The sequence below is a fragment of the Capricornis sumatraensis genome, chromosome 2 (genome assembly GCF_032405125.1).
Source record: "Capricornis sumatraensis isolate serow.1 chromosome 2, serow.2, whole genome shotgun sequence".
Taxonomy (NCBI): Eukaryota; Metazoa; Chordata; class Mammalia; order Artiodactyla; family Bovidae; genus Capricornis; species Capricornis sumatraensis.
In genome coordinates, this window is record NC_091070.1 from 6,849,777 (window position 1) to 6,921,865 (window position 72,089).

The following is a 72,089-nucleotide window of genomic DNA, read 5'->3' on the forward strand; positions in this document are numbered from 1 at the left end:
AGTTGTATATGGAAAACAAAAACAGTAACTGATGACTTGTATAAAGAAATAATGCCTGACAAAAAACAACAGAACGAAAATGTGTATGTGAATCCATTAAAACTCCACAAGTATAACGGTAAAAATGTAAAACACACTGGGAGGGTGGTTCAAACGGGAGAGGCGTAGCTATCCCTATGGCCAATTCATGCTGATGGTTGGCGACAACCAACACAATATTGTAGAGCAATCATCCTCCAATTAAAAATAAATAAGTTTAACTATAAAAAAGTAAAATACATATTAAGCCAAATACACGTAAGATGATTATTCCATCAGATTTGCACTACAGCTACTGTAAACAGAAGTTCTTCCTTCTGAAGGGAGGTGGAGCCTCCTGGGAACCTGAAATTAAACACAATACACCACAGAGCTTCTCTGATAGCTCAGGGGCTTCCCTGATAGCTTAGTTGGTAAAGAACCCGCCTGCAATCCAGGAGATCTGGGTTCGATCCCTGGGTTGGAAAACTCCCCTGAAGAAGGGAAAGGCTACCCACTTCAATATTCTGGCCTGGACAATTCCATGGACTGTGTAGTTGATGGGGTTGCAAAGAGTTGGACACGACTGAGAGACTTTCACTTCCACTACACCATAGACAGCATGTGTTACACTTGAGATTTTTTTTATTATTTTTTGCTTGTTTTAATATTTCTGAGAAGAACAGACTGATTTAAGAAAACTAATTACAATTTATTTGTGGAGTTTTAAAATACATAAAAATAAATTGAATAATGGTAATATAAGAAGGATGGGACATATACAACTGTGATGCTGAAGTGCTACAGTATTTTAGGGAATGAGAATGTGATGGGTGAAATGTGTTTTAAATCTATGAGGAACCACACATACACACAGCTAAGAGAAGAGTGAAATGCAATGAAAAGTTGATAAAATAATTTCAAAATAATACAAGAAAAGAAACATTGAGGAAAGATACATGATACCAATATCAAGATGGTAGAAATCCAAGCATATTTATATCTATAATGTATCTGAATGACCTAAAACATTATGTAGTGAAAATTGTTAGAATGAATAAAATGCAGGATCAGACTATACCCTATATATAAGCAACCCAATATATGATGTTTACATTTTAAATAAAAATAACAATATAAATTAGAAGTAAAATGATGAAATAGACATAAAATGGAAAATATAATTATTACATTGATACAGCAGTTATATGTGTATAGAATAAAGTTGACTCAGATAAATAATTTTTCTAGAGATAAAGTTACACATTATAATGACAAAATAATCAATTTATGAACAAATGATATGAAATATATATTATCTAATAAGAACAATTTGAAAGATAAACCAAAAATTATGGAACACAAGAGAAAAATAAATATTCCATTTTAGTTAGACATTTTGAGAATTATGAGAATACATGGAGAGAAAATGTGAATTTTGCTCTCCAACTGGAGGGAGGTGGGAGGGGGGTTCATGTTTGGGATCGCATGTACACCAGTGGTGGATTCATGTCAATGTATGGCAAAACCAATACAGTATTGTAAAGTAAAATAAAGTAAAAATAAAAATTAAAAAAATAAAATAAAAAAATAAAAATAAATAAAAAATAAAATAAAATTTTTACAGTGTACCATACCAAACAACTGAAGGATATACATATAAGACTATATTCTGAACTGTATTCTGGACCATAGAGCAAGTCTCAATAAATTTCAAATAATTGAAATTACTTAGTGTTACATTCAAGATCAATAGTAGAACTTCTTGAAACAAATGGAACGAATATACAGAAAGTAAGCAACAGTCCATTAACTCTCAGAACAAACAAAAATACAAATAAAATTATTAAATGTTTCTATAAAACATTTATAAAAACTCCAAATGTAAAAATTTGTAGTATGCAAATAAAGCATTGTTTAAGGAGAAATGAATTATTTTATTTATTTATTTATTGGAAAAGAAAGTTTTGAAATCAGTCATCTAAGCTCTACCTTAACCTAGGAAAATAAAAGCAAATTAAATGCAAAGAAAGTAGAAGAAAGGAGACAAAAAGCAGAACAGAATCCTGAAATAAAGAAATTGGGCAAAAAATAAAGGAAATCAATGAAACCAAAAGCTGGCTCTTTTTAAGGACCAACAAAATAGTGAAAAAAAAAATTGAGAGCTGTGCCAATTATGAATATTAAGCTGGGCGTTAAACAATAGGGAAATACTACAGATTGCATAAACATATTATAAAGACGATACACTTATATTGTGGACAATACATGGCAATATATTCGACCATGTGGATGAAGTGGACATATTTCTTGAAAGACACACACTGTGACCAATGACATAAGACGTGAGTACTCCAGAAAAACTTAGATAATTAAAATTTATATTTAAACACTTTCTGACAAAGTCTAAGCCCAGAGAGTTTTACCTGATTAATTCTATCACATATTTAAGGAATCTCTTTGAGAAAATCTTGTTGAAAATTCATGTAAGGATGTGAGATTTGGCCTATAAAGAAAGCTGAGTGCCGAAGAATTGATGCTTTTGAAATGTGGTGTTGGAGAAGACTCTTAACAGTCCCTTGGACTGCAAGGAGATCCAACCAGTCCATTCTAAAGGAGATCAGTCCTGAGTGTTCATTGGAAGGACTGATGCTGAAGCTAAAACTCCAATACTTGGCCACTTGATGTGAAGAGCTGACTCATTGGAAAAGACCCTGATGCTGGGAAAGATTGAGGGCAGGAGGAGAAGGGGATGACAGGTGAAGAGATGTTTGGATGGCATCAAGAGTCAAACATGACTGAGCAACTGAACTTAACTGAACTGAACTTTGAGAAAATAGAACATCAGGGATCATTTTCAATTTGTTTAGGAGTTGAGGATTATAAACAAAGACATTGCAAAAGTGAAACAATACAGCTTTCTTCAATAGCCCTCAGGAGTACAGATACAAAAACCTTTATAGGATATCAGCAAACAGAATCCTGCGAAAGGTAAAAGTAATTTGTCTTTATCCAGCTGCCTCTCTGCCTCTGATCTGCGTCACAGCTTGGGCCTGGGAAAGATGGACGTAACTTATCGGACCCCCTCAAATTAGAAAGAAAAGTAAGAGGAAACCAACAAAGAAAGAAGGCATGAAGAAAAGGAGGAAAGGAAGGAGAAAAGGGATGAAAAGGAGGCTACAGTAATACAGGACATGATGAAGGATAGGAGGAAAGATAAGGAAATGGATAAACTGAAAATTGTATCACGCTTTCAGAAATGTAACCACAAGAACCTGTTTCAGTTCCATTTTTATTCAAGGAACTGTGTTTTAATCCGAGCTTCTATTAAAGAGATTGAAATGTAACTCATACAGGTTTAAGAAAAACACTGCCCCATCCCCCTCCACACACACAAACAGATTTATTTAAATCTGGAAAGTTTGAGACATTCCAAAATTGTCATCAGGATTAAGCCTCTCTATCACTTTAAACAGCTTTTATTTATATTGGCTGAATTCTCAAACAAGCTAGCCAGGATACTATGAAAAAGCCCCTAGACACTCCAGAGTCACAAAGTTCTCAGCACCTGTAATCACAGAAGGAAAGATAAACTCATTTCCGATATCCATAGTTAATGCTGTAAAAGGGTTCTGATTTGCTGTGTTTTAGGTCATGCACCCATTTCTGGAACTTTAACAATTGTTATCCAGGGACACACCTTTCATTGACATCCTGGAACAGCTGTCCTCTTCAAAATGGTCAGGGGCATGTTTTGATGATGCCATCTGGAGAAGGGGAAGCTTCTAGAAGGGAAAAACAAGTTTCAAAGATAAAAGTAAATATCAGAGTTTATGTCATGCTTGTATTTCTTTGTTAAAAATCTGTGGAAAGAACATTGGAAGTTAGAAGACCTAAGAAATAATCCTGGCTAAACCATAGGCCAAATGTACCTGTTCTCTGCTTCAATTTTTCTCATCTCTCAAAAGAGATAAATGCTAAACAATAACAATGCTTACTAATCTACAGGCATTTTAATATACGTACCCAGTGAATAGGATTAACTATCTGGATATAGTTATGAGGATCAAGTGAGATATAACCATATAAACTGTGTATCATAGCCGTAGGCATTAGGAAGCATTCAGTACATTTTATATATCAATATCATTACTGTTCCAACCGATGATATTAAGTTTCAGCAGTTCAGTTCAGTTCAGTCGCTCAGTCGTGTCCGACTCTTTGCGACCCCATGAACTGCAGCACGCCAGGCCTCCCTGTCCATCACCAACTCCCGGAGTTCACTCAGACTCACATCCATCAAGTCCGTGATGCCATCCAGCCATCTCATCCTCTGTCATCCCCTACTCCTCCTGCCCCCAATCTCTCCCAGCATCAGAGTCTTTTTCCAATGAGTCATCTCTTCTCATGAGGTGGCCAAAGTATTGGAGTTTCAGCTTTAGCATCATTCCTTCCAAAGAAATCCCAGGGCTGATCTCCTTCAGAAGGGACAGGTTGGATCTCCTTACAGTCCAAGGGACTCTCAAGAGTCTTCTCCAACACCACAGTTCAAAAGCATCAATTTTTCGGCGCTCAGCCTTCTTCACAGTCCAACTCTAACATCCATACATGACCACAGGAAAAACCATATCCTTGACTAGACGGACCTTAGTAGGCAAAGTAATGTCTCTGCTTTTGAATATGCTGTCTACATTGGTCATAACCTTTCTTCCAAGGAGCAAGCGTCTTTTAATTTCATGGCTGCAGTCACCATCTGCAGTGATTTTGGAGCCCTCAAAAATAAAATCTAACACTGTTTCCACTGTTTCCCCATCTATTTCCCATGAAGTGATGGGACCAGATGCCACGATCTTCATTTTCTGAATGTTGAGCTTGAAGCCAACTTTTTCGCTCTCCTCTTTCACTTTCATCAAGAGGTTTTTTAGCTCCTCTTCACTTTTTGCCATAAGGGTGGTGTTATCTGCATATCTGAGGTTATTGATATTTCTCCCAACAATCTTGATTCCAGCTTGTGCTTCTTCCAGCCCAGCGTTTCTCATGATGTACTCTGCATAGAAGTTAAATAAGCAGGGTGACAATATACAGTCTTGACATACTCTTTTTCTTGTTTGTTGTTCCATGTCCAGTTCTAACTGTTGCTTCCTGACCTGCATACAGATTTCTCCCATCTCTTTCAGAATTTTCCACAGTTTATTGTGATCTACACAGTCAAAGGCTTTGGCATAGTCAATAAAGCAGAAATAGATGCTTTTATGGAACTCTCTTACTTTTCCCATGATCCAGTGGATGTTGGCAATTTGATCTCTGGTTCCTCTGCTTGTTCTAAAACCAGCTTGAACATCAGGGAGTTCACGGTTCACATATTGCTGAAGCCTGGCTTGGAGAATTTTGAGCGTTACTTTACTAGCATGTGAGATGACTGCAATTGTGCGGTAGTTTGAGCATTCTTTGGCATTGCCTTTCTTTGGAATTGGAATGAAAACTGACCTTTTCCAGTCCTGGGCCACTGCTGAGTTTTCCAAATTTGCTGGCATACTGAGTGCAGCACTTTTATAGCATCACGTTTCAGGATTTGAAAGAGCTCCACTGGCATTCCATCACCTCCACTAGCTTTGTTCGTAGTGATGCTTTCTAAGGCCCACTTGACTTCACTTTCCAAGATATCTGGCTATAGATTAGTGATCACATCATCATGATTATCTGGGTCATGAAGCTCTTTTTGGTACAGTTCTTCCGTGTGTTCTTGCCACCTTTTCTTAATATCTTCTGCTTCTGTTAGGTCCATACCATTTCTGTCCTTTATCAAGCCCATCTTTGCGTGAAATGTTCCCTTGGTATCTCTAATTTTCTTGAAGAGATCTCTAGTCTTTCCCATTCTGTTGTTTTCCTCTATTTCTTTGCATTGATCACTGAAGAAGGCTTTCTTTTCTCTTCTTGCTATTCTTTGGAACTCTGCATTCAGATGCTTATATCTTTTCCTTTTCTCCTTTGCTTTTCACTTCTCTTATTTTCACAGTTGTTTGTAAGGCCTCCCCAGAGAGCCATCTTGCTTTTTTGTATTTCTTTTCCATGGGGAAGGTTTGATCCCTGTCTCCTGTACAATGTCAGGAACCTCATTCCATAGTTCATCAGGCACTCTATCTATCAGATCTAGTCCCTTAAATCTAGTTCTCACTTCTACTGTATAATCATAAGGGATTTGATTTAGGTCATACCTGAATAGTCTAGCAGTTTTCCCTGCTTCTTCAGTTTAAGTCTGAATTTGGTAATAAGGAGTTCATGATCTGAGCCACAGTCATCTCCTGGTCTTGTTTTTGTTGACTGTATAGAGCTTCTCCACCTTTGGCTGCATAGAATATAACCAACCTGATTTTGGTGTTGACCATCTGGTGATGTCCATGTGTAGAGTTTTCTCTTGTGTTGTTGGAAGAGGGTGTTTGCTATGACCAGTGCATTTTCTTGGCAGAACGCTATTAGTCTTTGCCCTGCCTCATTCCGCATTCCAAGGCCAAATTTGCCTGTTACTCCAGGAGTTTCTTGACTTCCTACTTTTGCATTCCAGTTCTCTATAATGAAAAGGACATCTTTTTTGGGTATTAGTTCTAAAAGGTCTTGCAGGTCTTCATAAAACCATTCAACTTCAGCTTCTTCAGCATTACTGGTTGGGGCATAGACTTGGATAACTGTTATATTGAATGGTTTGCCTTGGAGACAAACAGAGATCATTCTATCGTTTCTGACATTGCATCCAAGTACTGCATTTGAGACTCTTGTTGACCATGATGGCTACTCCATTTCTTCTGAGGGATTCCTGCCCATGGTAGTAGATATAATGGTCATCTGAGTTAAATTCACCCATTCCAGTATATTTTAGTTCACTGATTCCTAGAATGTTGATGTTCACCCTTGCCATCTTGTGTTTAACCACTTTCAATTTGCCTTGATTCATGGACCTGACATTCCAGGTTCCTATGCAATATTGCTCTTTACAGCATCGGATCTTGCTTCTATCACCAGTCACATCCACAACTGGGTATTGTTTTTGCTTTGGCTCCATCCCTTCATTCTTTCTGGAATTATTTCTCCACTGATCTCCAGTAGCATATTAGGTACCTAATGACCTGGGGAGTTCCTCTTTTGGTATCCTATCATTTTGCCTTTTCATACTGTTCATGGGGTTCTCAAGACAAGAATACTGAAGTGGCTTGCCATTCCCTTCTCCAGTGGACCACGCTCTGTCAGACCTCTCCATCATGTCCCCCCCGTCTTGGGTTGCCCCAGAGGCATGGCTTGGTTTCATTTGAGTTAGACAAGGCTGTGGTCCTAGCGTGATTACATTGACTATTTTTCTGTGAGTATGGTTTCAGTGTGTCTGCCCTCTGACGCCCTCTTGCAACACCTACCATCTTACTTGGGTTTCTCTTACCTTGGGTGTTGGGTATCTCTTCACGGCTGCTCCAGCAAAGCACAGCCACTGCTCCTTACCTTGGACGAGGGGTATCTCCTTACCGCCGCCGTTCCTGACCATCAATGTGGGATAGCTAGAAGCTAATACACCGTCAATAAATGCTGTGTGCTGATGTTGTCTGCTGTGTGCTTAGTTGCTCAGTCATGTCTGTGACCCTATGGACTGTAGCCTGCCAGGATCCTTTGTCCATGGGGGGATTCTCCAGGCAAGAATACCGCAGGGAGTTGCCATGTCTTCCTCCAGGGAATCTTCCCAACCCAGAGATAAAACTCAGGTCTCCTGCATTGCAGGCAGATTCTTTACTGTCTGAGCCACCTGGGAAGGCTGATAAATGTTAGTTAAATGTGTTAAATAGTATATTGACAAATATTTTTCAATGACAAATTGCATACTATTTACTGCATACTATTAAGATGAACTAAACTAATGGTTTTGTAAAGTTTGTAATAGACTAGTCTAATACGTGAAGTTGTGTTTCTAAATTTTCTTTTCATTCTTTCAAGAACTTTTGTTAAATCAACAAATCTTACTTTAAAGTCATCTTTTTAAAAAAAGTATCTTCTATTTGAGTGTGCCAATAGTGTTAAAACAGTGCAACTAGAATTTAGATTATCTCTTTATATACAAAAATATCAATTCAAGAAGAAAGGTAACTTATAAATGATATTAATGAAAATAAAGTAAATAATGGCAAATGAAATTATGTTGGTTTCAAGTTAATATTTAACAAGAGGAAATTAGTTTTATTCCTCAAATACAAGTATAATTCTATTAAATCTATTGATCAAAAAATTATCCCAATATGACTGGAACAGAGAGAGCAAAAAACAGGATTGCATTATATTGAGGTTGAAAGTAGGCATAAATTAAGTGGGGCCACATAAACTAGTGTGACATTTTTAGGATCGATCTCAAGGGCAACCAAAAGACATTGTAGCATTTGACATGATCAGATTTGCATTTTCAGAAGATTTATTTTCAACAATGTGAAGAATGATTGGAAGAAGGGAACACTGAAGGCAGTCATTTCCAAAGCACTTGCTGCTGTCTATGAGTAAAATGATCTTAGCTTGGAATGATCTCAGGTGGACTAGGCCAGTAGAGACTTGATGCAGGGTTTCCGATCCTGTCGAGAGATTGAAATGGGACTGCGGCAATGAGAGAGCTGTATCCTAGCCCCTGGGCCAGTGGCTAGTGACCAGTGGTCTTGCCCTTCAGCTTTGCCAAAAATAATTCCCACAAAGATGAAGAGTAGTGAAACAAGTGTCTATTGGAACGGAAAAAGAGGACAGTTTGTGTGGTTAGACACATGAGTGGATTCAGAGAGAGAGTTTCACTCTCCTGAAATTTTGAATTGCTTTTATGGGGCTTTACTTCTGGGTTTCCTTTTGCCAGTCATCTTGCTTTGCCTAATTCTGTGTCCATCTTTCATATATTTCTGGGTCCCCCTATGTGTGGGTGCACATCTCTTAGCCAAGATGGATTCTGGTGAAGAGGCTTACGGGTAGATTGCCATCAGTTAGTGCAGGGTAGTTCTGTTGCAGGAAAGGGGACCACTTCCAGGGTCTGAAACTGGGCTCTTGCCTAACACTCATAATGAATTGTCTGAGGAGACACATGTGCTAACAAAGCAAGAGATTTTACTGGGAAAGGGCACCTGGGTGGAGGGCAGTAGGGTAGGGGAACCTGGGAGAACTGTTCTGCCACAGAGCCGTTTTATGGTCTTGGGTTTTATGTGATAAGATTAGGTTCTGGATTCTTTAGCCAATCATTCTGACTCAGAGTCCTTCCTTGTTCAGCCAAGATGGATGCCAGCAAGAAGGATTCTGGGAGGTGGTCAGACATGTGGTGTCTCCTTTTGACCTTTCTTGAATTCTTCCTGTTGGTCCTGGCTTATTAGTTCCATGTTCCTTACCAGGATTTCGGCCATAAAAACAAATCATGCAAATGGTTACTGTGATGCCTGGCCAGGGTGGGCAGTTTCAGTTACTTAGTGTGCTTCCTCTAATAGTTCCCCCTCCATTTTTTACCTCCAAAGAACCTTTCTGTGCATATGTAGTCAGGAAGGTCTCCTTGACTTAGAGAATGAGACATATGTGGTCTTTTATCACATATGTAGGCAGGTACATACAACATCCTCTCTTGATTGTCCTGCTATTTTGATCTTGGAGAATTGGTCCACAGGAAACAAACTCCAACAGCTCACCCTGGGAGTTGGGGGAGGGTGGTCCATCTATCTCCTGCCTTAGGAAGATCTGAACAAACTTGCTAAATGCTGTTAAAAATTTTACAGACATTAACATTTCAGATCTAGTTGGCTTTATTTAGTGAATCATGAATAGAGAAGCATCTGGTCTAAAGAAGCAGCGAGGAGGTTTGAAGAGTTGTACAAAGGGAGAGGGTTGTTGGCTATAAGGAACAGGAATTAAGAAGTTATCCTGGGTAAATGCTGATTGATTATAGCAGGATTACTTCATTTATTTGAGGCATGGCAATGTTTTAGAGCTAGATTATGATCAATTTAAGCTTATTCTGATTGGTTTTAGATTTTGATTTCTTAACCTTGAGGCACTTATAGGCTTGAGTTTAGGCTTGCTTAGGTTTGCTTTAGGATGGTGACTGCAGCCATGAGATTAAAAGATACTTACTTCTTGGAAGGAAAGTCATGACCAACCTAGATAGCATATTCAAAATCAGAGACATTAGTTTGCCAACAAAGGTCCGTCTAGTTAAGGCTATGGTTTTTCCAGGGGTCACCTATGGATGTGAGAGTTGGACTGTGAAGAAAGCTGAGCACCGAAGAATTGATGCTTTTGAACTGTGGTGTTGGAGAAGACTCTTGAGAGTCCTTTGGACTGCAAGGAGATCCAACCAGTCCATTCTAAAGGAAATCAGTCCTGAGTGTTCTTTGGAAGGACTGATGCTAAAGTTGAAACTCCAGTACTTTGGCCATCTGATGCGAAGAGTTGACTCATTGGAAAAGACTCTGATGCTGGGAGGGACTGAGGGCAGGAGGAGAAGGGGACAACAGAGGATGAGATGGCTGGATGGCATCACCGACTCGATGGACATGAATCTGAGTGAACTCCAGGAGTTGGTGATGGACAGAGAGGCCTGGCGTGCTGCAATTCATGGGGGTTGCAGAGAGTTGGACACGACTGATCGACTGAACTGAACTGAACTGAACTGGAGATATAGGAATTACTTGAGACTATTGGCTTCCTTGTTTCATTAATTTAACACTTAGAAAACTTGTGAACTGGATAACGTTGGGTGTGACAATACAGGAAAAAGAGTATACAGATTCCCTCTCAGGCTTCTAACTTGCTTAACTGGGTATATTGATACTGTAACTTCAGAGATACAGAGAACAATGACAGATAAAGATGGCCGCATATTAATAAAAGTTTGAGTTTTACATGTGCTTTGTTTGAAGTTGATTAAAATAAAAAGGTTACTTAAGCAATTGAATATGTAGTTCTAGCATTTTGGAGGCAGATGTGAAAGAAAGATATGGAATAACACTATGACATTGGATAAGATCTCCTGGAGAGAAATATAGATTAATAAGGGACATAAACTAAGGATAGAGTTTCAAGGATCTATACCACTTAATAATATATAAATATTATTTTTCCTTTTGGGAAAAAATGACTATTCATCAATGGAAAAAACTCTAGAGTAAAAAACAACATTCCAGTATAATAATCGCTTTTTTCTTTTTTTACTCACTTTCATAGAGAATAAGGTAATCAGTTAATTGTCCTGGGTCTTAGTTTTATTATTCTTAAAATGAAAAATTAAACTATATTAGTGCTTCCACTCAGTTCAGTTCAGTTCAGTTCATTTCAGTTGCTCAGTCATGTCCGACTCTTTGCGACCCCATGAATCACAGCACGCCAGGCCTCCCTGTCCATCCCCATCTCCCGGAGTTCACTCAGACTCACATCCATCGAGTCAGTGAAGCCATCCAGCCATCTCATCCTCGGTCGTCCCCTTCTCCTCCTGCCCCCAGTTACATATATATTTTTTCAAACCATATTATGGGACCATTTCTGATAAATTGAATTATAATCTCTGTGAGACAGGCCCCAAATCTGTAGTTTCAAGAAGCACCCTGAGTGGGACCATGTGTGCTGCATAAGTTCTATAGATTCTCTTGCGTTCAAAGTTCCGTAAGTATATAAGATTATGCAAAAAGTCATGGGTAATATAAAATAAAAGAAACAATAAAGATGGTAACTTCATTTCAAAGAACAGTTTTGAATTTAAGCATCTTTTGTTCTTTTTTTATTCAAATTGAACGCTTCACCTTTAGATTTGCATCAAAAGTTGAAACCATATGTCTTAAAGCTGAATGGCTTTAGTATCTTAAATGGTTTGCCCCCTGTGGGAACTAAATTTATAATTGGTGGCTGGCTTGCTTAAATCCTTGATTATAGGAATTTCCTCTACAGCATACTTACTAGTTGAGGTTCATGGATTTTCTTTTGCTTTTTTTAGAATGTTTTCTTAACAGGATATATTTATTACCAATTTATCTGAAATAAAATTAAGTTTTAGCTCCTTACCCTGTTAAGCCAAGCAATCCTTAAAAGCAAACAATGAGTGGAGATTCGAAAAGAATAAAACGAGCCATCATTATGGGCTTGGGAAGTTAATTAGAACATAAATTAGCAATGGTTCCTGTAATGGTGGCCAAATGTTGAATTGTTCCCAGAAGTCAAAGAAACCATTTCTGCTGTGAGTTTCCCAGGTTTCTTAGAGTTAAACTGTCAGCTGTAGCAAAACAGTATTCATATGCTGCAGAGGGTTAGTCTGTCAGGGAGACCAGCTTCAGTAACTTAGAGATTGAAGCATGAAACAGGACAGTTTCATTTGGGGCAGCTGTAAACCAATGGTGACTATGTATGGTGTATTGAAGTGAGAGTATTTGAGCATTTCTACACACTTTAGATAAAATTTTGTTGTCATCTGGTCCCTAGTCAGGTAGGACTCCTTATGACTCCATGAACTGTCACCTGCCAGCAACTTCTGACCATGATATTTCCCAGTTAAGAATACTGGAGTGCCATTTCTTCCTCCAGGGAATCTCCCAACCCAGGGATTGATCCCATGTCTTCTACATTAGCAGGTAGATTCTTTACCACTGAGCCACCAGGAAAGTCCTTAGGTAAAATAAGTATAAGTCTTTAATGATGGCTTAAAAATTAAACAATTTTCTTAAGACTCTTGGACTCACACACATTGAGATTGATTGTATAAATGTCATTCAGTGGTTGAAACCCCTTATTCAGAGCACTGATCTTAATATAAATATTTATTTACCTATTATAATGCATGTCACTCTCCCATAAAAATTTCATTAATAATAAGCAAAATGGTATACATACTAGAATTTCAGAGGTTTCTTTAACTGATTCATTGAAGCAACAGTTGTCCTTTTTGTGAAGAATTTTTGCATTTTCTTACAAGTATTTTTTAAAATAATTTATTCAACAAATATTTTTGCCTGAAAAATCCCATGGACAGAGGACCCTGGTGGGCTATAGTCCAAAAGATTATAAAGAGTTGGACACAACTGAACAGCTGAGCATGCACACCCACATTCAAGAAATATATACTAAGGGCCAACTCTATGTCAAGCATAATATTAGGCCGTGAGAACAGCAAGAAAAAGGCAGAAATTTTTATAACATATAAAGTTTATAAAATTAATGCCAAGATACTCCTATCACATTACATTGAAAATAAATGCTGAGATTTTATGGTTCAGCTATGATAGAGTCATCATTATTGAACTAGCCCATGTGCCATGAATAAAGAGAAAATTAGACAAGATTTTCAGGCACTACACAACAAGCCAATAAGACTGTGATCTCTGGAAAAAGATAAAACAAAGTGAGTTCTACATTCCCCTTGGCTTTCTGCCTGGAAGCACTTCTCAGTCTACACTAAAGGCAAAGAAATTTGAAGGTGAGTGCATCAGTCATACAAAAATGAGAGGTCAAGGAAGCAGAAGTGGCTAGAATTTGCAAACTCAAATACTATAGCAGATGGAGCTACTCAGAGAAAGAGCTTCAGAAATCTGCATAGGGATCCCCCTACATTCACATGAAGATATGTGTGGAGGTGGAAAGAAAAAAAAATAAACATTCCCAGAACCCACACAGAGTTGGGAAAATGTTTCCTATCCATTTAGCTAAAGTAGAGAGGCCTTGTTGATCAATTAGAGCTATTCGTAGATACCCTAAAAAGGTCACCTTTAAAAAAAGACTATTTAGCTCTAGAATAAAGGCTATTTAATGCTACTGTAGCTAGGCTTAATAATGAATCTTAAAAGGACCACATTGATCTACAAGAAACATAAAGGCCTTATAAAAACAGACTTCAATTCATTATGAAGCAGACATCAAAATCCAAACACTGAGCAATGTAACAATCACGGTACCTTTCATTCAAATATATGTATATATGACAAAAAAGAGCAAATGGTACCCATAAACAGAAGAAAATCTGTTTTACTGGGGCAGAACCAAATATGATTAAGATAATAGAATCAGCAGGAAAATATCTTTAAAAATTGATTATAAATATGTGCAAAGATTTAAAGGAGAATGTCAATGTAATAGAAGGAAAATAAAAGATATTTAAAAAATGGAATTTATAGGAAACTAAAATCTGGAAAGAAAAGTCTGTTGAATAAGACTAATACATGTTGGATATAACAGAAGAATTAATGACTGCTCTTGAAGACAGAATAGAAAAATATAGATCAAAAAGTATCCAAAGTGAAGAATAGAAAAAGAAATATTGAAGCATAATGAACGCTTCAGTGGATCTCTGCTACAAATTCAAGAGGTTTAACATGGATTTCTCTTTGGAATGGTTTTGATTACTGGCTCCTGTACAATATTATGAACCTCCATCCATAATTCTGCAGGGACTCTACCAGATCTAATCCCTTGAATCTGTTTGTCACCTCCAGGGTGTAAACACAAAGGATTTTATTGAGGTCAGACCTGAATGGCCTAGTGGGTTTTTTTCCTACTTTCTTCAACTGAAGCCTGGATTTTGCAATAAGAAGTTCAAGATCTGAGCCACAGTCAGCTCTAGGTCTTATTTATCCTAATGACCTATGATCTAGAGCTTCTCTATCTTTGGCTGCAAACAATATAATTAATCTGATTTCAGTCCTGACCACTTGGTGATGTCCATGTATGGAGATATCAATACTCTATTGGTAATAGGATTCTTGGGTAGAGTCATTTTGTCTCAGTAGTACTTTGATGTTATTCTGCTATTTTATAACATCCAGTGTTGCAGATGGATAATGTGATGCTTGTATTATTTACTTTCCCTCTGTGATAATTTTTTCTTTAGCCTAAAAATTTGTTTAAAAAATTCACTTTATCCAGGCTTTAATTAAGCTTAGTTGGTAAAGGATCCGCCCACAATGCAGGAGACCCCAGTTCGATCCCTGGGTTGGGAAGGTCCCCTGGAGAAGGAAAAGGCTACCCACTCCAGTATTCTGGCCTGGAGAATTCCATGAACTGTATAGTCCATGGGGTCCCGAAGAATCAGACACGACTGAGTGACTTTCACTTTCAGAAATTTTACCAAGACTTTTATCTTCTCATCTGGAAATGGATGGGAACCGATTCTTATGAATGAGTATATAATTCTCTGGAAGCAAAATAAGTTGCATCTTTGTTAGGATTTGTAGCTTATTTTTACTTAAATTTGAAATAATTCATGACTTTAACATGAACCAGATTCATTTTCCTATAAAATTGCTGAATGAAATCCAGGGTAGAATATGATCCCAGGGTGATAATGACTTTATGCCATTTGGAAAGTGCATAGAGTGATGCATTTAGAAAATCAGAAACTGGAACACACACAGAAACACACACTCTCTCCCAGATTATCTTTGTAGCTACGCTGACCCTCCCACATCTTCAGAAATGACCCCAGTTCTCCACTCTCCTATATATCTGCCCTTTGCAATGTCATTTTGCAACTTCTGCCATTAAAGGCGAAGTCCCTTTTCTTTCTTATTGAAGCTGGTGCGTTGCTGTTTTGCCCAATGGAATGCAGAGTAGAGGATATTGTGACAATTCTGAGTGTAATTCCAAAGAGAATGTGAGAATACATGCTTTTCTTCTCTCTCTCCCTCCCCACTTCTTTCTCTCCCCTCTCTATCGGTAGCTGGGCAGTATGAGCATCAACACAGATTGGCTTGCTGGAGATAGAGAGATAGTGCTGAAAGAAACCATGTTATCCTAGCCCTTGACCTGTGATAGAGCCAGTTAGTATCAGTCAACTGAGACTAGAGTGCAATTCTGGAGAAGGCAATGGCACCCCACTTCAGTACTCTTGCCTGGAAAATCCCGTGGACGGAGGAGCCTGGTGGGCTGCAGTCCATGAGGTTGCTAAGAGTTGAACACGGCTGAGCGACTTCACTTTCACTTTTCACTTTCATGCATTGGGGAAGGAAATGGCAACCCACTCCAGTGTTCTTGCCTGGAGAATCCCAGGGATGGGGCAGCCTGGTGGGCTGCCGTCTCTGGGGTCACACAGAGTCAGACACAACTGAAGTGACTTAGCAGCAGCAGCAGCAGCAGCAGCAGAGTGAAATTCAGTGTTACTTTATACACCATTGTGTGCATGATCAGTCACCAATTTGGGTCTTACCCTTTGTGACTCCTTGGACTGTAGCCCACCAGACCCTTCTGTTCATGGGATTTCCTAGACAAGAATACTGGAGTGGGTTTTCATTTCCTCCTCCAGGGAATTTTCCTGACCCAGGAATCGAACCCACATTTCCTGCATTGGCAAGTGGGTTCTTTACCACTGAACCACCAGAAACCCCCTTAGACTCCTTTAGATCTGTTCATATTAACTCCATTTCATTTATCCAGCTTCTAGGGCTTATCCAGATAGTTCTATGAAGCAAACAAAGATTTCTCAATTCTTTCACATATTATGTTTACATGATTTGCATTAGATTTAAAATATATGCAGACACACCAAAATTGTAACTGCACGGAAACACATGGAAAGCTTCCCCCAATCATAATGACAACAAAAGGTCTCTAAGGTGCAAGTAACCTGAGATACCACCTTGACTCACGTCAAAGTTGAGCCAGTTTAAATGTATTCTCCTTTCGGACTATTTGTATAATATTTTCTTCAATTATATGAACAGATATTTGCAAAGTTAATAAATTCTAACTTTGCCTAACACATTCATCTTGTTAAGCCACCCACACACCTCTCTTACATGCCCTCCCTCAACTCCTAATCATTTCTCCCAAGACATCTGTTTTATTTTAGTAACATATCTTTTGGTTGTGAATGAGAAAATTGAAATTACAGTCTATTTTTAAAAGTAATTTAAATACAGTGATTCATGAACCTGGAAAAGATATGGGAAAATTTTGTCCCAAGTATGTATAACTGGATCTGGTAAGCTGAAGGCTATTATTGCTGTTGTTGTTGCTGTGACTCAGTAGTAAAGAACCCACTTGCCAATACAGGAAATTCAGGTTTGATCCCTGGGTTGGGAAGATCCTCTGGAGAAAGAAATGCAACCCATTTCAGTATTCTTGCCTAGAAAATCCCATGGACAGAGGAGGCTGGCAGGCTACAGTCTCAGTTCAGTTCATTCACTCAGTCATGTCTGACTCTTTGCGACCCCATAAATCGCAGCACACCAGGCCTCCCTGTCCATCACCAACTTCTGGAGTTTACCCAAACTTATGTCCATAGAGTAGGTGATGCCATCCAGCCATCTCTCCTCTGTCATGCCCTTCTCCTCCTGCCCCTAATCCCTCCTGGCATCAAGGGCTTTTCCAGTGAGTCAGCTCTTCACATGAGGTGGCCAGAGTATTGGAGTTTCAGCTTCAGCATCAGTCCTTCCAATGAACACCCAGGACTGATCTCCTTTAAGATGGACTGGTTGGATCGCCTTGCAGTCCAAGGGACTCTCAAGAGTCTTCTCCAACACCATAGTTCAAAAGCATCAATTCTTCAGTGTTCAGCATTCTTCACAGTCCAACTCTCACATCCATACATGACTACAGGATCGCAAAAGACTCGGACACAACTTAGCAACTAAACAGGAAATGTATGACTGGATCTTGTGAGCTGAAGGATATTGTTATTGCTTTCAGTCACTCAGTCACGTCCAACTCTTTGTGTCCTCATGGACTGCAGCACGGCCAGCTTCCCTGTCTCCCAGAGTTTGCTCAAATTCATGTCCACTGAGTCAGTGGTGCTATCTAACCATCTCATCCTCTGCCGCCCCCTTCTCCTTTTGCCTTCAGTCTTTCTTAGGAAGGATATTGTTTGTATGTAATTCTATCTCCCCATCTCATTTCCTGTTCTGTAGATGAACTGGCCTAATTCCACTGGCCATCTCCAAGTAGTTGACATGACTACTGGAAGCTCTCAACCAGAGAAAAGAAAGGAGCCTCACTCTCACCTTCAGTAAGGAAAATTCCAAAGCAGGACTCAGATTAGCCTGCTGGCGTTACATGACCACTCATGTTTTCCATTCTTATGGTGTACAGGATGTTGTTTTACAATTGACTTGGGTTATCTGTCCAAAACTATGCCAGTAGCACATTGTGATAAGCTAATAAAGAATAGTGCAAATGCAGAAGGGAGACTATTTTATCAAAAATGTGGGCTGTCATTTCTAAAATAAGGAATCAATGATGGTAAGAAGACCTAAATGACAGGGTCCCACTAGATTATTTGTCTTTGATATGACATGACAGCACAATTTATTAATTTATATCAGAGAAGATTTTCCACGTGCCAGACACTTATTACGATAAGCCAGGAACATTGCTTTCATAAGCTGTGTAAAAATAGTTTTATAAAACTGAAAATAATTCAGTTAAAATGTATTCTGAAAGTGGAGGGAAAATATCAAAATCATGATTTTGAAAATTTAGTCCTGTTCTATAAACATTTCCTAGCATCAGTTCAGTTCAGTTCAGTTGCTCAGTCATGCCTGACTCTTTGTGACCACATGATGCAGCATGCCAGGCTTCCCTGTCCATCACCAAATTCTGGAGCTTGCTCAAACTCATGCCCATTGAGTCAGTGATGCCATCCAACCATCTCACCTTCTGTTGTTGCCTTCTCCTCCTGCCTTCACTCTTTCCCAGCATCAGGATCTTTTCCAGTAAGTCAGTTCTTCGCATCAGGTGGCCAAAGTATTGGAATTTCAGCTTAGGCATCAGTCCTTCCAGTGACTATTCAGGACTGATCTCCTTTAAGGTCTGATAAATATCATCAGGCAGAAGTCAAATAATTTTGGAGGTTGCTTTTTGTCTCCTCCTCTTGGGGAATCTGTTCTCTGTCGTCCGTGGAAGCAATCATTTCGTTCATTGTCTACTTTTCTGGTTGTTTACAATGGGAGAGATAGTGAAGCACCAGTTATTCAGATTCCAGCTATCTTAGTCAGTTTTATTCCTTTTTCTGTGTCCTCATTTCGCCGAAGCCCTTGTTATCTGTGCTCTGTTGGAGTTACCATTCTGCGTGGTTCAGTTCAGTTCAGTTGCTCAGCTGTGTCTGACTCATTACAACCCCATGGACTGCAGCATGCCAGGCCTCCCTGTCCATCACCCACTCCTAGAGCTTGTTCAAACTCATGTCCATCAAGTCACTTATGCCATCCAACCATCTTATCCTCCATCGTCACCTTCTCCTCTTGCCTTCAATCTTTCCCAGCATCAGGGTCTTTTCAATGAGTCTGCTCTTTGCATCAGGTGGCCAAAGTATTGGAGTTTCAGCTTCAGCATCAGTCCTTCCAATGAATATTCAGGACTGATTTCCTTTAGGATGGACTGGTTGGATCTCCTTTCAGTCCACGGGACTCTCAAGAGTCTTCTCCAGCATCATAGTTCAAAAGAATCAATTCTTTGGCACTCAGCTTTCTTTATAGACCAACTCTCACATTAATACATGTGGACCTACAAGATCTTCTATAACACCCCAGAAAGATGTCCTTTCCATCATAGGGGATTGGAATGCAAAAGTAGAAAGTGAAGAGATACCTGGAATAACAAACAAATTTGGCCTTGGAGTACAAAATGAAGCAGGACAAATGCTAACAGTTTTGCCAAGAGAAACACATTGGTCAAAATTTCCTAGCATATTATGCTGCAATAAGATATGAATGGAAATAGCATAAAAATGAATAACTTTTCCTCCTGATTCTAATCATGTTCTAATTTTATTCCTGGTTATATAAGAGTATGTATTAAGCTGGTGCAAAAGTAATTGCAGTTTTGCATTGTTGAACTTTGCCGTTTGATATTGGAATACAATCTTAAATAAACATGATTTCATTATAGATAATTTTAATATGCATTTATTGTTTTATACTTTTTGCTAATGAATTAATACTTGCTGTTTATTTTATATATACTTTAGACTATTGGAATGATGTTAGACAAAAAAGCAAATTCAAGTGATTTTCTTATTCGAGTTCCAAATGGAACATAAAGCAGCGGAGACAATTCACATCAGCAATGCATTTGGTCCAAGAACTGCTAATGGATGTATAGTGCAGTGGTGGTTCAAAACCTTCTGCAAAGGAGACAAGGGCCTTGAAGATGAGGAGAATAGTGGCCGGCCATTGGATGTTGACAAGAACCAATTGAGAGCCATCATTGAAGCTGATCATCTTATAGCTATACAAGAAGTTGCCCCAAAACTCAACATCAACCATTCTATTCAGCATTTGAGGCAAATTGGAAAGGTGGGAAAGCCTCAAGAGATGATTGAAGAAAAAAAGGTTATCATTTTGAAGTGTCATCTTCTCTTATTCTATGCAAAAACCAATGAACCATTTCTCCATTGGATTGTGACTTGTGGTGAAATGTGGATTTTATCTGATAAGCAATGATGACCAGCTCAGTGACTGGACCAAGAAGAAGCTCCAAAGCACTTCCCACAGCAGAGAAAGGTCATGGCCACCGTTTGGTGGTCTGCTGTCGGTCTGATCCACTACAATTTTCGGAATGCAATGAAACCATTACAACTGAGAAGTATGCCCAGCAAATCGATTAGATGCCCAGAAGACTGCAATGACTGCAGCTGGCACTGGTCAGCAGAAAAGGACTAATTCTTTTCCAGGACAGCGCTCTACTGCACATCACACAACTGATGCTTCAAAAGTTGAGTGAATTTGGGTACGAAGTTTTGCCTTATCTGCCATATTCACTTGACCTCTTGCCAGCCAGCTACCACTTACTCAAGCATCTCTACAACTTTTTGAAGACAAAATAGTTCCACAACCACCAGGATACAGAAAATGCTTTCCAAGAGTCCGTCGAATCCCACGGCACTGATTTTTATGCTACAGGAATAAACAAACATATTTCTTTTTGGCAAAAATGTGTTGATTGCATTGGTTCCTATTATGATTAATAAAGATGTGTTTGAGCAATTGCAGACCCTGATTTAAAATTCAGGGTACGCAACCACAATTACTTTTGAATGCAATTACTTTTGGTTAAAAAATAAAACAAATGAAATTTTGATGAAGCATGGACAACGTATAGAGGTTTAAATAATAAAATTTATTTAATAAAAGCATATGACATTTTGTTCTACTGTATAAAATCAACATTTTCAATAGCTTTTGCAGTCTTTTTTTCAGATCCATGATATTTAATAAGATAATAAAAATTCAAATAGTTTCACAATTCATGAATATTGATGTCATTAAAGCTATAAATAAAGTATATTTATAGTTATGAGTATTTATCTGACTAACTTTTCATCAAATTCTATTTTTATGTATATATTTTAAAATTTATAGCCTAGGAAATATCATTATTTTTAACAAAATGTATCCATACACTGGATAAAGAATTTACTTGTGAAAACTACTCATGAACACCAATGGTTAACAAAACATGATTTATGGAAATTTCTCATATTTGTATTTATTGATATTTGTTATGCCTTGCTGGTATTCAAGTCATAGATATTTAACATTTTCATGAATTTATGAAATAAAGTCATTGCAGAGATTGTTATTCTTATTCCTATAAGAAGAATACATCACCAAGCCCAGGTGCTCTGGCGATCACATCAGAGCACTCTGGAGACAGCAAGGAAGACCAAACAAGACAGTAGGGAACTAAGACTCTTAAATGCAACAATTTATACATCCAATTATAAAATATGGAAGTAAAATGCACCAGATAGAATAAAAAATTATAGGAAATAATTAAAATAATATACTTGCAGAAGGGAAACCAGGGAGAATTTTATTTTAAAAATCAAAGTTTACTGAAGACATAAGGGAGTGAATGAATTAATATTGCATTATTTGTGCATTAATTGTTTATTAAAACACTGTGAAGGTGCAAAAATGAATGTCTCATTACTGACTTCAAGAAATTGTCTATCACAAGTAGAAATAGGCAAAGAAGTACATATAATAAAAAGATAGAAGTATTGTGGGCAGGGAGTAGTGGAACTGAGAGAAAAGAAGAGAGAAACTCTCAGTGTAATTAAACCTGAAATGATTTCACCAACAGTGGAATAAGGATATTGAAGGGAAATATAATGTCCTTAACTTCTGTAAATATTTGTCCTGAAATGTGTGTCACTTTTGAAGAATCTGCTCAGAAATGAAACACATCAATTTTTTAGAGCCTTTAAGCTATGTAAATGCTGTATAAATTAAATGACTTGACCTGATTAGAAAAAATAAGTTATAGTTTGTCAGAACGCTGGGGAATCAGGGATAGGCATACAGATAAGAATTCTCACTCTCCTCTTGGAAGGCATGCGAATGGAAGCTAGTAATCTTGAGCCCAAGAAACAGCTAGCAAACTAACTGGAGTTTAGTAAGGCTGGCATGGAGTATTAGAGTAGCAAGCCAGAAAAAGAACTCAGAGAAAAGCTGACACAGGCTGAGGCCGCCCATACAAGTGTTTATTTGCATTCTTTCTCTGTACCTTATTCTATAGGCAACATAAGACTAAAAACATGTGTTTTAAACAAATTAGTGCCATGATTTAATGTGCATTTCAGAAAATTTTTCTTTCAGAAGTTTGGATTGTTATTTATCAAACATGTTTTTACTTTCTTATTTTGTGACAATTTAATCCTATAAAATATTATCAATGTTTAATAGAAAAGAAAAAGAAACTATAGAATAAAAAGTTCAGTCTTGGTGTCAAAATAACTTGAGAATTGTTTTAGTGAATAAATATATATGAAAATATTACAACTTCAGTTATGACTCACCAGGGGAGCATATAAAAATCCTGCCTAACTTAAATTAATTTGATAAAATAAATTTTCCTTTCAGAAAGTTCATGAAAGCATTAGTTAGGGAAGTGCTGGTATAGAAGCTGGAATGGAACCTATCAGTCTGGAGATAGGCATAGCTCTTAGGAAACACTGAAATATTTTAAGTAAATGTTAATGGGGATTGAAATAGAAATGAGAGCATGACCATTGTTGTTGAGTTGTTAAGTCATATCCAGCTCTTTGCAACCCCATGGACTGCAGCATGCCAGGCTTCCCTATCCTTCACTCTATCCCAGAGCTTGGTCAAACTCATGTCCATTGAGTCAGTGATACCACCCAACCATCTCATCCTCTGTTGCCCCCTTCTCCTCTTGCCCTCAATCTTTCTCATCCTCAGCGTCTTTTCCAATGAGTCAGCTCTTCACATCAGATAGCCAAAATGTTGGAGCTTCAGCTTCAGCATCAGTGTCAGTTCTTCCGGTGAATAGTCAGGGTTGAGTTCCCTTAGGATTGACTAGTGCGATCGCCTTACAGTCCAAGGGACTCTCAAGAGTCTTCTCTAGCACCGCAATTCAAAAACACCCCTTCTTCAGTGCTCAGCCTTCTTTATTATCCAACTCTCACATCCATCCATGACTACTAAAAACCATAACTTTCACTATATAGACTTTTGCTGACCAAGTGATGTTTTTACTTTTTAATACTCTGTCTACTCTTGTCATAGCTTTCCTTCCAAGAAGCCCAGGTCTTTAATTTTATGGCTGCAGTCACTATCTGCCATGATTTTGGAGCCCAAGAAAACAAAATCTGTCACTGCTTCCACGTTTTCTTCATTTGGCATGAAGTGATGGAACTGTATGCTGTGATCTTAGTATTATGAATGTTCATTTTTAAGCCAGCTCTATGACTCTCCTCTTTCACCCTCATTAAGAGACTCTTTAGTTCCTCTTCAATTTTGCCTTTAGAGTGGTGTCATCTGCATATCTGAGTTTGTTGATGTTTCTCCCAGCAATCTTGATTCCAGCTTGTGATTCATCTAGCCCAGCATTTTGCATGATTTACTTTGCATATAAGTTAAATAAGCACAGTAACAATATACCTTGGTGTACCCTTTTCCCAATTTTAAACCAATCAGTTGTTCCATGTAAGATTCTGCTTCTTGACCCAAATACAGATTTCTCAAGAGACAGTTAAGGTGGTCTGGAATTCCCATCTCTTGAAGAATTTTCCACAGCTTGTATGCTATGATCTTAGACTTTTGCTGACAAAGTGATGTTTTTATTTTGACTGTGATCCACACAGTCAAAGGCTTTCATGTCATCAATGAAGCAGAAGGAGATGCTTTTCTGGAATTCCCTTGTTTTCTCTGTGATTTAACAAATGTTGGCAATTTGATCTCTGCTTCCTCTGCCTTTTCTAAACCCAGATTGTGCATCTGGAAGTTCTCTGTTCACGTTCTTGGTTCAAAGCTTAGTTTGAAGGATTTTGAGCGTAACCTTACTGACATGAGAAATGAACACAATCGTCTGCTAGTTTGAACATTCTTTGACTTTGCCCTTCTTTGGAATTGAAATGAAAACTGACTTCTTTCAGTCTTGTGGCCACTACCAAGTTTTCCAAATTTGCTGACATACTGAGTGTCACACTTTAGCAGCATAATCTTTTAGTTTTTTAAACAGCATAGCCGGAATTCCATCACCTCCACTAGCTTTGTTCATAATAATTCTTCCTAAGGCACACTTGGCTTCATACTCCAGAATGTCTGGCTCTAGGTGATTGACCACACCATTGTGGTTATCTGGGTAGACTGAAATGGACTCCGAGTTGATGGAGTATACAAAACCCAACTTTGGCTATGATTGGTCATGGAAATAGTGAAGTCACATTATTCTTTGATTATGTTTTTATCTATGTTATTTATTGCTGCATACCAATTTACTCTAAAACACACGGGCTTAAGTATAACATATTTGCTATCTCACAGTTGCTGTACTCCAGGAATCAAGGCACATCTTAGCTTTAGTGTCTCTCATTAGTCTGCAGTCAAGGCTACAGTCTAGGCTACCATCTTATCTAAAGGCTCCAATAGGAAAGGATCTACTTTCAAGAAGGGCTAGCTGTTTTTTGGAAGACTTCAGTTCATCTTAGGCTACTGGAATGAGAGCTTAAGTTTCTCCCTTCCTATTGTCCAGAGGTTGCTCTCAGTATCTCACCACATGGAAACATTCTTCATTGGAATGAATAAGCAGAGGAAGTACAAGCAAAAGAATGACTGCTAGCAAGACAGGAGTCTTCAGCTTTTGCAGTCTAATCTTGGAAGTGATACCCAATCACATTTGCCATTTTCAGGTTGTTTAAAGCTAGCTACGAGGCTCAGCCTGCCCTTAGCAGGTAGACATTAGGTGAGGACATTAATAATAGAAGACATGAATCACTGTAAACTATTTTAGAAGGCTGTTTGCCACGTTTTCTAATAGTTGATATGAAAATAAATCTGCAAGGACTTTTCCAATAGAAGGAGAGGTGACTATTAAAGCAAAAACAACAGAGAACAAAATCACCAAAGCAAACAAAAACCCATAACACTTTAACTACCTTTAAAGTGAATTAAATGTTATTTATTTTGAAAAGACTAAAGATTGTTGCACACTACCCATTTAAACTATATGATGCACTAAAGCATTTTTGTAATTTGTAGAGACCATGAGCTGATAAGTATTTGTGAACTCAACTGTGAATATTTTTAAATGGGTTTAACACAAATACAAGCAGAAATAAACACAATTAGTAATTAGAAAGTTTGTGCCAAAACCAGCTTTTGTTTTTGCTGTAAGTGTTCTTGATACAAGACATTTTATACTTGCATTGTAACACAACACCCATTATCATTCTCTTTTCTTTCTCCTTTTAATGATTTACACATGGTGTGAGAAACCATGTGTTCCTGTTTAAAGAATTATTGTTTGCTAAATTGTTGAGGCCTTTTGAATTCTTCACATGACTTTATCTTCTCTCCCCCCACTGCCCAATATTATAAATACACATAAACATGCGTTTTTCAACTAATACAATACTCAGGACCCGGGGTGATCACACTCAAGCAGTTTCAAAGAATCTGAACTTTAACATGAAGAATTTGATCTGTGTTTCAACTAACTCTAGCTCCAGCCAGCATAGGTGGGATTAATGATTTAACCCAAACATTTAAGAGAGTCACCTAGCTTAAGTCTGAAAGAGCAATAACCAGAGATTATAATTACTGATCATGTTCTGATCAAAGGTTGAACTTTTCTCCTATTTACAAAGACATGATGCATTGTCCCATATTTTCTTGATGAAGTAGATTGGCTTAAAGCTAGTTGACACAATAAAAGACAAACTGCTAGTGCTGTGTGTGTGTGTGTGTGTGTGTGTGTGTGTTCATGTCTGTGAGTGAGTTTGTATGTGATTTCATGTGATCGAATTTGCAGCATCAGTCGGGCAAATTTTAATGACAATGACTTAGGGGCAAAAAGAGCCCTGAGGCTTAAATATTCAGCTTAGATGATTCATTTATGCAACTGAATCATGATTTTGTCATACATATAAGTATGGTAATGATGATATTTGCCTCAGGAAATTATTGAGAATCTTAAATGAGATGTTATGAAATAGCAGTGACTCTTAGAGGACCCGAAAGTGGAGTAGCAGTGCAGTAGAGGTGAGGGAAGAGGCTGGTTCACTTTGGATGTTCAGAAAAGACGTCTGTGAGGCAGCAATATTACAGCTTATAGTTGAAACAGAAAACAAGCCAACTGGCAAAGCTATGAGGAGGAATCTTCTAGGCTGGAGACATCTGCAAAGTGCAAAGGATATGAGGCAGGGACAAACCTGGCATGTTTGACTAAACCAAAAAGACTCATGTGTCTGAGTCGCTCAGTCGTGTTCAACTCTTTGTGAGCCCCTGGACTGTGGCCCTCTAGGCTCCTCTGTCTGTGGAATTCTCCAAGGAAGAATATTGAGTGGGAAGCCCTTTCCTTCTCCAGGGCCTCTCTCCGACACAGAGATCAAACCTAGGAACCCTGCATCACAAGCAGTTACTGTCTGAATCACCAGAGAAGCCTCATACTAAGACATTGATGAGGAAAATTGGAGGAGGTCATAAAGTCTGGCCAAGCATCCCTTAGACAAAACCCCTACAGGAGGCTTAAACTTTGTGTGTAATTGGAAGCAATTTCAGCAGGGAAATGATATGGTACAATTTGTATTCCAAACAAGAAGATTACTGTAGATGGTCTGCATGAATAGATTATGCAGTCGTTAAAGATGAATCAAAACGTTCTGAGATGGTTTAAATAATTTAGACTACAGAATATGAAGTTTTGGGAAGGTGCAAGACAAAGAAGATGGAAAGATGCTGAAAGTTAATTAAGAAAAATGGAAGTATTGGTGTCTCTAAATGCAAGAGAGTGTGGTTGAAGAAATAGAAAAGCGGTATCTACATCAAAAAGTTGCTGAGAAGAAAAAGATGCTGAGGATAAAGAATCGCTTTTCAAATATGGCAGCATTCAGATTGCTGAGAATCTCAATTAGTACAGTTTCAGGATGTTGGATGTGGAAATCTGGTTGTATCAAGAGGAAGGGAAACAGAAAGGAAAAATAGCAGAGCAACAGTCACAGATCATGCTTTAAAAGGTTTTACCGGGAAGAGGATCCGAGACATAATGAAGTTTAAACATGTATAGAGTTGTGTTGCCAGTTTTTAAAATGGTGAATCTTAGAGCGTGTTTATATGCCACTGAGAATAAATTAGTAGAAATGGAGAAAATCATGATGTAGGTGAGAGATGGAATAATAGTAAAAAAGACCGTGAGAAAGCTAGAAAGAAAAGAATACAGAGTCCAGTGAAAAGTTTGGAATTTGACTAGCATGTCGAATAGTCATATTTTATAATGAAGAGCCAGAGAATGTGAGATGAGATGAAAGTAAGATTGTAAAATAAGAATAAAGTAAAATAGATCCCTTCAAAAGCAGAGACATTACTTTGCCGACTAAGGTCCTTCTAGTCAAGGCTATGGTTTTTCCTCTGGTCATGTATGGATGTGAGAGTTGGACTGTGAAGAAGGCTGAGTTCCGAAGAATTGATGCTTTTGAACTGTGGTGTTGGAGAAGACTCTTGAGAGTCCCTTGGACTGCAAGGAGATCCAACCAGTCCATCCTAAAGGAGATCAGCCCTGGGTGTTCTTTGGAAGGAATGATGCTAAAGCTGAAACTCCAGTACTTTGGCCACCTCATGCAAAGAGTTGACTCATTGGAAAAGACTCTGATGCTGGGAGGGATTGGAGGCAGGAGGAGAAGGGGACGACAGAGGATGAAATGGATGGATGGCATCACTGACTCGATGGACGTGAGTCTGAGTGAACTCCGGGAGTTGGTGATGGACAGGGAGTCCTGGCATGCTGCGATTCATGGGGTTGCAGAGTCGGACAATACTGAGCGACTGAACTGAACTGAACTGAATTGCTTGAACTGGTGGGAGGAGAGGTGTAACATTTTAGATTTTAGGAGACAGTAGAAGGTATAAAATAATTATTTCACTAGATGCAGTATAAACATTAGAATAGAATATAGCAAGATTGCATATTCAGTATTTAAGATGGTAAGTTTAAATTGTGATTGGTAAACTTAGATTTACATTACCTCTAGCCATGTGTTACTGCTTAAGTACAGATCCAGAAACATAGGTGTTTAAGGAGATTTACTGTTTTCAGGTAAGAACAGCAGAAGCAAAAAGGGTCAAGGGACTTGGGGATATTTTCAAGGGATTTTTAAAATGATATTCCACAGAATCTAATCTGAGTAAAGAAGGAATTAATGACCATGAGAGAATGGTTGATAGACAGACTAGCACAGAACAATGGAGAAAGCTTCTCAATTGGGCAAAAGGACTGTTGCAAAAGAGGAGAGTAGGCTACCTGAAGAGATGGAGATGGTGTGAGAAACTTCAATGTTAGATTTGAAATTTAAAAGTAAGGTAGCAATAAAAGAATCAATGCTAGGGCCTGATAATGGTAAAATTAAGATGAAGTAATAGACCACTGGGGTTGAACATGGTGGCTCGGATGATAAAGAATCTACTTGCAATGTGGGCGACCCTGGTTCAATCCCTGGGTTGGGAAGATCTCCTGGAGAAGGGAATGGCTACCCACTCCAGTATTCTTGTTTGGAGAATCCCATGGACAAAGGAACCTGGTGGGCTACAGTCCTGCTGATCACAAAGAGTCAGATGGGACTGAGCAATAAACACTTTCATGGTTTTAATAGACAACTGGACATGAGGAGATCAAGGAAATTTAAGCCCTGAGTGTTGCTTGGATTATTCAGGACATCAAATATGTTGAACTTACCAAGAATGGTAGTTAAGAGCAGGGATGGGGAAAGTTGACTATGAGCACAGTGATGACAACTTCAGCAGGAAAGTACATCAAGGCAGTCAAAGAATTAGAGCAACAAAGGACAGTGGTTGCTCTTATTGGATGATATCCAGTTCAAAAGAGCTGGAGGTATTGAAAGAGGAAAAGAAAAGGTGATACTGAAGTGTAGAAGGAAGGAAAACCGACACTTATCCCACCTCCAGGCTATGAGCAATGTAGGGAGTGAGAAAGAAATTGTTCTTCACTCTGAAGTGCTGGGGGATGTGTTGATCAAGAGATAGTTTTCTATTAATCCATAAAGCTGAAGAGGATATTTGGAGGGGAGGCTCTGGAAATAGGAATTGTCAACACTATATGAAGCAGAAGACAAACTCTGAGTTTAGAGCTGTTTAAAAAGACATTTATCTCATCTCTAATTAGTTTAAAATAGTGACACATAAGAACTTACAATATATTACAATAACTTACTTGTTTGGGAATTAGCTAGTAGGAATATCTAACCTAGTTATCCAATGAAGGCAGTGATTCACTTAAATGTAGAGATATAACCTCAGTAATAATTAGTAGAAGACAGTGCAGGTGATACCACTCTTATGGCAGAAAGCAAAGAGGAACAAAAGAGCCTCTTGATGAAAATAAAAGGGGGGAGTGAAAAAGCTGGCTTAAGACTCAACATTCAAAACACTAAGATCATGGCATTTGGTCTCATCACTTCATGGCAAATAGATGGGGAAACAAAGGAAATGGTGAGAGATTTTATTTTCTTAGTCTCCAAAATCACTGCAGATAGTGACTTCATCCATGAAATTAAAAGACACTTGCTCCTTAGAAGGAAACCTATGACCAACCTAGACATCATATTAAAAAGCAGAGACACTACTTTACCTACAAAGGTCCGTCTAGTCAAGGCTATGATTTTTCCAGTGGTCATCTATGGATGTGAGAGTTAGACTGTAAAGAAAGCTGAGTGCTGAAGAATTGATGCTTTTGAACTCTGCTATTGGAGGACACTCTTGAGAGTTCCTTGGACTTCAAGGAGATCCAACCAGTCCATCCTAAAGGAGATCAGTCCTGGGTGTTCATTGGAAGGACTGATGCTGATGCTGAAGCTGAATCTCCAATACTTTGGCCACCTGATGCAAAGTGTTGACTCATTTGAAAAGACTCTGATGCTGGGAGGGATTGGGGGCAGGAGGAGAAGGGGATGACAGAGGATGAAATGGTTGGATGGCATCTTCGACTCAATGGACATGGGTTTGGGTGAATTCTGGGAGTTGGTGATGGACAGGGAGGCCTGACGTGCTATGGTTCATGGGGTCACAACTGAGCTACAGAACTGAACTGAACTGAACTGAACTGATGAATGTGAAAGAGGACAGTGGAAAAGCTGGCTAAAAACTCAGCTTTCAAAAAACTAAGATCAGGACATCCAGTCCTATCACCTCATGGCAAATAGATGGGGAAACAATGAAGACAATTCCAGACTTTATTTTCTCAGGCTCCAAAACCACTGCAGTCATTGACTGAAGTTATGAAATTAAAAGATGCTTGGTCCATGGAAGAAAAATTATGACAAACCTAGACAGCGTGTTAAAACCTGGAGGCATCACTTTGCCAACAAAAGTGATGTATACTCAAAACTATGATTTTTCCAGTAGTCATGTATGGAAGTGAGAGTTGAACTATAAAAAAGGCTGAGTGCGGAAAAATTGATACTTTCAAATGGTGGTGCTAGAAAAGATCAGCAAGGAGTCAAGCAAGGAGATCATTCCAATCAATTCTAAAGGAAATAAACTGTGAAGAGTCATTGGAAAGACTGATGTTGAAGCTGAAGCTCCAATACTTTGACCGCCTGATGTGAAGAACTGACTCATTGGAAAAGACCCTGATGCTGGGAAAGATTGAAGGCACGAGAAGAAGGGGATGACAGAGGATGAGATAGTTGGATGGCATCACTGATTCAATGGGCATGAGTCTGAGCAAAACTCAGGAGATAGTGAAGGACAGGGAAGCCTGACATGCTGGAGTCCGTGGATCACAAAGAGTCGAATATGACTTAGCAACTGAACAACGTATATGTGTTTACTATAACATCTCATTGACTTGAATGTTTTTATCTCTAATAGTACATCTTTCTTACTTCCCTGGTGACTCAGACCATAGAGTCTGCCTGCAATGTGTGAGACCCAGGTTTTATCCCTGGGTTGGGAAAATCCTCTCGAGAAGGAAATGGCAACCCAGTCCAGTATTCTTGCCTGGGAAATCCCATGGATGTTGGAGCCTGGTGGGCTACAGTCCATGCATCGCAGGGTCGGACACGACGGAATGACTGACACAGACACACGCACATCAGCTTTCTTTTCTGTGGCATAGTGGTGGTTTATCTTTGCCATCATTTTTTGTGTTGCCGTTTGCTCATATTTGATTTTGCTCCTCTTGTTAATGTAAATACATTTCACATCATGCATGCCAATCCCAAAGCTGAATGACATACTGAATGATTATGAAGGACATGTTAGTAAAAATGGAACATGAGAAAGGAAAAAGCTATTAAATATACCTCCAGCCCTGAACCAGCAATTTCATTCTCAATCCTCACCCCCACTGACAATCTGCTTTCCTTTTCATAGTAACTTCAGGATCTTAACCAGCAGGACTGCTCAGGGCTAACTTGATCAAATAGTTTTCTCTTGGTCCAGGAGAAAAAAAAAAAAGCTTTTACTTTGGCAAGAGGGATACTGACATGCTTATTCTCTGTACCAGTGTGTTCTATTGCATGTATAAACACATCTACAACATTAGCAGCCATCTGCTCGGTAAATGAAACTTTATATTAAGTTATGGCATTGGATTGGTGAGCCATATGATATCACATAGTTCTAAGTTTTGACACACTAGTTTCATTTGTTTTCAAAGTGCCTTGATTCTGCAATTGAAACCAGACAAGACTATCTTCTTCTTAAATTGAGAAAACAAACTATGCTTGGACTTTATAAGTTAGTGGAAGAGAGTGGCTTAACTAAATTAAAGAGGACAATGCAAAATATCTGATGATAATATTCAGAAGATTGAAAATTCCGTTGGCTACTTTTCTGAAATAGTGTAGATGGATTTGTCAGTAGAGACCGTCTACAAATCATCATGGCAAGCTGCTCGTGGCAGGTTACATATGGGTGTGTACTGCACTGCAGAATGAGCTAAGCTGATTGTAGCCATCTTCATTACTTTGGAATTGGTTTTGTAATAATTTTGCTAAATCCAAAGATGGAGAACTTGTACATTTATTATAAAAATTTTCTAGAAAATGGAGTGTTTTTTCTTATAAGTCAGTACATTAGGACACTTATCAACATAAGAAAATAAAATCTCTTGTTCTATTGTGAGAGTATATTTTGTTTTGTTTCTATTTACAAGAAACAGGCATAACTTGGATAATATAACTCCATTGAAAATCTGCCACATTTTAAAAATATTTAAAAAATAATAATTGAAAATTTCAAATCTACTGAGCCTGTTAATGATTATTTAAAGCTGCTACTTGAATTAATACATTGGCTGTATATGACATGAGATATTGCAGTCATACGGTCTATTTGTTTCATGTGTTAGAATGATATTGTCAAATTCTTAATTTAAATCTAGAGTTACTTTAGTGGTATTATGAATTGGTAAGTAGAAATTAATTTTCATTTGCAATTAATAAATCAAAAAGTTGAGTGTAGTAATAAATTAAAAATTAATGCATAATGATCCACTGATTTTATTATAGCAACCATTTATTTGGTGAAATAGAAATTTCATGAATACAGATTTAAATCTTATAACATTATTTTAGTGAGGCTGATCATATTTAAATTTTCTTTACAAATTCTATGCTAAGTTCCTATGCTGTATAATGTTCATTCAATGCTTAAAGAAATATATCTTTAAAAATTATTAGGAAAAAATAGAAAGTGATTAGAGATGAAATAAAGTAAAAATTATTGGAATAAGTGAGTACATTTTTTGAGAAAATAGGAAAAATACCTGAAAACAGGAAATCACTTCAGAGTTACTGATTTGGCCATTAAATAGCAGAAGATACTTCACTAACAGGACAGGATGTATCTAAAGTAACGTACATGTCAGTCATCCTAGATGAATTTCAGGAAAAATGGAAAGAGAGACTATCCTAAAGACTCCATTAATATAAATATGCTGTGGCAGACTCAGGTAAAATGACATGAAATTTGAAATTTCAGTATTATATTATTGGTTACTTTTTTTGAAAATCATCTATTTGAACCACAATCTTTTAACTGTCTAAAAGATGGTATACTTAGGAAGTTTTTAGAAATGTATAACTAATTTTTCTCACATGTGTTGAAAAAGTGATCAGATCCTAGTTAATTTGTTCTGCTTCCAATTATTTTTATTAAATTTTATTAAGCAGAAAATCTTTTAGAGATGGAACACAGTTGATTAAAAAATTAGTGTGTGTAAAGATTAACAGTTTTATCATATATTCATTGTAACAAGAATTGAAATGTGTGTTTTCAATAGATTGAAGGATATTACATTGGAATATGTTTTTTAAAATATTAATAGCTGCCTTTCTGTGTAACAAGATAACATGAAAATGAGAGCAAAATGCTGTTTTAAAATGCGTAATCTACATGATTCTGTTTTTGGCAAGGCCATGTCTAGCATTGCAATGATCATTTCAAAAATAATGTGAGCATGGGAATTTTCTTGGCAGAAATCACAATTGAATTTGATAAAATTCTGGCAGAATTTTATGAAGAATACAAACACTGATAACAGAAAATATTTCTCTTTGTTTTATGCATTCATACATAAAAATCAAATGCTCAAAATAAGAATAGATGCAATGACATAACTTCCATTGAATTAAGAAATGCTAAATATTACTGAATTACTATAATCCATGATATAAGACATACAGAGGAGGTAATCATTTTGCACATTTTGTGAATAAATAAATATATTTTGGGAAATATTGTTCATTACTTGATTGGATAAAACATATAGAAATTGTTTGTATGTCATTTGTGCAAATAATACAATACAAAAATAAATTTAAAAGAGCTCCACAACTCATTTTATAAGGTTCATAAAACCTTATCCACTCAAAAACCATCTAATAAAGGAAAAATAACAGATCAACCTCATTCATGAGCTCACAGATATCCTAAACAAAATACTGGTTAAAAAATTCAAAACAAAAATTATATATGATACAATGTGTTGATGATAAACTAGTTTTGTGGTTTTTCTTCATTGTACATATGATTATAATACATGACTTATTCAAGTTTAAAAAAATTGTAATCATTGTGAGCTCTGTTAAGGAATGCCCATTTTGTTTATTGCCCTCAGGGAACAAATAGAGGAAAACAATAGAATGGGAAAGACTCCAAGATCTTTTCAGGAAAATTAGAGATACCAGGGGAACATTTCATGCAAAGATGGGCACAATAAGGATAGAAATGGTATGGACCTAACAGAACCAGAAGATATTAAGGAGAGGTGGCAAGAATGCACAGAAGAACTGTACAAAAAAAAAAAAATCTTCACGACCCAAATCACGATGGTGTGATCACTTACCTAGAGCCAGATACCCGAGAATGTGAAGTCAAGTGGGCCTTAGTAACAAACAAAGCTGGTGGAGGTGACGGAATTCCAGTTGAGCTGTTTCAAATTCTGAAAGATGATGCTGTGACAGTGCTGCACTCAATGTGCCAGCAAATTTGGAAAACTCAGCAGCGGCCACAGGACTGGAAAAGGTCATTCTTCATTCCAATTCCAAAGAGTGCTCAAACTACCGCACAATTGCACTCATCTCACACACTAGTAAAGTAATACTCAAAATTCTCCAAGCCAGGCTTCAGCAATACGTGAACCATGGACTCCAGATGTTCAAGCTGGATTTAGAAAAGGCAGAGGAACTGGAGATCAAATTGCCAACATCCGCTGGATCATAGAAGAAGCAAGAGAGTTCCAGAAAAACATCTATTTCTGCTTTATTGATTATGCCAAAGCTTTTGACTGTGTGGATCAAAACAAACTGTGGAAAATTCTGAAAGAGATGGGAATACCAGACCACCTGACCTGCCTCCTGAAAAGTCTGTATGCAGGTGAGGAAGTAACAGTTAGAATTGGACATGGAACAACAGACTGGTTGCAGATCAGGAAAGGAGTGTATCAAGGCTGTATAAAGTCTCCCTGCTTATTTAACTTATATGCATAGGACATCATGAGAAATGCTAGACTGGAAGAAGCACAAGCTGGAATCAAGATTGCCAGGAGAAATATCAATCACCTTAGATATGCGGGTGACGCCACCTTTATGGGAGAAAGAGAAGAACTAAAGCATCTCTTGGTGAAAGTGAAAGAGGAGAGTGAAAAAGTGAGCTTAAAGCTCAACATTCAGAAAACTAAGATCATGGCATCTGGTCCTATCACTTCATGGCAAATAGATGGGAAAACAATGGAAACAATGAGAGACTTTATTTTCTTGGGCTCCAAAATCACTGCAGATGATGACTGCAGCCCTGAAATTAAAAGATGCATGCTCCTTGGAAGAAAAGTTATGACCAATATAGCATATATTTAAAAGCACAGTCATTACTTTGCCAACAAATGTCCGTGTAGTCAAAGCTTTGGTTTTTCCAGTAGTCATGTATGGATGTGAGAGTTGGACCAGAAAGAAAGCTGAGCACCAAAGAATTGATGCTTTTGAACTGTGGTGTTGGAGAAGACTCTTAAGAGTCCCTTGGACTGTGAGGAGATCCAACCAGTCCATCCTGAAGAAAATCAGTCCTGAATATTCATTGGAAGGACTGATACTGAAGCTGAAACTCCAATACTTTGGCCACTTGATGAGAAGAACTGACTCACTGGGAAAGACCCTGATGCTGGGAATGATTGAAACCAGGAGGAGTAGGATAGAGGATGAGATGGCTGGATGGCATCATGGACTCAAAGGACATGAGTTTGAGTAAACTCCAGGAATTGGTGATGGACAGGGATGCCTGGCATGCTGCAGTCCATGGGGTTGCAAAGAGTCGGACAAGACTGAGCTACTGAACTGAACTGAAATGAGCCCTCATACACAGACTAGGACTTATATATACTAAGTTGTCTTGAAGTGTGTGTTCAAGGAAACAATTTCAGAAATGAATGTAAATGAATATTAGAAAAAGGTATAAATATATTTCACCAAATTAATAATTAAAGACCATAAGTTTCAATATCTGCAAAGATACAAGTCATAAAATTCTACACTTTTTTTTTAAAGAAACAACGCAAAAATAGAGAACTTTGTTAACTAGATTAAAGATATCCACCAAACATAGACATCACAGACATAACAATGAAATAATAAGCTTTAAAATAATAGGCTTTTCTCTTAAAATCAGGAATAAGAAAATTATGCTTCCTATTCATTCTTATTCAGTTTTTACTCAACATTCTAAATATTGCAGAACGTATAACTGCTTACACAAAACAACAAAAATCTCCACATAATTTTATTTAGATTAATAATGGCATTTATTAAATTTCTACTCACAGCAACAAGTAGGAAATCTAATTCCACACATTACTTTTAGCAAAATACATACATGAATAGAATAACCTTTCATAAATGATCTATATGAAAAAATGTACAGAAATATTATTTGAAGTTTTATAAAAGAATATATACGTGCATGCTGCTGCTGCTAAGTCACTTCAGTCGTGTCCAACTGTGTGCGACTCCATAGACGGCAGCCCACCAGGCTCCTCTGTCCCTGGGATTCTCCAGGCAAGAACACTGAGTGGCTTGCCATTTCCTTCCCCAATGCGTGAAAGTGAAAAGTGAAAGTGAAGTCACTCAGTCATGCCTGAATCTTAGTGAACCCATGGACTGCAGCCTACCAGGCTCCTCAGTCCATGGGATATTCCAGGCAAGAGTACTGGAGTGGGTTGCCATTTCCTTCTCCAATGCATGCATGCATGCATGCTAAGTCACTTCAGTTGAGTCCAACTCTGTGCAACCCCATGGACAGCAGCCCACCAGGCTCCTCTGTCCATGGAATTCTCTAGGTAAGAGTACTGGAGATATATGTGCAACAGTTCAGTACAGTTCAGTTCAGTCATCCAGTCGTGTCCAACTCTTTGTGACCCCATGAATCGCAGCACGCCAGGCCTCCCTGTCCATTACCAAGTCCCGGAGTTCACTCAGACTCACGTCCATCGTGTCAGTGATGCCATCCAGCCATCTCATCCGCTGTTGTCCCCTTCTCCTCCTGCCCCCAATCCCTCCCAGCATCAGAGTCTTTTCCAATGAGTCAACTTTTCGCATGAGGTCGCCGAAGTACTGGAGTTTCAGTTTTAGCATTAGTCCTTCCAATGTACACCCAGGACTGAGCTCCTTTAGAATGGACTGGTTGGATCTCCTCACAGTCCAAGGGACTCTGTAAAGTCTTCTCCAACACCACAGTTCAAAAGCATCAATTCTCCGGTGCTCAGCTTTCTTCACAGTCCAATTCTCACATCCATACCCATACACATGCATTTATGAATAAATATTTATGTATATAAATAACAAAATTCACAGTTGAAACCACAATTATGTTTGCGCCAACCAAATACATGCATTTATATACATAAATAGAAGACAACAACATCAAATAAGAAATAAAGCATCAAATATCAACAATGAAAGAATCAAATTGCAAAAGACACCAATTCTACCAAGTTGATTTATAGAGTCTGTGAATTCTCAGTACATATTATAATGGGATTCTTCATAGAACTTGACCACGTAGATTGTAACATATATGTAAAAAGTAAATGGGCACATAAGAGCCCTCACACTCTTTGAAACAAACAACCTTAGATACTTGCAAAATTAAATTTCAAAGTATCTTATAAAGCCATAATAATACAGTGTTTATCGGCATAAGCACAGAGAAGTTTAATCAATTAAATAGAGTAGAGGGTCCAGAAACAGACCCTCATGCACATGGAAATTCATAATACCACCAGTAGCTCGGTATAACTGGTGATAAACACTTTCATTCATAGCAGTTGGCTAACCGGTGCATGATGAGGGGAATTGTCCTAAATGCTATTCCGACAAAAAACAAATTGCACAGTAAATGATTACAGCGAAGCTTATAGAGCATTCGCCATGAGCCAGGAGTTCTACTAAGCCCCTTATCTCTTTCCATTTCCAGACTTACCCTTTGATTTAGCTACTATTTTAGTTCCCATTTCAAAAATTCAAACAGTGCCCACAACTGGAAAGCTCAAAAGTGTCCGAGCCAGGATCTAAACGCTGTTCTCCTCTCTGAAATCCATGTAGTCAACCCTGTGCCTGGTTTTAAATATTTCCTCTTGAGAAACATTAATAATTAAAGCCAAACCAAACAAACAAACAATAATATGAGACTGTTTCAAAACAAATATAAACTACGATGCCAGCATGTTCAAAATTTCAATTAAATACAAACATTAAGAATCATAAGTTGAAGTAATATGGGAAACCAATGAGATAAGGGATATTTCATTAAAATATTAATTTTTAAAAGATTTAATAAACACCTAACTTGCACTAAAAGGAAATTTAATAATATCTAATTATATGCCCTCATTTTATTGATGCCTATAGAGTTGCTTTTAAATAGAGGACTAATATCCAAAACACATATTCTAATAATGTGAAACATACAAGGGGAAACTAACAATATGAAAACAACCAAAAAAAGAGTCATATTTTATTGCAATGGAAAATTGGCTGAATTTTTAGTTTTTTTATCTTATAAACAAACTTTTCTTGGAGGAACTTTATAAAGCTTGTTTGTGGTGAGGGACCTTTAATAGCAAAACCTGGAAAATGTTACCTATTATTAGCTCAGACTATTGTATTTACCTGTTATCCTTATAACCCTGCCAGGATAAAAAGTCTGTCAGTGTTTCCATTTCATTTAGGAATCAGCCACGACACTCTGCTCTGGGCTAAAAGTTGGCATGTGAGTCTAAAGTCAGTTTTATTTTTCCTTAAATAAATTTTGAAATACTTTTCAGCTAAGCCATTTTGGTTAGAACAGAACATAAATAAACGTAACTGACTCCAGATGCTTTTGATGCCCACTGAGAAACAACAGAAAAGATACATGCTTTCTTAAAAAGTAAAAAATAAAAATAAAACAATGACCAAGGAGCACACTCACTTCATAAAAAAATGTGTCTTACTTTAAGATTGTATTTGCTTTAAATTATTCTAAGTATGTGAAATTGGGTGCTCCCAATGCATTTATAGTAACACAAAATTTAAATCCTCTTGGTAACATTTATTTAATCTAGATTTTAAATAAAATGCATATATCAATGATTCTTGAATTAGAGTAATGTAGTATTATATATGCAAAAAGTTGGAAGACCTTAAAGATATCGTTGCCTAATAAATCTGGTAAAAATAACCCCTATCCTCTAAGCATTCAAATATATCATATAACCATTGCTGTGTGTTGACTCAGGCTTGGAGAAAGGCGCCCAGCAGGTTGGCAGCATAAAAGCTTTCCCGTTTATTCAACAGTGCGCCTCTGTAGGGGGTACAGTGGTCATCAGACTGGCAGGTCTTAACATGGTGCATAAATATTTCATTTTCCAAATCCACTGAGCATACTTGGCAAAGTGGAAAAAGTGAGGCAGACCACCAGCAGGCGTCAGACTCCCCTTGAAAAGTCCTAGACATAACTGGGACAGTCTGCTCAGATATCACCTGGCACCTTTATCTGCATGTTTGGCTGGCACTATTGCAGTCCTCACTACTTTCTATCTAAGCATCTAAGTGTGTCACAGAATTCAGTAGTTAGATACACACAGATGAGCTCCCCCATATTTCATCAGTCTGGGGTATACGTGTGGCATGAGGTCAAAGGTCCTTGCTAGGAAAAGCTCTCTTTAATCTCCTTTTCAGAATTCTGTAGGAGTCTCTGAGAGAACCAACGTGACACTGGATCCTCAGAGTACACACTCAGTTTCCTAAACAAGCTATTTTCAGGTTTGGAGAGGGATCTTTACTTGGGAATGAGGAGAATAAGTAAAGAGTTAGTTGCTAAACGAGGCCTATGAAAGCAGTGATTTCAAGTAACCCATGTAAGATTTGGTAACATGTTAAAGCTGGGTGAAATTTGCATATTCTTCTGCCTTCCCTTTCTTCAGCAGGTTCGTTACCTTCTAAACTCAACTTCCACAGCTGTAGAAGACGAATGGCAAGAATTATCTTACTTCCATTACGCAATTGTGAGCTTCAAGTAACATGCTGTAGTTCAAAAATTTCATGGAATTATGAGAACCACACAAGCAAAAATTAAAAAAAAAAAAAAACCAGAAAGTAGCATTATTTAGGTAATAGATATGAAGGAAACCTCTAATATTATTGAATTGCTAAAGTACAGTAATACAGTCGAGCAAGTAGGTACAAATACTATCCTTATCATGAACTACCTGTGTGATCCCAGAACAGACACAAGCTCCATGAGTCTCAGATTTCTCTTCTGGAAAAATGGATTTGCCACTTAAGCCAGTAAGGTTGTTGTGAGAAATTAATGAGATAGTGCTCAGCAAATCTGAAGTTTCAATTAATGTCACGACTCACGTATTGACTTTAATGACATTAATCAGTTAGGAGTAGATTCAGCAATCTGAATTTTAACCAAATAGACAGTTATATTTACTAGCATGATAAGTATAAATAAAGGTAGACCCACCATAGCTGAGATGATGGCTTACAGTGCCATTGGGGTAGCAGGTTTCTTTAATTTTTCCATCCTGTCTTCTTGGCCTGCCCTACATTTCAGGCAGGGATAAGAGAAAGAGCAAATGGCCAAATGCTGCTGCTAACTGAATCTACTCATTTTCATCACTGAAACAGCGGCTTGCTTTGATGCCCATGTAGGATGCTTTTGTTTATATCTCAATGAATAGAAATCAGCCAAATGGATACTCTCAGTTTTTAGATAGTCTGAGAAAGTGGATATTTCAACAGGGGATGTTACAGTACAGAAGAACTATAAATTATGATTCTTTTATAAAGAAATTAGCAGAGGTTGATTGTGGAGTAGACCTCCATTAGTCGGCTGCATACTCAAAGATTAGGGTAATGCCTGTGTTGGTTTGAATTTTTATCTTTGTCTTATCTTGGGCTTCCTAAATAAGATATAGACTCTCAGAAGACAGGTCCAGCTTATTACTTCTCTTGAAAGTGTCACAGCATGCTACACAGACTTGTGTACACTCTAGAAACAAAATAAGCATTATTTTTAATAGTTTGGTTAAAATGATAGACTGTCTATCATTGTAACCCTTGCTGACTCATCCACCTTCAAAACTATTTCTTTTTTTTTTTTTTTTTTTAATCTCCTCAACTCGGTGAGTTTCCTCCATAGATTTTTAAACTTATTTTCAGGGATATTACTCAAAGACAAAGTATGACACTCATAATTTATTGGGGACATCTGTGTGGAAAGATTCTGTGACTGAATAATTCTCCAAACAGGAAATGGTATTTCAGTGGCACTTCTATAACTGTAGACCTTATATGCACCAAAGTGTTTCTTTACAGCTCCCCAAAGTATAATTATTGTGGATTTATTCTTGGCCTTTATGAATGTCTAAGAGAACATAGCTCTATTAAACTTCTTTCCTTCCCTCAGAACTTCAGCCCAATGGACTAGAAAAATACCTGACCTAGAGTATTATTTATTAAGAATGCCCTCTCTTTGCGATTGTTCCTATGATGGTGACATTTATGAGATTTGCAGGTAGAAGGATCATAAAAATGATGCTTATTATGGGCTTCACAATTGTTAGGATCTTAGGAAATGGGAAGGTATTGGAGCAAGTTTTATTAATTGCATTGTTTACACATGAAGTCCTTAAGCAGGAATTTGTATAGTGTATGTGGGACATGCTCATATAATTTATGTCTAATGAATGAATATTTTATGGCTAATAATTTCTACTTCCTTGTCAAGTGACACTCATATAAACAGCTTTTTAGAAAGGGTCAAAGGGGGTTAAGTCTCTTTCTCCTCTTGAATTTTTCAGAAATGAATCTATTTTATGAAATGACTGAATTTTCAGTCTTTTTTTCTGTAAATGCTTACTTACATTTTGGGAAACTGTTAGAGCCAGCATTTTCAGCATATTATTTTCCTGGATGAAGCAGAGAATGGCTTCCAACTGTTATTGTTCACACACAGACACACACACACAGAGACACACACACATACACGAGAGATTCTGTAATTCAGTCCCTGGTGGTTTTAGCTCAGCTGAGGCCAATTTTACATCTTTAATAGGATTCTTTTAATTTAAGGATTAGCCACCCACCCCACCCGTTACCACTTCAGGTTTCCAACTCAGTTAGTACTGATTTCCACCCTTAGTAAAAGTATTTATGAGGTATATATGACATCTTGGCTTATTATATACCCAGACTGATTAAATAGGTTCACAGAATGAAGTGATTGAAGGAAAGAACATTATAATTATAGATGATCATGTCTTTAAACCCAACTCTAAGGTAACTTTGCAGATTAATTCATTTAGCCTCTTATCATCCCCCAAAATAGCATGTAACACTCTTTTCCCAACAATTTAATAACGCTATCTCATGCTGCTTTTGTATAATGATATCCGATTCATGCAGATTTCATTTATATGTCTAGTGACTCCAAAATTTACATCTCCACCCACGACATCACTTTTGAATTACATTCACAAATGCCCTAAACCATGCTCTCGAGTCTCCATCTTTTTGAATACTGCAAGACCTAACTTGAAGTCATTCACTTGTATCCCTCTCAGTGCTATCCTTTGTATCATGGCCCCATCAACTTCTTTTGCACCACGGTGGTAATCTCCAAACTGGGCTCCCTACTCTATTCTTCCCTCTAATCTGTTCCCTACCTGCAAACCAGAATAATCTTTTAAAAATATAAGTTAAAAAAGGGGGCTCAATAACCTCAGTGACTTTTTTTTTTTTTGGTAGAAAGTGACAAACCAATTTCAAAATTAATACAGAATTTAAAATCCATCTTTACAAGGAAAAACAGAGTTAGACTCTATACAGACCTGAGCTCAAGAACTATTATAAACCAAGGTGAACAGGTAGATTAAATAAAATATAAAAATAGCCCAGATGTAGACTCACTCTTATATAGTCAATTGATTGTTCTGAAATGTTTCCAGAGAATTGTTTCCTCCTCTAGCTCTTTTAAAATATTTATTTATTCTCTAAAATTTCTTTATTTCAGGGCTTCATGAAATCTCTAGCTGTTCCTTTCTTTTAATTTATCTTGCTTGTAATAATGACAGTTTTATAAATTCTTAGTCTCTCATTTAGTTTTGTAAGGCATTTTTTTTTTTGCTGTTTTATCTTCCAAACTTAACTTCTTTCCCATTCTTTAAAAAAGGTTATTTCTTTTGAAATTTCAATTAAATACATGAATGGTTAATATCAGGCTCTTGCTGATAGAAACCTGCTTGAGAATGACCTCCTTGTCGTTAGCATTGCTATTTTGCAAGTAAAAGAGTTAACAAAATGGTGACTGTTATGATCCTTTATTTGAATTACAGGAACACTGGCATAAAAGTCAGGGCCTGCATGACTAGAATGATATGTAACGTGAATGGGAAATAGAGGCTATAACTGCTATGTGGCCCCCACTTTCCTTGGTACTTGAGTAGCTTTGGTGCCTTTAGATTCAAGAAGATGTTATGCTGCTAAGTCGTTGCCTCATTGTTCTTGTCCACTCACCAAGTCATGTCTGACTCTTTGTGACCGCATGGACTGCAGCACACCAGACTTCCCTGTTTCTCACCATCTCCCAGAGTTTGCCCAAGTTCATGTCCATTGCATCAGAGATTCCATCCAGCCATCTCATCTCGTGTCACCCTCTTCTTCTGCATTCAATCTTTCCTGACATCAGGGTCTTTTCCAATGAATCACTCTTCATATCATGTGACCAAAGTATTGCAGCTTCAGTCTTCTAGTGAGTACTCAGGGTTCATTTCCTTTAAGATTGACTGATTTGATCTCCTTGCAGTCCAAGAAACTCTCAAAAGTCTTCTCTAGCACCACAGTTCAAAAGCACCAATTATTTGGTGCTCAGCCATTTTTAGGATCTAGCTCTCACAACTACACATGACTACTGGGAAGACCACAGCCTTGACTATACGGACCTTTGTCTGCAAAGTATTGTCTTTGCTTTTTAACACACTGTCTAGGTTTGTCACAGCTTTCCTGCCAAGAAACAATCATCTAATTTCATGGTTGTAGTCACCATCTGCAATAATTTTAGAGCCCAAGAAGAGGAAATCTGTGACTGCTTCCACTTTTTCCCCTTCTGTTTGCCATGAAGTGATGGGCCTGGATGCCATGATCTTAGGTTTTTTTTTTTTGTTCTGTTTTGTTTTTTTAATAGTTAGTTGTAAGTCAGATTTTTTTCACTCTCCTCTACCCTCTTAAAGAGGTTCTTTATTCCTCTTCACTTTCTGCCATTAGAGTGGCATCATCTGCATATCTGAGGTTGTTAATACTTTTCCCACAAATCTTGATGCCAGCTTATAACACATTCAGCCTGGCATTTTTCATGATGTGCTCTTCGTATAAGTTAAATAACAAGGTGATAGTAAACAGCCTTGTCATACTCCTTTCTCAATTCAGAACCAGTCAGTTTTTCTACATGAGGTTCTAACTGTTGCTTCTTGATCTGCATACAGATTTCTCAGGAGTCAGGTAAGGAGGTCTGGTATTCCCATCTCTTTAAGAGTTCTCCACAGTTTGTTATAATCCACACAGACTAAGGTTTCAGCATAGTGAATGAAACAGAGGTAGATTTTTTTTTTCTGGAATTTCCATGCTTTGTCTATGATCCAGCAAATGTTGGCAAATTGATCTCTAATTGCTTTGCTTTATCTAAACACAGGTTGTACATCTGGAATTTCTTGGTTCACATAATGCTAAAGCCTTGCATGCAGGATTTTGAGCATACCCTTACCACCATGCGAGATTAGCACAATTGTCTGATGGTTTGAGTGTGCTGTAGCACTGCTTTTCTTGGGAATTCGGATAAGGAATGAATTGTTCCGGTACTGTGGCTACTGCTGGATTCTCCACATTTGCTGACATTGAACGCAGCATGTTGATAGAATCATCTTTTAGGATTTTAAATGGTTTTCCTGGAATTCCATTGTCTCCACTATCTTTATCAACAGCAGTTCTTCCTAAAGCCCGCTTGACTTCACACACCAGAATACCTGGCTCCGGGTGAGTAATAACACCATTGTGGCTCTTCGGGTCACTGAGATCTTTTTTGTACAGTTCTGTGTATTCTTTCCAACTCTTCTTGATCTCTTCTGCTTCTATTATATCTTTACTGTTTCTGTCCTTTATTGTGCCAATCTTTGGGTGAAATATTATTCCTTGGATATTTCCAATTTTATTGATGAGATCTCTAGTCTTTCCCTTTACTTAGTTTTCCTCTATTTCTTTGCATTGTTCATTGAAGAAGCCCTCCTTGGTATTTTCTGGAACTTTTCATTTAGTTGGGTGTGTCTTTCCCTTTCTTCCTTGCTTTTAGCTTCTCTTATTTGTTCAGCCATTTATAAAGCCTCCTCAAACAACCGCTTTGCCTTCTTGCTTTGGGATGGTTTTGTTCATTGCCTCCTGTACAGCATTTCAAATCATATATCTTCAAGCATTCTGTTTACTAGATCTAATCCCTTGAATCTATTAGTCATCTCCACTGTATGGTCATAGGGGATTTGATGTAAGTCGTACCTGGCTGGCCTACAACCAGTGCATTTTCTTGGCCAAACTCTATTAGTCTTTGCCCTGCTTCATTCCGTATTCCAAGGCCAAATTTGCCTGTTACTCCAAGTGTTTCCTAACTTCCTACTTTTGCATTGCAGTCACCTATAATGAAAAGGACATCTTTTTGGGGTGTTAGTTTTAAAAGATCTTGTAGGTCTTCATAGAACCGTTCAACTTCAGCTTCTTCAGTGTTACTGGTTGGGGCATAGACTTGGATTATGGTGATATTGAATGGTTTGCCTTGGAAACGAACAGAGATTATTCTGTTGTTTTTGAGACTGCATCCAAGTACTGCATTTGAGACTCTTGTTGACCATGATGGCTACTCCATTTCTTCTAAGGGATTCCTGCCCTTATTAGTAGATATGGCGGTCATCTGAGTTAAATTCACCCATTCCAGTCCATTTTAGTTCACTGATTCCTAAAATGTCGACGTTCACTCTTGCCATCTCTTGTTTGACCATTTGCAATTTGCCCTGATTCATGGACCTGACATTCCAGGTTCCTATGCAATATTGCTCTTTACAGCATCAGACCTTGCTTCTATCACCAGTCACATCCACAGCTAGGTATTGCTTTTGCTTTGGCTCCATCCCTTCATTCTCTCTGGAGTTATTTCTCCACTGATCTCTAGTAGCATATTGAGCACCTACTGACCTGGGGAGTTCCTCCTTCAGTAACCTATCATTTTGCCTTTTCATACTGTTCATGGGGTTCTCAAGGCAAGAATACTGAAGTAGTTTGCCATTCCCTTCTCCAGTGGACCACATTGTGTCAGACCTCTCCACCATGCCTGCCCGTCTTGGGTGGCCCCACAGGGCATGGCTTAGTTTCATTGAATTAGACAAGGCTGTGGTCCTAGTGTGATTAGATGGACTAATTTTCTGTGATTATGGTTTCAGTGTGTCTGCCCCCTTGCAATACCTACCGGCTTACTTGGGTTTCTCTTACCTTGGACATAGGGTATCTCTTCACGGCCACTTCAGCAAAGGCAGCTGCTTCTCCTTACCTTTAACAAAGGGTATCTCCTTACCACCGCCCTTCCCAACCTTGAACGTGGAATAGCTCCTCTAGGCCCTCCAGCTCCCATCAGCCTCTGCTCCTTGGACATGAGGTTGCTCCTCCCGGGGCAACCATCCCTGGCCTCCAGTGGGGGTAGCTCCTCTCAGAAAATGCACTGGTCATAGCAAACACCCTCTTCCAACAACCCAAGAAGAGACTCTACACATGGACATCACCAGATGGTCAACACCGAAATCAGATTGATTATATTCTTTGTAGCCAATGATGGAGAAGCTCTATACAGTCAACAAAAAGAAGACCAGGAGCAGACTGTGGCTCAGATCATGAACTCCTTATTGCCAAAATCAGACATAAATTGAAGAAAGTAGGGAAAACTGCTAGACCATTCAGATATGACCTAAATCAAATCCCTTATGATTATACAGTGGAAGTGAGAAATGGATTTAAGGGACTAGATCTGATAGATAGAGTGCCTGATGAACTATGGAATGAGGTTCGTGACATTGGACAGGAGACAGGGATCAAAACCATCGCCATGGAAAAGAAATGCAAAAACACAAAATGGCTGTCTGAGGAGGCCTTACCAATAGCTGTGAAAAGAAGAGAGGCAAAAAGCAAAGCAGGAAAGGAAAGATGTAAGCATTTGAATGCAGAGTTCCAAAGAATAGCAAGAAGAGATAAGAAAGCCTTCCTCAGTGATCAATGCAAAGAAATGGAGGAAAACAACAGAATGGGAAAGACTAGAGATCTCGTCAAGAAAATTAGAGATACAAAGGGAAAATTTAATGCAAAGATGGGCTCGATAAAGAACAGAAATGGTATGGACCTAACAGAATCAGAAGATATTAACAAGAAGTGGCAAGAATACACAGAAGAACTGTAAGAAAAAGATCTTCAGGACAAAGATAATCACAATGGTGTGATCACTCACCTAGAGCCAGACATCCTGGAATGTGAAGTCAAGTGGACCTTAGAAAGCATCACTATGAACAAAGCTAGTGGAGGTGATGGAATTCCAGTTGAGCTCTTTCAAATCCTGAAAAATGATGCTGTGAAAGTGCTGCACTCAATATGCCAGCAAATTTGGAAAACTCAGCAGTGGCCACAAGACTGGAAAAGGTCATTCTTCATTCCAATCCCAAAGAAAGGCAATGCCAAAGAATACTCAAACTACCTCACAATTGCACTCATCTCACACGCTAGTAAAGTAATGCTCAAAATTCTCCAAGCCAGGCTTCAACAATATGTGAACCATGAATTCCCAGATGTTCAAGCTGGTTTTAGAAAAGGCAGAGAAACCAGAGATCAAATTGCCAACATCCGCTGGATCATAGAAGAAGTAAGAGAGTTTCAAAAAAACATCTATTTCTGCTTTATTGACTATGCCAAAGCCTTTGACTGTGTGGATCACAATAAACTGTGGAAAATTCTGAAAGAGATGGAAATACCAGACCACCTGACCTGCCTCTTGAGAAATCTAAATGCAGGTCAGGAAGCAACAGTTAGAACTGGACGTGGAACAACAGACTGGTTCCAAATAGGAAAAGGAGTGTATCAAGGCTGTATATTGTCACCCTGCTTATTTAACTTCTATGCAGAGTACATCATGAGAAACCCTGGACTGGAAGAAGCACAAGCTGGAATCAAGATTTCTGGGAGAAATATCAATCACCTCAGATATGCAGAAGATACCACTCTTATGGCAGAAAGTGAAAAGGAACTAAAAAGCCTCTTGATGAAAGTGAAAGAGGAGAGTGAAAAAGTTGGCTTAAAGCTCAACATTCAGAAAACAAAGATTATGGCATCTGGTCCCATCACTTCATGGGAAATCAATGGGGAACAGTGGAAACATTGTCAGACTTTATTTTTGGGGGCTCCAAAATCACTGCAGATGGTGACTGCAGCCATGAAATTAAAAGACACTTACTCCTTGGAAGAAAAGTTATGACCAACTTAGATAACGTATTCAAAAGCAGAGACATTACTTTGCCGACTAAGATCCATCTAGTCAAGGCTATGGTTTTTCCACTAGTCATGTATGGATGTGAGAGTTGGACTGTGAAGAAAGCTGAGCACCGAAGAATTGATGCTTTTGAACTGTGGTGTTGGAGAAGACTCTTTAGAGTCCCTGGACTGCAAGGAGATCCAACCAGTCCATTGTGAAGATCAGCCCTGGGATTTCTTTGGAGGGAATGATGTTAAAGCTGAAACTCCAGTACTTTGGCCACCTCATGCAAAGAGTTGACTCATTGGAAAAGACTCTGATGCTGGGAGGGATTGGGGCAGGAGGAGAAGGGGACAACAGAGGATGAGATGGCTGGATGGCATCACTGACTCGATGGACGTGAATCTGGGTGAACTCCGGGAGGTGGTGATGGACAGGGAGGCCTGGTGTGCTGTGATTCATTGGGTCGCAAAGAGTCAGAGATGACTGAGCGACTGAACTGAACTGAACTGGCTTGCCTAGTGGTTTTCCGTACTTTCTTTAGTTTAAGCCAGAATTTTGCTAGGAGAAGCTGATGATCTGAGCAACAGTCAGCTCCAGGTCTTAATTTTGCTGACTGTATACAACTCTCCATTGTAGGCTATAAAGAATGTAATCCATCTGATTTCAGTATTGACCATCTGGTAATGTGCATGTGTAAAGCTGTCTCTTGTGTTGTTGAAAAAGGGTGTTTGCTATGACCAGTGCATTCTCTTGGCAGAATTCTGTTAGCCTTTTCCCTGCTTCATTTTGTACTCCAAGGCCAAACATTGCCTGTTATTCCAGATATCTCTTGACTTCCTACTTGTGCATTCCAATCCCCTATGATGAACTGGACAGCTTTTATTTATTTATTTTTTTTTGGTGTTCTCTGTAGCTGTCTAAAGTGAACATAGTACTAGATTAAAGTCTATGTTTTTACGTGGACTTAATTGCCAATTTCAACCTGAGAAAACTGTTATGTTTATTGTATATTTTAGAGCTCATTCTATTCTTGCTAACTCTTAAAGTCATATACATATATATGTATATATATATTTTTTACTCTGATTCTCTCTACTGCTTTCTAAATACATTCTTTACATCTTTTTCCACTTCATGAATTCTCTCTTAACCTAAATCTAATGTTAACCCATTGATTGAGCATTGAAGCTTTTTTTTTTCACACTCATCATTAACATACTAAAACTTTTTGTCCTCTGCATATGCATACTCATTTTCATTTGGTTGTTTTTGTAGTTATATCTTTAGTATATTAAACATTTCATATATTACAGCTTGTAGCTGGTCATTTCAATGTCTAAAACTGACCTTTGTTTTTTTTTTTTTTTTTCTCTCACTTATCGTGACTAATATCCTTGTGGGTTGGTGAGCTTCATTGTAAGCTTATATATGTTGGATCTAAATTTTGATACTCCTATAAGCCCAAATTTTAGATAAAAATATTTTCTGTGTTTTATTCCATTTGCAGCCAAATTGGTACATTAATGTCTCTTCTGGTTTTCACATAATAGTTAAATTACAGGATATTGCTCTCTTAGCAGATTTTGAAGTCCAATTGTGAGGTGTTAGAACTTAAAATGCATTGTATCTAAAATCAAGTTTATAAATACTGACAATCAGGGCATATTGCACAACCTCATTGAAAACATCAAACTATACAAATACAGTTTACCTACAGTAATACAAAAAGTACAATAACTCCTGTGTAATCACTAACAATGTGGGAAAGTTTAATTTTGCTAATGTTTGTTGAGTATTCACTCGGCCACATGTTACACTAATTCATGGAGATTCTGCTCTTGAACAAGAACAGTTTTGCCATTACAAGTCTCACAGTATATCCACTATAAAATGTATTATATTTCATATTCAATATTATCCCATGATGCAATAAGTCTAATGAATAGAGTGTTAAAATAGATAACAAACAGAAATAATCTGCTTTTTGAAACGGTGCTATGTTTTGATATTTCATTTCTATAAATTTGATTTTCAAACCATCTGATTTCCTTCTCTCCAGGCTATCAGTAGCAAAAGTTATGTTGATGAGACTTACTTATGTTGAACACATATGGGTATATTTGCATTGGGTAATTTTATATCAGTATTTTTGTCATTATCATACTGATTTTTTTTATATATTTGAAATAGGATCCTTTAATTCCTTTAAAGTATTTAGCAGAAAATTTTATCAGTCTGGATAAATATTAGATGATTTATGCACTCACCAACATACCAAATACCTTTGTGTGTCATCCTGCTGCACTTCATTAACTGTCTCAAAGTAGTATCATTTTATTCATGTGTTGTTATGTTCTGAAAGAGCATTCTGAGTTAAGATATTCTGTTTCATATAAATTGATAAAAGTAAGGACATGTAAACTGAATATAATTCTTACATTGAATTGAGTGATAACCAACACCAGGCAGAACCCATAGTGTAGTTAAAATATTTTGTGTTGTGATTTGTCTAGATTAATCTGTAAATATATAGATATTAGTTGGATTATTTTGTCATTGGTTTTTTAAAAGTTTTCTTACCCTTTCCTTCCTTCCCTCTTTCCTAGCTTCTTCCTTTCTATTTTTCTTTCCTCTTTTCAGATAACAGTAGCTGCCAATAGTTGGTTTCCCTTAGCTCTTTCCTACTATTTCTATTCTCTCTAATATAGCAACATTTACCAGGAAAATTTCATTCCAATCCCAAAGACAGGTAATGCCAAAGAATGCTCAAACTACCTCACAATTGCACTCATCTCACATGCTAGTAAAGTAATGCTCAAAATTCTCCAAGCCAGACTTCAGCAATACATGAACTGTGAACTTCCAGATGTTCAAGCTGGTTTTAGAAAAGGCAGAGGAACCAGAGATCAAATTGCCAACATCCTCTGGATCATCAAAAAAGCATCCAGAAAAACATCTATTTCTGCTTTATTGACTATGCCAAAGCCTTTGACTGTGTGGACCACAATAAACTGGAAAATTCTTAAAGAGATGGGAATACCAGACCACCTGACCTGCCTCTTGAGGAACATGTATGCAGGTCAGGAAGCAACAGAACTAGACTTGGAAAAACAGACTGGTTCCAAATAGGAAAAGGAGTGCGTTAAGGCTGTATACTGTCACCCTGCTTATTTAACTTATATGCAGAGTACATCATGAGAAACCCTGGACTGGAAGAAGCACAAGCTGGAATCAAGATTGCCAGGAGAAATATCAATCACCTCAGATATGCAGATGACACCACCCTTATGGCAGAAAGTAAAGAGGAAATGAAAATCCTCTTGATGAAAGTGAAAGTGGAGAGTGAAAAAGTTGGCTTCAAGCTCAATATTCAGAAAACTAAGATAATGGCATCCAGTCCCATCCCTTAATGCCAAATAGATGGGGAAACAGTTGAAACAGTGGCTAACTATTTTGGGGGGGCTCCAAAATCACTGCAGATGGTGACTGCAGCCATGAAATTGAAAGACACTTACTCCTTGGAAGGAAAGTTATGACCAGCCTAGATGCATATTAAAAAGCAGAGACATTACTTTGTCAACAAAGGTTAGTTAAGGCGATGGTTTTTCCAATAGTCATGTATGGATGTGAGAATTGGACTATAAAGAAAGCTGAGTGCAGAAGAATTTTGATGCTTTTGAACTGTGGTGATGGAGATGACTCTTGGGAGTCACTTGGACTGCAAGGAGATCCAACCAGTCCTTCCTGAAGGAGATCAGTCCTGGGTGTTCATTGGAAGGACTGATGTTGAAGCTGAAACTCCAATACTTTGGCCACCGGATGCGAAAAACTGACTCATTTGAAAAAACCCTGATGTTGGGAAAGATTGAGAGCAGGAGGAGAAAGGGACAACAGAGAATGAGATGGTTGGTGGCATCATCAACTCGATGGACATGGCTTTGAGTGGACTCTGGGAGTTGGTGATGGACAGGGAGGCCTGGCGTGCTGCATCTCATGGGGCTGCAAAGTGTCGGACATGACTGAGCCATGGAACTGAAGTGAACTAGGAAACCAGCACAGAAATGATCATTAAAGTATTCTGTAAGATTAAGTCACCTGTAAGTTTATGTTTATTTGAATTATTCCATCCACCTTGCACTAGAGTTTCCTTGAGATAAATCAGATATTTCTAGGGAGAAGATTTAGTCAGTCTTATAATCTGCATTGTTGTTCAGTCAGTCGTGCCCAACTCTTTGTATCCCCATGGACTGCAGCACACCAGGCTTTCCTGTCCATCACCAACTCCCAGAGCTTGCTCAAACTCATGTCCATCAAGTCAGTGATGCCGTCCAACCATCTCATCCTTTGTTGTCTCCCTCTCTCCTGTCTTCAATCCTTCCCAGCATTGGGGTCTTTTCTCATGAGTTGGCTCTTCACATCAGGTGGCCAAAGTATTAGAATCACTGAAAGTCCTGACTGAATACAAGACTCCTAGGGGACCCCCTCTCAGGCACCATATTCTGAAAGGTGAAGAATGAAGGGTTACATAAATCTGAATTATTTATTTAGGCTAAACTTTCCTAAAATATAGGCCAAGCATAATTTGTAAAACTCCAGTATCTAGAGTAAATGAGTCATAACACCGCCATAATTTTAAAATAAAATACCAAGCACCAAGATTTTCATGTCAATTGATGTAATAAAGGAACACTTTAGTGTTGATTAACTACTATTAGAAATGGAAATCCAGCCTCTGAGAGTTAAAGCATATAAGGTAATACTGAAATGATAATATCAAAAATTAGACATCTGAAAAATGTTCTATTCAGAATCTAACAAGGGAACAGAAATTATTTGAGTAGTTAAATCAGGACTGAAATACAGACAATTGGTTAACCAAGTTATAACAGATCCCACAAGTCAACAAAAGATGTTGAGGTGACATCAGGAATTCCCACCCTGCATTGACTGGTGGGACAGAGTAGGAGAAAAGCATCACTGGAACTGGAAGCTGAGGCCATGCCCTGGCCTGTACAAGGGGAGCTGTGACCTTAGGGAAGATGGAGGCACACCCAGAAGAGCTACCTGAGGACAGGAAGTGGGGAAGAGACAGTCTAGTGTCCCCTCACCTCACTCGTCTCCCTGCGCCTCCAGGCTCCTGCCTCTGCCCTCTCTGGGCAGGAGCAGCCTGCAGTGAAGGATGAGAAGAATTGAACTAGAAATTCTCCTTCCTTCATGATGAGTTCATGTGGCCAAACATGGGCTCTGCCATGACCCCTGCTGACCCCTACTCCAAAAATAAAAACAAAACAAAAATGTAGAGTTTTTGTGTGTGTGTGATAAACTTTAGAATGAAAAGTTGTTGTTGTTGTTGTTTTATTATTTCTATTTTTGTTCTTTAAAAAAAAATTCATGAAAAAGGTGGGTATTGTAATAAGCAACAATTGAGAAACTATGTCAACCTCTAATTTCTATTCTGATTCATGTTCCTGTCAATTTTAACATTAGTGTGATAAACAGATTCAAACCTCTCTTACTGGTTGGATGTAGTAGAGCATGTCCACCCTTGCCCACCAATTTTAACACTAACATAAGAGAATGGATTTTCCTTTGGAAAAAGTTTAATCTGAAAAGCATTTGTACATTTTCCCTGAGACTAAATTCACGTTGGTTAAGTTGAGTTGGGATGATTTAATTCTTTCTTAATTTTTTAAAAAAAGGCATTTCAGTTCATAAAAATATGAAGTTTTCTCAATTGGAATTTGCATGTGTTAATTAGGGTGCTCAAGAGCAACATTTGGTACTTATGAAATGCTTAACTCTATGCTGAAAAGAACTCAGAATAACACTTAAATACAGAAGAAACAAAATTTCCAGACTCTCAAATCTCTTATTAAAATTGAAATCATATATTTGTTATCACATGGAAATCAGTAGAAGCACATAAATTCAGTTCAGTTCAGTTCAGTTCAGTTCAGTCGCTCAGTCGTGTCCGACTCTTTGTGACCCCGTGAATTGCAGCATGCCAGGCCTCCCTGTCCATCACCATCTCCCGGAGTTCACTCAAACTCACGTCCATTGAGTTGATGCCATCCAGCCATCTCATTCTCTGTCATCCCCTTTTCCTCCTGCCCCCAATCCCTCCTAGCATCAGAGTCTTTTCCAAGGAGTCAACTCTTCACATGAGGTGGCCAAAGTACTGGAGTTTCAGCTTTAGCATCAGTCCTTCCAAAGAACAACCAGGGTTTATCTCCTTCAGAATGGACTGGTTGGATCTCCTTGCAGTCCAAGGGACTCTCAAGAGTCATCTCCAACACCACAGTTCCAAAGCATCAATTCTTTGGTGTTCAGCTTTCTTCACAGTCCAACTCTCACATCCATGCATGACCACTGGAAAAACCATAGCCTTGACTAGACAGACCTTTGTTGGCAAAGTAATGTCTCTGCTTTTCAATATGCTATCTTGGTTGGTCATAACTTTTCTTCCAAGGAGTAAGCATCTGTTAATTTCATGGCTGCAGTCACCATTTGCAGTGATTTTGGAGCCCCCCAAAATAAAGTCTGATGCTGTTTCCACTGTTTCCCCATCTATTTCCCATGAAGTGATGAGTCTAAAACTTGTCTTTAAAAGTTGGTTTTTCTCTAAAATTACTGGCCTCAGCTTTGAAAATCAGATATTTAACAAAATAATTGAAAATAGAAGATAATTGCTGGTTGGTTCTATCTAGATTTACAGTAGTCCTGACAAGTATGTATTATTAACTCTACTTCAATGAGTTATAGAAACAATTTTCCATATCACAGAAGTGGGAATTTATAAACAAGGACACAAACATAATCCTTAGCTACTGCAAAGGTTTCATTTGTTGATTTGTTTGATAAATTGAGACAAATTCAGATTCTTTATACTTGAGTCTTAAAGCACCTATAACACAACAGAATTAGACTAATTGGAACTTTCATATTAAGAAAATATTGTACCTTAGTGATGTTTTCGTTGCTAAGCAACTGACTAGGTTTTGGATAGTAGTCAGTCTAGAAAATACCTTGAAGATTTTGCCAGTTATGATAGGTAGTTGTGAATATTTCTATTTTGTCTTTAGGGAGATAAAGTATGTTCTGTTGTTCTTTAACTGCTAAGTGATGTCGGATTCTTTTATGATTCCATTGACTGCGGCCTGCCGTGTTCTTCTGTCCATGGGATTTCCCAGGCAAGAATACTGGGGTGGGTTGCCATTTCCTTCTTCAGGGGATCTGGCTGACCAGGGATAACATCTGCATCTCCTGCTTTCACAGGTGAACTCTTTACCAGTGAGCCCCCGGGGAAGCCAAGGGAGGATGTTATCCTTAATTAATTTGTCTGTAGAATGATCAGTGGAGTCCTTATCATTTGTGGCTGAGTTGATTTTAACATTGGTTGCTATAATTACTTTGAAAAACTTAGAAGTTATTAGCAAGATGTACAATAAATCCTACACAGCATATCTGTAGATGCTACTCTATAGATTATTGTTCCATTCAATTATGCACTGTATTAAAATTTGGCTCCTGTAGAATTGGCTTTTTTATCTACACCTCTGCCGTTTTATTCAATGAGTCCCAATTTATGCTGATGTTTAGACAAATAAAGATTCCAAATTCAAATACAGCAGGAAAAACTGAAGAAAGAGTAAATATTATTAAGGAAGCAGTGAGAAAAGCAAGAATTGAAACCCTGGGTGGTCTTTTAGAACACATCAAATATTTTCAATACAGAGGACCACACAGAGGATGAGAAAAACTGAAGCATTTTATTATATTATTAAGAGTCTTTTTCAGCAAAATTTTTCCAGTTGTTAAAATTTAATTGCCTTATGTGTGTGTGTGTGTGTGTGTGTGTGTGTATCTTAGAATCTCTGTGTCAGGCAGCCACTGGGAATTTTTATCAATAGAAAAAATAAAATCATTAGAAATATACTCAGGAAAATTTGAGGTTAGAAATGAAAATCTCATCTGTATCTATTCTTTTTAGCTTTCTTCTGTGTTTTAGGTATCCTTGTTTAGATAAAAATCTCATTTTCCCTTTTTGATCTTTACTGCACTCAGGCTCCCTTCTTTACAATATCTGTTTCACTTACCATTTCATTTCTACTTCTGTGTGTTTTTTCCTAAGACAGTTCGTAGCCCCTTGAAAGTTAATTTAATAAGCTCTATTTTGCCAGTAATCAGTAGCTTATTTCCTTTTAACACAATTCAGAAATCATCAGACATTTGTGTTCATGACTTAGTAATACGGCCCCAATGTACATTTTAAATGTTCTTCTAGCATTCTGTTGGGTGCCCATATATGTGAACACAACTGGTCTCCATTTATTGCTCTGCTTTTTCACTGGGGTGTGGCTTCTTCTGAAATATCCAGTATGGTTTTCTACTTGTATTATAAAACTAAACAACATTTTACAGCTTAAAATGTGATTTTTCAAATAGCACAGCTAATTTCTTTCTCACAATAAGTCTACAAACAATAATAGTAATAACTGTAGTAGTATGATTGTAAATATTGTCCATATTGAACACACACATATAAAACTTGGAGTTAAAAAAAAAATAAAACTTGGACTTAAAAACATGAGTAGGATACCAAAGATTTACCTATTATAGCCAAGTAAAATATCTTTTTAACAATTTTCTGCAGGGACCTGGGAGCTTCACGGGATTAGAGCCAAATGCGTGCATATCTCGGTGGAGACTTAATACTGCAAAGCCCTTCTGCTACTGGAAAGACTCAAAGATTGTAATCTTCCTTTATTGCTGCCTCCCCCTAAGTATTTAATGTAAGTACATATATTTTACAGGGTACATGATGAGTGATTATGAAATGAAAGAGACAACAACAAAAAATCTCTAACTAAAATGTTCCAATCCATTGACAATGAAAAACAAAATGTCAAACATTTTGTTAATATATTAACTCATTATAGACTAAATTTTATTCTAAGTTTATCTTTTCACATAATTACAGAAGTCAGAAGGCTGTGATTGAGCATTCTTTTCTTTCTGACCACCTGTTTTGGTCTTCATTGCATTATGTGACATATATGTTTTTCCCTAGATATAACCCAGTGATCAGAAAGGTTGCTAATGAAATATGGCAGAAGCTGCCTCGGGCCTGCTTCTCATCTGGAACATGCTGGATTGCAGCCTCTTATTTATCCTGATGAATTGACAGTGGGACTCTAGAGACTTAGTTCAATTTCCTGCCTTAGACAGGCACTGTGAATATTAACCCCGCCCTGAAATATTTTCCCCTAAAGATGGTACGCATTATGGCTTTCTAGGATAAACATAGCATTCTCCCACCTATTCAGGTGTTTGTGTTTGTTTTTAATTTTGCAATAAAGACAATTTTATTTTAATCTGATTTTCTCTTTTCACTCTTAAAGAGGTGATGCTTTAAGAACAAAGTGCTACAGCAGTTTTTGCCATGTAAACATGATGGTCCACACAGAGTTTTAGGAAGACCTGAGGGCTGCCATCTGTGGGGTCACACAGAGTCGGACACGACTGAAGTGACTTAGCAGCAGCAGAGCTGCAGAAGGCCTGTGGACATCTGTTATCATATTCTTCATAAATGACAAACGGGGAAGCTTCCTTGACAGAATAGCTGCAATTACAATTTTAATATGCTGCTTTAGGCTCTCCCAGTGACCTCCTAAACACATCACAGCTCCGTGTTGATAGCCAATGAAGGCGTTCAAACTGGAGGCGGGCATGGGGTGAGGGCCACATTCAGAGCTCTTCACAGCGCACGGCACAGCTTTTGATGGAAGTTGCTTCCCAGCGCATCCTTTGTAGAGCAGCACTGATATGTGTGGTAGAGGGAGATGATACACAGAAATAAATGCCGATTCCTTTTTCTTTACAGGTCCCCCGACCTTAACCCAAGTGAGTTAGTAAGCCATCCTAGAAAATGCCGCAGACCTAAAAAGATAAAGAGGATGAGCTGATTGCTTATGAAAAGTTATCCCAAAGCCAGGGTCTTACTTTCACCCGCCCTTTCAAAGCGTTCAGTGTTTCTGTATTGTGTTGCTTTATAGAGGAAGAAACACGGTAGAGGAAGAGAACTCTTGAAAACTGTTCAAGTCCAAATATTCATGGTAATTTGGGCTGAGACGAATCATAAAGACATAGCACACAAGTTAATAACTCTTACGGGAAAGCAGGACAGCTGGCAGATCCACACTTCAGGACTGCATTAATCAGATATGTTCAGCGTTTCTTCAGAGAAGCAACTGAGTCTCATTTGGGAGACTTGTTAAAGGTAATAGGGAAGAGCTTACTGTATGGTGTCAGGTTCAGTTCTGGCCCTCAAATTCTCTGTTTGTTAGCAAGATCTATCCTTTCTATTCCTTCTCTGGCATAAGCCTTGGGAACCTTTTCTCTCTTTCAAGTAATTTATCAGTATTTTCTCTACAAAGGCACAAAATTCCCCCCATAGGGTCTCTGGTAAATACAATTTTCTCATTTTCATTAATTATTTCTCTAATGATCTTTTCATATCAAAGTGATAGAAGTGATATTTCTTTTACTTAGAGGGACCAGGGAAGGAAATTGATACCACCACCATCACTTCCATCACTGCCACCCAAATCACGACTGTGATGACATTACCACCAAGAACCACCACCTTTGCATCACTATGCCATCAAAATCACTGCCATCCTAGCACCATATATATCTTTAAATAAGTTACACAGAAAATTCTTTAGACTGGTACAGTGCTTCTCAAAAGTAAATGAACATATGATCAACAGAGGATCTTATCAAAATATAGGTTTTCATTTATTAGCCCTTGAGTGTGACCTGTGATTCTGCATTTCTAACAGCTTCCAGGGAATGCTATGACTGCTGCTTTGTGGCCAGCCTTCAAGACACAAGGCTTTGGTTTATCCTATGCAGAAATAATTATGACTTGGATCTCTACCAATACAAAGTCTACAACCACAATAGAAATATCTTTTAAACAAACCAAAATATACAAATCTGAACATACATACAAGATAAACTTGAGGCAACTTTTGCTACAAAGGAATTCACTATAATATTCAACTGAAGAGCAACTTAAGGCTTCTCAGGTGGTGCTAGTGGTAAAGAACCTGCCTGTCAAAGGCTGGAGATATAAGAGATGAGTTCGATCCCTGGGTGGTGAAGATCCCTGACAGGAGGGCATGGCAACCGACTCCAGTATTATTGCCTAGAAAATCCCATGGACAGAGGAGCCTGGTGGGCTATAGTCCATGGGATTGCAAAAAATCAGACACAGCTGAAGTGACTTGGCACAAAGAGCAACCCACGTTTGAAAGTTGAGCCTGAAAAAAATGTTACTGGCATAAAACCTTCCATTAGCACAACTTTTATTGATAGTACTTAAATAAAATAAGCAAAATTCTGAAAAGAAAACCATGTACAAGGAATATTAGCATAAGAATACTATAAAAATATTAAATAGATTTAGGAGTGTATCATAAGACAAATATACTAAAAAATTGGTAGAAAGTAAGCAGAGACATTACTTTGCCAATAAAGGTCCATCTAGTCAAGGCTATGGTTTTCCAGTAGTCATGCATGGATGTGAGAGTTGGATTATAAAGAAAGCTGAGCGCTGAAGAATTGATGCTTTTGAACTGTGGTGTTGGAGAAGACTCTTGTGAATCCCTTGGACTGCAAGGAGATCCAACTAGGACATCCTAAAGGAGATCAGTGCTGGGTGTTCATTGGAAGGACTGATGTTGAAGCTGAAACTCCAATACTTTGGCCATCTGATGCAAAGAGCTGACTCATTTGAAAAGACCCTGATGCTGGGAGGGATTGAGGGCAGGAGGAGAAGGGGACAACAGAAGATGAGATGGTTGGATGGCATCACTGACTCAATGGACATGGGTTTGGATAGATTCCAGCAGTTGGTGATGGATAGGGAGGCCTGGCGTGCTGTGGTTCATGGGATCTCAAAGAGTCGGACATGACTGAGCGACTGAACTGAACTGAAGCACATATCATTTGCAAAGATGTTAGGAAGACTAAATTGAGATTTCCACTGGCCTGTGGCAGGTTCTACGTCCTTTGGATTTCAAATTCCTAATCTTATTTTGTCTTCTTTTTGAAGCAGATAGATTTTACCTAAAAGTTAGTTTAGGAAAAAGCCTAACATAGAATTGAGATTTTGCATTTCTAAGAGGCGAATTTATTCTACTATATTTTATTTTCTCCTAGTGTTTTGACGTGCTGAATTCAGGAATATTCCTCACTGAGTTTAGAGTTTAGAGGTCAAAGGTTCTATGTATTCCATTCGTATGATTGTGATGTAGACAACAGGCAGATGTTAATTCTCTTTGCCCAGAGTAGGACCTGCTAAGGTCTTATTTACCTGCTAAGGTCCCTACTCATTTCATCCCCATGTGATAGCCGTCTGCAATTTTCTTTTACATCATTCATTTCATTTCTGCACCTACTTTGAAAGCTCATTTGTGCAAATATGGAAATATATTATCTCTCTTCCGGTTTCTAACTATTGTTTCTAAATGAATGTCCCTCAGATTTAGTGACTAAGATTTAGATTTCTATTTCTCATCTTCTTCTGTATTTGCAGCATGAACCTGAATTACAATTTCTGAATGGTGTGTAGCCTTCACTTCCTAGCTGCAGACAGATCAAATCTGCCTCTTTCTCAAAGGGGTAATCAGAATTTATCCTCCTCCTGGGACAAAAGCAAATCAAGCTAGCTTATTTAGTTCTGTTTTAAGTGCCAGTGAGCTAGTTTAGAAGAGAGAAGAATGCTGCAAGGTCCCTATCTAACTCTTCTAACAGATGTTCAATCCTAGTACATTTCATCACATTGAGATGTAAAAATAGGGACTGAGTTTTTTTTTTGTTTGTTTTTTTAAGTAAACTCTGCCTTGTATTCTGTGAATAACTATTCAAACACAATTGTACATTTTGAGCTTTTTGTGTGCTTTTAATAAAGAAAGAACACAGATCGTACCATTCAAATGGAAATTATTTTTTCATCTAATCGTATCTAATGTGATGGTGGCAATCTTACAGCAAAAGAATACTTGTCAAAGCTAATAAGCAAGGTTACAAGAATGTATGCATCTTTCCTGGCATTTTATATGTAGGACAGCTGCCTCAATTATTAAATGAGAGGGTACTATAACATCAGTAATTATTGCTGTGCCTCAGGTGGAAGATTAATGAAAAGTGAGTTTATCATAATTGCACAGCAATAAAGTGGGCCTTTTGTATTTTGTTGATATATACTGTTATCTTATTATGAGAATTATGCCCCTCATATCTTTAAGTCGAATAAGTGAAAAAATTATACCCCTGATGCTAGGGTGTTATTCTGATTAAGTTTTTGTGTATGGACATAGATGGGATTATATTTCTAATCAGTTTCCATAGCTTGAATTTAGGAAAAAATCTCCCTCTCCTTGGATGTTTACATAATTTTTATATATATATATATATGCTTTGTATTATTTGCATGACCTTGCTAATTATAAAGACAGCGAATTTCAGCTGCTCCTTAAGTAACAAGAAGAAAGATTTGAACATGTGAGGCATATTCTAGAATATAACAAGCAAACAATAAGACCATTAGTTCAGTTCTGTTCTGAACTCTGCATTGACCTGTGCTACTATAACCAGATGCTGTATTATATTTCTTTCTCTTTTTCTGATTTTTAAAAAGTGTAGTTGCTGTACCAGGTCTTACCTGTGGCACGTGGGCCCTTAAGAAGTTGTGGCATGTGGGATATAAATTCCCTGACCAGGACTCGAACCCTGGCCCCCTGCATTGGATACATGGGTCTTACCCATTGGACCACCAGGGAAATCCCTGAATGACATTTCTATGGTAAACATTGGGTCAGGATTTGGGAATGGAATAGTCGCAAATCCAAATGAACAAAAATCACATTTTTAATTTATTTACTTAGTTTTTTTTAGCATGTGACCTCTTCACTGATTTGCTTGCCTTCCCTAGCTTGGCTTGGCCTAGTTGATATGACGTTCAAATTCAAGTGTGAATATTTTTGCTAAGTATTAGTCATTCCTGTTTTTTACATGTATATTCTCCAGTTTCTCTGGATTTTTTTTTCCTAATCTTAAAAAAACTAGCAGAATTGAATTTTCCAGCCCAGACTCAACTGCTTGGACTTTATAGTTCTCCCTTTTTTCTTGGTACTGTTTAGATTTTTTAAGGGATTAGTCTAGGCTCCAATGGCAATTAATCTCTACAGGACTCCTAATCCCCCCCACCTCCAAAGCATGCCAAGTAGATGTAAGTGCTTTAACCTAACAGAGAAAAAAATCATCCTTTCAAATCCAATTAAACACCTCTATGTGTTAAAATGATATAGAATGTGAAAGTGGACAGCAGTTAGTACTTAAGTTCCCATTGCCATATACTCATATAAAATCATGTACTTTATTAGTACACTGGGGAATGATTTAAATAATGAGTGCTATATTCTTCAGAGTTGGATGAGTTTAGCAAAGCTGTTGGAGGAAGGGAAGGTTCTGCAGGCTTAGGTAAAATGATCAGTTTAGGATTATCAATTCAGAATGGTGAATATTCCAAGTAGATTACCAAGTGTGACAGCTAAGGTCTCCAATATACTTCTTCATAGCAAGATCTTGGTACTACTTGAATGGATATTAAAATCATTCTGTAGTTTTAACATTTACTTGAAAGTCTCTATTGATATCTATACTACATCTGTGGGTATATATTTACCTATGAATACATCTATATATTCTAAGTGTTGTTTACGTCTTCTCTTTCCATCTGGATAATGTATAGCCCCTAAGAAATATAAACAAAATAAAAGTACTGTCAATTGTATATACAGAGAAAGCCTGGCAGCCTTAACTTCTTTAATAAAATTAAAGTCTTTGTGATGTCTGAATACGAAAATATAAAATGTATGCATTTGAAAATAAAAAAAAACAAGTTTATAATAATATTTGTACCATACTGTTCTAAAATTTAGAATGTAGAAAAATTTATTGTTCACATATCAGCCTGAAGTGTGTGTTCTTGATGAAGAGGCAGATGTTAACCCCTCAGTGGTTTAGAAGCCCAGCTCTTTCTTTGCCGTGGCTCCATGAGCCTCTCTTGCTAGCGTACATTCGGCCTGCAGGGGCAGAAAGAGACATGTTCACCCCTAGGCCATTAGCAACATGGAGCAGTACCGGTATCCCTAAAAGGAAGGGAGGCTGGACAATGTCTAACCATGTGTCCAAGATGAAGAGGGATAGTGTTCTGGTAATCAGATAGCATGATGATATTAATATCTTACAATTAACCTCATTTCAATAAACACCATAAACTATTTACTCATCTTCAATACTATATTCCCTTTGTTCTTCTGAACAAATTCAAGGCTTCTCTTGATTTGAAATTTGCCTTTATTTTTTAATTTACCTGATTTCTGAAAATACATTTTGCTGTTTTTCCAGGTTGCTGTTGCATAGCTCCATGTTCTACACCATATCCTCCTCTCAACCACTATTTCCCCCTGCAGAACATTTGTTATTATTATAAGCATTCACCAACAGCTTTTTCTCTGTTACATATTTATTTGTGGACTTTGCCCACCACGTTTACCAAATTTTAACCAGTACACATATAGGCACTAAGGATACATGATGTCTACATGAGTTTTTTTATTCCTTCTTCCAACAAATATTGTTAACAAATATTAAACTGCTCTGCAGCAGGTATTGCTTTAGACCTTATGGATAAAAAGGTAAAAAAAAAAAAAATAGGCAAATCTATTGAGAGGAACAAATAAGTACACTTGCAGTTTGGAATGCAGTGTGGTAAATGGATTCTAGGAGGAAGAACAGAATGCTTTTGAAATTCACAGAAGGGGCTCCTTACCAATTAGAAGGAAGTCAACATGGAGTCTCTGTTGGAGGCTCAATCGAAAGAGACCTGGAAGAGGAGGAGGAAGCAGGTGTGGGAAACAGACCGCTCTGGGCAGAAGAAACAGCACCCACAGATATATGGAGATGAGAAAAATTCCTTTACTCAGGACATTGAAAGACATCCAGTATAGCTAGGGCATAGAAGTGAGGTAGGGAGATGGGTCTAGGAGATAACTATGAAGTGCCTCATAAGCCATGCAAGCAAGTCTGAACTTTATTTGAGGGCAAAAGGGAAACATTAGAAGGTGTAAAGGCGAGAATGGTTTGATGCTGTGTAAGCAAGTGCCCGGTGTGGAGGGGGAGTGGAAACACTGCCAAGAGTGATGGGTCCACTGCAATGTTAACGAAGGACTCTCAAAGGGCGTTCAGCGCTCTCCTCAAGAGTCCAATAGATGTCGGGAAAAGCCTCCTGCATGCCCCGTGCAGATGTTTTCCAGATCATGGGAACAGGATGACTTTAGATGAAATTAAAGGCCATTAAATGTACAACAAACAGAAAGAAAGATTGCTTCAGATTGAGTGTAGCCTACTGCTTCCAATTTCCTGCATTAGAGGATCACAGATCCTATCTGATGCCTGGATAATTTAAAGGGCTGTGTAGGTTATTGCATTAATCACTAATAATGTTTGTATACTTGTCCTAAGATAAGGGTGATAATTTATCATAAATAAAGCAATTGTAGCTGAGACCAAGAACTCCCTCCCCTCAATCCATGATGCTCTTGCTATTAAAGAGTAGCAAGTCAATTAGATCATAGAGAATCTACTCACCCCCAGCCACCATTCTCAACTAAAACTAATATTCTAGTCAAAATGTGTTTTGGTTTACAACCTTGCGTGCATGCTAAGTCGCTTCAGCCCTGTCCAGCTCTTTGTGACCCAAGGGACTGTAGCCCGCCAGACTCATCTGTCCTTGGGATTTCCCAGGCAAGAATACTGGAGTGTGGCTGCCATGCCCACCTCCTGGGAATCTTCCTGACTCAGGGACTGAACACATGTCCCTCATGTCTCCTGCATCAGCAAGTGGGTTCTTTACCACTAGCGCCACCTGGGAATTCCCCAGAAGATGTGCCCATTTTCTTGTTCAGGGGTTGTGAGCTGCAAAAATAAGACACTTTTTAACAAGTGCTAGTCTGAGTGGCTTTTCTACCCTTCATCCTGCCTGGGTCTTACTTATTCATTGAAATAAGAGTGACTGAGTATATACTGTTAATAGATATCAGGCAATGAATGAAACAGTGAGAAGTAGTCAAATTAATGACATTCTAACCAAAAGTAGTTTAAAACCATTGTATACTGTTTTCCCTTTCCAAGAAGTTATAATGCACATCATTTCAGGAAAGAAATGTGTTTAACTTTGTCTAGCTTAGCATCCCCTCGCTTTATTAAATCACAGGATCGTGTCTCACATGACACCTGTTTAACACCTGTGGAATGCTAGTATTTGGAAGCACAGTTTGAGGGAAAAAATTCCGATGGGCTGTTAACAGTATACAATCTTCATCTCTCCTAAAAGAATGTATCTGTATCTTGAGAATGGTGATCAAAGACCTCTATATACTGTTATTTCCCATTTGAAAGAGAAAGAAGCCAAACAGCCTTAACTTTGGTTTATTCTGCCTTGGCCACCTGATGTGAAGAGCTGACTCACTGGAAAATATCCTGATGCTGGGAAAGACTGAAGGCAAAAGGAGAAGAGGGCAGCAAAGGATGATATGTTTAGACAGCATCCCTGACTCAATAGACATGAATTTGAGAAAACTCCCAGAGAGTGGAGGACAGGGGCCCTGGTGTGCTGCAGTCCCTGAGGTCACAAAGAATTGGACACAAGTTAGGAACTGAACAACAACAATAACCTCTTTTGTGAGATAGGACAATCTCTGGGAAATGACCACTCTAATAAATTATTACAATTAATTTTTTTAAATTTGTTTTTTCTGAAATTTTGTTTCATGATCACTGCCCAGAAGCATGCCCAACAAAGCTAGGGGTACACAAAGATCATCACTGGCATTTACTAAGTGCTTATCATGTGCATGGTCTTGTGATGAGAGCTGTACATCTTTTATCTCACAATAACCTCATTAAGTAGATGCCTGAATCCCTGTTTTCAAAGTTAGGTGCCAGACTCAGTGGCACTGGGCTGATAAAGAATCAGTCTGAGTTAGACTGTCAAGGCCACACACTTTAACCCCTAAATGCTGCTTTCTGGTACCAGTTTATAGCATGGAATATTGAACTACCATCATGATTTGCAAAATGTTTCTAGTCCATAAAGTATTCCCACGTGCTGTGCTTTCACAGAAACTCCTGGAGTGAAGGCAGTACAGTTATGGTGTCTTTTTACAAGGTGAATAAATTGAACTGAGAAAACAGACAGACCACACCAACTAAAAATGGTGTCCCTAGTCTCCAAAAAGAAACACGAACAAATGCCTAACAACAATCAGAGACCCCAAGAGCTGAAAAGAAACACAGAAATCATTTAGTCCAATGCTCTTATTTCACACAGAAGCTCTTTACACAAAGAGCAACTGAGCTTCTAGACTTCACTTCCACAAAGTCTATTTCTTTTAACTCGATATATGGTTTTATTTCCTTTGCAGACTCATATATAAAATTATAAAGCAAACATTTAAAAATCTCATGTTTGTTTCTTTGGGGGTTGTGTGCATAGAAATGGTGCTTGCCAGGTAGTGATAGTGGTAAAGAACCCACCTGCCAATGCAGGAGAAGTAAGAGAAGTGAGTTTGATCCTTGGATCAGGAGGGTCCCCTGGAGGAGGGCATGGCAATCCACTCCCTCTATTCCTTGCCTGAAGAGTAGAGGAGGCAGGCGGGCTGCAGTCCACAAGGTCACAGATTTCAACATGACTGAAGCAACTTAGTACGCACAGACAGAAGTAGAAATGAAAAAATGTTAGCATGGCAGAATGCAATGGGATTGATAATTTTTGACTTCTATTAGTTATATTGGGCTTCCCCTGATGGCTCAGAGGATGAACTGTCTGTCTGCAATGTGAGAGATCCAGATTCGATCCCTGGGTTGGGACGATCCCCTGGAGAAGAAAATGGCAACCCACTCCAGTATTCTTGTCTGGAGAATCCCATGGACAGAGGAGCCTGGTAGGCTACAGTCTACGGGGTCGCAAAGAGTCGGACATGACTGAGAGACTTCACTGAGCTGATTTTATGGGTTTCCCTGGTGAATCAGGTTGTAAAGATCTGCTGGCAATGTGGGAGACCTGGGTGCAGGCCCTGGGTTGACAAGATGCCCTGGAGAAAGGAATGTCAACACACTCCAGTATTCTTGCCGAGAGAATTCCATAAGCACAGGCGTCCTTGGGATTGCAAACAGTAGAGCAACTGAAACTTTCAGTTTCAGCTATTGTTGTACTCATTCATATTTGATTTTCCTAATATCTTTGACATTTAGCTTTCAGTTCAGATGCTCAGTCCTGGCTGACTTTTTGCGACCCCATGGACTACAGCACACCAGGCCTCCCTGTCCATCACCAACTCCCGGAGTATACTCAGACTCATGTTCATTGAGTTGGTGAGACCATCCAACCATCTCATCCTCTGTCATCACCTTCCCCTCCTGCCTTCAATCTTTATCAGAATCAGGAGCTTTTCAAATGAGTCACTCATCCCATCAGGTGGCCAAAGTATTGGAGTTTCAGCTTCAACATCAGTCCTTCCAATGAATAGTCAGGATTGATTTCCTTTAGGATGGACTGGTTGGCTCTCCTTGCAGTCCAAGGGACTCTCAAGAATCGCTCCAGCACTATAGTTCAAAAGCATCAATTCTTCGGTGCTCAGCTTTCTTTATAGTTCAACTCTCACATCCATACATGACTACTGGAAAAGCCATAGCTTTAACTAGATGGACCTTTGTCAGCAAAGTAATGTCTCTGCTTTTTAATATATGCTGTCTAGGTTGCCATACCTTTTCTTCCATGGAGCAAGGGTCTTTTAATTTTATGGCTGCAATCACCATCTGCAGTGATTTTGGAAACCAAAAAATAAAGTCTGTCACTGTTTCCACTGTTTATCCATCTATTTGCCATGAAGTGATGGGACTGGATGCCATCATCTTTCCTTTTTGAACGCTGAGTTTTAAGCCAGTTTTTTCACTCTCGTCTTTTATGTTCATCAAGAGGCTCCTTAGTTCCTCTACACTTTCTGCCACAAGGGTGGTGTCATCTGCATATCTGAGGTAATTAATATTTCTCCCAGAAATCTTGATTCCAGCTTGTGCTTCATCTAGCCTGGCATTTCACATGATGTAATCTGCATATAAGTTACATAAGCAGGGTGACAATATACAGCCTTGACATGCTTCTTTCCAATTTGGAACCAGTCTGTTGTTCCATGTCGGGTTCTAACTGTTGCTTCTTGACCTGCATACAGACATCTAGCTTTAGCATTTGATAAAAGAATGAATGCATGTTAGGAATATTAAATCAACTTTGTGGGCACTTTTTATGTGAAGAAATGTGAAAAGAATATGTTTGAAACTTTCATCAGTACCAAAAGATTGAAAAAATAAATGACAATTTGGACTACAAGTTAATAAAACCAGCAGAAGAAAGGCTTTGAATTGTAATGGATTTCAAGAATGAAAATGTTTTTAGGTTCAAGACCTATTGTCTCATGACTATCACTGACTAAAATTTAAAATTTGACTAGAGTTCAGTCTGAATGGTTTAATAAATTACTCAAGCTTAAGGTTGTTCAGACAGATACAACAGAATCTGAAAACTCAATTTTTTTTTTAATGCAATTGCTTGGAAATGTCAGTTGGTTTTTGTTAGTTTGCTTGTTTTCTCCATTGCTGCCTCAGGGACCATCTGCTTATAGAGGTATTTTTCCCCAGCGGTGAAGGTGCGCATATCCTTTATTTTTCCGGGAGGAAACACCAGACTGAGTTATTTCTAAAGTCAGAGCCCTGTTTTTCTTGCGGAAAAGAGAACACTAATTTATATTGCTACTGATTCTGCATGTTATTTTTTTTTCATTGTTGTTGTTGTGATGAGTGACGGTCTCTTCCTAATATGCCTTTTATGTGTAATACGAGGGGAACAATAATAAAAAGAATAATAGTATTTCAATAGAAAGGAGTAATGGCAATGTGAGACATCTGTTGGATGAGATTGGGAAAAGGAAAGAGTAGGAGTTTGAGCTGGGAGAATTGTCCAGGTGTGTGATGCTTGACTGTCACTGGGATTGAGCTGGTCAAAAAACCACTGCAAAGAAATCAGGGCCATATTTGAATGTGCATAGTCCCTGCTAGATGTCTGCTTGGTTTACTTGAAAATGTCACTTCCGCTCCTGACTTCACCAATCAGTCTTCCTGTGAGTGGGAACTCCATCCCTAATCCAGCCAGCAGCATGACAGCTAATTGCCTGGTTATCTACCTAACCACTCTACAATATTCTTTCCCAGAGTTTTTCAACCCAGAATAACTGTGAGACCAGAAGGAAACTTCTAGCAACTCAGCAGTGTGATGGGGTGAGTTCCAGTGGTTGGGGTGAAGATGAGAGCTCCAAGCACTTATATGTTTCATATAACTTACATGTTTCATAGCAAAGCATGTTGATTCTCCTTTTAAAAACAATATGAACTTATTTTGTTTCTCATCCTTGAAAATAAAGTGTGTTTGGTTAGAAATGAAACAACACAGCTGTCAAAATTATAGGTTTTTCCTGCCTTTGATGTATAGAATTATGGAAGACTCTGGAGGACTAAGGGAAGACTTAAGCTAAGAGGGCAGAATAAATCATAGTTTTGCTTGAAGAAATTTCCTTGCATGACTGACAGTATCATGCCCTGAAGGATTTCGAGAATTCCATGGCACCCTCCTCATGGAAAAATGTCTAAGACCCAGTGGCAAAAGCAAAGAGCTAAGATCTACGCAGACAGAGTTTAGGAAAAGGATAGCTATAGCCTTTAAACACTGACAGTGGCTGATGGCTGACTCTTAAAGCAAAGATAAGAAATTCTTCAGAAACATTGCTTTGAAATCAATGTGAGTGGAAATTTCATCTCTTCTGATATTTAATTCACTATATTTTGAAGATTCCGATATTTCCTATTGCAAATTATTTACCTCATCTCCCTTGGATTTTTTTTTGTCATCATTTTTGAAATAAATTCCTATTTTTTTATAACTCTTTAATGTCATTTTTCTAAGACTAATGTCTAGAAATTGAGAGCTGATTTCTTTCTTTTTTCGGAATTTAGAGATTTCAAGGCATGGACCTGAAACATATAATTTATCCAGAGGAATGTGTTATGAAAATTTCTTTATTAATCAAAAGTAACCAGAGGAACCGCTGACTCCATATGTTATTTTGAAATACAGTTTATGTATGAAAAAATAAGATTTTATTGATGTAGTTAATATATTTCAGTGTTATAATATGGAAGACATAAATACAGACTATATTCACAAATTGAGAGTATGTGCTTCGTAAACTACGAAGTCCATCTTTTATACAAATCTTCCTTTTGACGTGATCAAAGGGAATTGCTACCACATGCCGGATACTGCTTTTCATCCTCCTCTCCTTCTGTAGGCACAAACTATGATCTCAATCTGCACATGAGATAATGCATGCATGACTTCAAAAGGTATATTGATCAGGCAATTAAATGCAAGCTGATGTTTGACATCATGTACAAGAATCATTTCTTGACTAACGGAATATTCTGTTTTCAAATCATTGTTGTGGCACCCTGAGCGAAAATGAAACAGGATTTTTTACACAATTAAAATTCACTGTATTTGCAGAGCATTTGCAGAAAGATATATAAAAATTATAATAGAACTCAGGTTTTCCCTTGTTAATAGTTTAATGATAACACTAGCTATGATGGTATCTTCCATTTATTGAGCATTTTTACTTGTCATATCTCATGTGATTAATTTGCATTCAAAGAAACTGGGCCTAGTAAGTAAACAAGGTTGGAATAAAGGAATACATAGATAATAATTTTTTTTTTCTTTAAAAGCTTCCTAAAAATAATTAAATAATGTATAGTGGCTCAGATGGTAAAGCGTCTGTCTACAATGTGGGAGAGCTGGGTTCGATCCCT